Genomic DNA, 72,089 nt, shown 5'->3' with positions numbered 1-72,089 from the left:
TACATGCACAAAGATGTTACTCAAAGTGTTAATTGTAGTAGAGGACAACTGGCAAAAACGAAACATCTCCTGAGATAGAATGATTCAATGAATTGTGACACACAGCTGAAACAAATTAGACACAAATAAATCTAAAGACATCCTGCATTCATGGATTAGAGGATGAATACTGTTAAAATGTCCATACTGCCCAAAGCAAGCTATGGATTCAGTGCATTCCCTATCAAAATGTCAATGGCTATATCAAATCATGTTGTACCCTTAAAATATTTTACAATTTTATTTGTCTATTATGTTTCAGTAGAGATTAATTAAAAAATCTTTGCCACAGGTTTAGTGAGGTGAGAAATGACACAAAATAGTATGTGCTATAATTATATTTTGTTTCTGTCATTTAGGGAGACCTAAATAGTCCTTCCTTTCAGGCTCAATAAATTCAATTTATTTAGTAAAATTGAAAAAAATCAAAATTCATATGAAACCATAAAGGACTCTAAATTGCCAAAACAATCTTGATAAAGAAGAATAAATCTGGAGGCCCCATGGGTCCTGATTTCAAAACATATTATGAAGCTACAATAATCAAAACAGCATGGTACTGGTGTAAAGACAGGCATATAGACCAATTGAATAGAATAGAGAACCCAGAAATAAACCCATACATATACATTGAAATGATCTTTGATAGGGGTGCCAAGATGTATTGTATACAATGGGGAAATGATAGTCTTTCAAAAAATGATGATGGGAAAACTGGATATCCACATGCAAAAAAATGCAAGTGGTCTCTTATCTTACGCTAACACAAAGATCAACACAAAATGGATTAAAGACTTAAGCATAAGACTTGAAACTAAATGAAATTCCTGGAAGAAAACTTAGGGGAAAACTTCATAACATTGGTCTTGGCAATGATTTCTTGGGCATGGCACCAAAAGCACAGACAATGAAAGGAAAAATAGACGAATGGGAGTACATCAAACTAAAAAGCTTCTGTGCAGCAAACAGTCAACAGAGTGAAAGGTAACCTATGGACAGAAAGAAAATATTTGCAAACCATATATCTGAACAGGAAATAACATCTAAAATATAGAAGAAACTCCTACAACTCAATAGCAAAAATCCAAGTAATCCAACTTAAAAATCGGTTAAGAACTTAATAGATATTTCTCTAAAGAAGACACACAAATGTCCAATGCTTACATTAAAATATGTTCAGCATCACTAATCATCAAGGAAATGCCATCAAAAATACAATGAGACATCACCTTACACTTGTTAGTATGGTCATTTTCAAAAAGAAAAGTGTCAGTAAAGATGTGGGGAACCAAAAGATACCACATGCTGCAACTAAGTCCCAGTGCAGCCAAATAGATAAATAAATATTTACACAAAAAAAAGAAAGAAAGAAAAAGCAAACGTGACCTTTGTTAAAGCAATGGCATCTATTTTCCTAATTCCTTTTCTGCTCCCACAAAGACACACACACACAATTTTTTAACTTTGATACACATTATATACATTTCATTTTGTCTTTCATTTCAAAATCTGCAATTTTGAAGCCACATTTTAATTTATTGATTGCATAAATTTATGCTACTCAGGCATAACAGAAATCATCTAGTTTTGAATATTTAGGTTACTTTCAAACTTCATATTTTAAATAGCTCAGAGCAGCATAATTAGCTGTAAATACTTAGGAAGAAAAGGAAAAATAATCTGAAAAAATTCTGAAACAGACAAAAATTTTGAAAGATGTATGAAGAAATTATTAAACAGGGCATCATGTGTGTGAAATTTAAAGTTGCTGGAAATATATTTTGACCACTTTGTCATTTTGCTCAATTGTGGCTTTTTTTTGTCGCTTGGCTTATGAAAGCACCGAGTCCTAACTACTGGACCACCAGGTAATTCCTCAGTTGCTATGGTGATTAAATTACTTTTAATCAAATCATCTTGAGCTAATATTAGTGATAATTATTGCTGAGTTAAAAAAAATACAGGATTTTTCTTTATAGATGTTAGTATTTTATAGTTTAAAAAAATGAGTGTGAACTATAGGAAAAAGCATTCTTACACATCTTTATTCCTGGGTAATTTATTCTTTTGGCTGCAATTGCCAATACAATTAAAACAATTTTTTTCTCCCAAACTAGTTATTGGAAGTACAAAAGAATCCCATTTATACTTATAGATTCTATAACAGCTAAGATAGACTTGGCTAAGCTGAAATAGAGATTGATTATATGGGGCTTGTGCCTATCCCCAACCTTCCCCTCTTTGGGGTATTTTTTAAATGAAAAATACAGTGCTTATTTCCTCTTTTTTAACTTTGATGCTAAAACACAAAATCATAAATTGACCTACAAGTCTGAGTTCTGATATAGCAGAGGCCTACCTTGTGATACTGCTTTCATATTAATTATTTACCAAATATTATTACTGTATTTTTAATTTCCTTTTTGACTTAATTTTTATTTAGAAGAATATTAATTTACCTCTTAATGTTGCGCCCTTTTTTTTAACCTCAGGTTAATAATTTTGATTTTGCATGATTTGGCATGTGTCCTATTTTAACATTTATTATTTTGTGATCAGCTCAAGATATAATTAATATTAAAAGAATAATTTGTATCTACATAAATACTTAAGTTTTGTATTCTTTTTATGGCTAATTAGAACACCTTACATTATTTGGACTTTTTTTTACCACTCTGCTCCTTCCTCTTTTCTCCCCAACCCAACTTTTTATTTTTTTCCATATGAAGGTCTGTGTATTAGCCACCTCTTACAATATTTGTTTCAGACGTATGGTTTTGGGTCAAGAACTTGTGCCTTGGTTTAGCTATTATCATCCCTGAGTGCTAACTCAGGGTGTGGGAGTGGGTAGAAATTCCTGCTGTTTTTCTGCAGTGTCTCATACTTGTCACATATACGTATATTAAAAACCCTAGCAGTGATCCTTAAGTAGCCCCTTCTGGCACATTTCGGCATCCGTGGTACTGTTAACCATTTGGATAAGATATTCAGTCAATTTTCTTTCTAGTTTATAATACTGGATTCTAGGCCATATGGTCCTAACGTTTTGACAAGAATCACATCTTACTAAAGTCCAAATACATGAAATCCAATGTTTCCTCATTATCGCTAATGGCCTGACACCATCATAAAAGTTAATTAATTAGTACAGTAGGCTTTATTCTCTTTAAGCCATCAGAATTTTGCCTTTCTGTACTTAAACCTCTTCTGGATGGCTATTATTGGATGGCTTAATAATCTGTTACAGTATTTAGTAGTTAGGCATGCTGGTTTATCTCACCGGTTTATGATTAACAGGGCAACACATTCTGCCCATCTTCCTTAAAAAACTAGTATTTCATTTAACTCTTTACCAATCTTCAGAGTTTTCATTATCCATTAATCCTCCAAAATAATGGCCCTGTGTCTCAGCAACTGCTCTGGTTTTAGGTGCCTTGCAAACATTATCACTGAGCTGCCAGTTACTGCGTCACTCCTCATTCCCTGCTATTGTGCTCTCTTTCCGGGTCGTGTTACTCAGAGCAGCTTTAAAATATACAAAGGGAAGAAAAGGAGAGTAACATGAGCAGACCTAGTGGATCACAAAGGATGAGAGAAACTAGGTCCTTGATATTCTTCTTACCCTTACCCCAGAATGTTCTCCTCTCGCCTCTGATACACCTCTCCCAAGGAAAGAAGAGAGAAGCTTCCTTAGGTTAGGCAGATCCCCAAACCTTAACTTACTTCTAGATTTTGAAATCCCTTTACTGAACTGAGGTTTAAGCATTGGAACAACACCCCTGGACTAAGTTAAGAAAGTCTTTTACCTTTCACTGTCTAATAATAATAGCACCATCTCATTTAATAATAGCTAGTTATTATGTACATTTCATTTAATCCAGATACAAATTTAATAATAATATTTGAGCTCTTACTAGGACCTTACTAGGATCAGGCATTATCCTGAAGATTTGATAATCATCTATTTAAATCTTCCCGGCATCCCTGTTATTATCATTATTTTGCAGATGGGGAAACTGAGGTTAAAGGAGATTAAATAAATTGCTCGAATTCTACAGCAGGATTGTCTAGTTACAAAGCTCAAATCCTTTTCATCCCCTTCATTACCTCTCCAGTCTCTGTATAATATGCTTTAATGAGCTAGATAGCGGTTTCATCCTTTGGAACAAGATAGAGTAGAATCTGAAGTTGGAGAAAGTGGTCCTTATTTGGTGTATGTTTTTCATATGCTATAGGCACACAAGTAGTAAGTATTAGCCCTTTGTAGTTTGTGTGCATACACAATTGCTCTGAAATCCTTACTTCCAACTATCAAAATATATTTTCATACACTTCTTATGGAGGACCAAACAGGTATGAGAATAGAGATATTAAACGTTTAACTTTGAAATTGGTATTTAAGCTATTGGATGCATTTGGGAGAAAGTTGGAATGGTAGTAAAACAATATACAGTGATTTAGTATACCTTAGGAGTCTGAAAAAATTGCTTTAAACTGTAAAGCAGAACATATTTAGCCTGTCACCTACTGCATTACTCAATAACTATTATAATAATTATTAAGTGCCTATTAAATGGCAATCATCAGCTAAGTCCTAGAAAAATGGATTTAAAAAAACACAGGATTTAAGTAAGCTAAATACCTGTTTCTTCCTCTTTTTTTTTTTCGGCCACAATGCATGGCTTGTGGGATCTTAGTTCCCTGATCAGGGATTGAACTTGAACCCATGGCAGTGAAACACTAGACCACCAGGGAATTTCCTGTTTCTTCATTTTTAAATTATGTTTTTCTTGCCACTGCTTTATATAGAATTAAGATTAAATATTGATCAACATGTGAACTTTTAATTAATACCACTTAATAATAGGGAATTCCCTGGCCACCCAATGGTTAGGATTCCATGCTTTTACTGCTGAGGGCCAGAGTTCAATCCCTGGTTGGGGAACTAAAATCCCACAAGCTGTGCTGCGTGGCAAAAAAAAAAAAAAAAAAAGGGAAAAAAATAAATAACAATAATAAAAACTGCTAAGTCAATTTTAACAAATTCTGTGAAAAATGTGATCTCAACATTATTTTTTAACTAATCTGCTTTTCCCCACTGATTTAAACTATTAATTTTTATTACATAAAAATACCCATTTATACATGGATTTTTCTTTTTTGGGATCTGTTTATTCCTGTGCTAATCTCACAACTTATGGCTTTATAATATGATTCAATATTTGGTAAGGTGCATTCCCTTTCATTACCTACATATATTTAAAAACATTTTTCCCCAACATATTTTAGATTCTTATCATTAGGAATCATTTAAAATATTTCTCTGTTGTACTAAATCCACAATTTTAATTTATAATATGCAAGACACTGTCTTGAGACCATGCAGGTTATTAAGAAGAAAATGATAGAATTCTTGCTATTAAAGAATTAATCTATTGTATGAAATAGAGTTATAATCTGAATTTAGGAACATAATAAAGAGGCAAGCTAGAACAAGCACAAATAGACATGTTTTATAGAGTTAAATATTTATTAGCTCTTATGTGGTGGTTGCAGTAGTTTTATAGATGGCAGCTCCCTTAGGCTATCTTAAAGTTGTGAAGTACAGAACAGGTGCAGCTTCATTTTCATGTAGCATCTGAAATCTAAACCCCTAGAGGCTCTTCCATTTTCTTTCCTTTTTTTTTTTAAGATGGGGAGCAGGGAAGCAGAGCATGCATATCCCTGAACATCAAGGATCACTGGTATTTTGGATTTCTGAATTTTCAGTTCAATCAGCAATGACTTTAACCCTGATTCTTGGTTAGGTGTACAAGAGTGATTTCATTTTAAACATGTGTTCAGTTTGGTGGACGATCTAGCTATTAGACATGCCCACACAGTCTAGTTTCACAGAATATTTTCTTCTGTGAATTCTTTATGTTATTACTCTGGTAACTAAAGTTAACTCCATTGTAATTAAAATACTTATGACTAGAGCTCCTGGCTGTAAATTCAGTGATCCTTTTATTCCCTCATTCAAAATGCTTACTATGTAGCAAGTTACGAACTGTTTTATAGTCTTTTACTTGTGGCACAATCTTTATGACTTAAAACCACAGAGTGGGTGGCACAAGGCAGAATTTTTTAGGTGTTCTAAAAGGGAGAAGTAAATTTACATTAGGAAAATCCAGATAAGCTCCGTCAAGATGATTGCTGGAGTTAAGCTCTGAAGAATGAGTATGATTTCAAGAAGCAGAGATAGAAGGCAGATCTTCCCAGGCATTAGAAGGCCCAATGTCATGCTAAAGACAGAAAGGGGACTAAAGTGTGTTGGACATGTAATATGGCTGTTATACACTCATGACTATCTTGCGTGCAAGATGATGGACAGTTTTAATGATGCCCTGAAGCTAAGGATTTGTTCCAAAGCCAAAGATAATTTATGGCTGGCCTGTGACCTAGTAAAGGGTCAGAGACAAGAAAGTTCAGCATGATCAGAATACTCTATGGTGACCAGCTATTACAGACCCTGGCTGAAGGCTCTTCTTATGTGAGGCTGGCAGTTTCAGGATCTAACAAGGTGAGCTTAAGCATTTATTTATTGAGTACCTTTTATGTTCTAGGCACTATGCTTGGCAGTGGAAATGGAGCAATAGACAAGATAGACTGTGGCTTTGCTTTCTTGGAGCTAAAACTGTAATACAAAAGGTAGCTACTGAAAAAGTAAATATTATACATTGATTTCAAGATAACATACATAGTGACAAGTGACATAAAAAAATAAAACAGGTTATTGTGATACATAAAGCAATGGAAAGACCTCTTTGGGAACAACTTTTGGGTAAGGTCTGAATGATATGGAACACATGGAAATAAAGCAGTAGGTGGAAATCACAGGGAAGCGAGAACAGATAATTAGAAGCAGAAGAGAGATAAAAACAGGTGGAGGGAGAAGAGAGGGAGAAGTCAGCTATTTGCAAACTAACCAGAGGTACTGTTGCTGTTGGGTCCTGAATGTCTGTATAAAGTAGATGGATGTGTTCCACCTTCCATCCTTAGTCTGTTGTATGATATTTCTTCTTATCTATCTATCTATCTATCTATCTATCTATCTATCTATCTATCTATCATCTATCTATCCAATTATTTGCTTACTGTGGGACAGCTAGGTGGTTCCCATTTATAAGCTATAATGACTAATACTGCAGTGTACATCCTTGTACACACTTTCTCATGTACATATGTAGGATTTTTGTATATACCTGGAATTGAAATTGGTGGATGGTAAAGCATGACTATATTCAACTTGATTAAATACTGCAAAATTGTTCTCCATAGTTTTATTTTTTTTAATAATTTACCTTCCCACCAGTAAAGTATACTTCACACTATCAGAATTCAAAAAGTTTCACAATCTAACAGATGGATATAAAATGGTGTCTCATTGTTGTTTTAATTTGAATTGCCTTGATTATTAGTCATAGAAGTATATTTTCATAAGCTTATTTGCTTTCTGGATTTCCTCTTCTGAAAATTAATATTCTTTGCTCATTTTTCTCTTGGGTGATTTGGCTTTCTTATTGATTAGTGGTATTCTGAATACTACTCCTCTTTTGATCATATATGTCACAATTATATTTTATCTTTTTTATGACAATTAATTTCATGAAGTTTTAAATTTTAATATTTTCAAATTTGTCAGTTCTTTTCCTTCATGGTGCATGCTTTATTAGTCTTCTTCAGAAAATCTTTCCTTAAGTTGCAACCATGGAGACTTGCTCTTATATTTTCTTAACATTTTTTTTTCATTCATTTATTCACATTTTTAAAATAACTACTGCCTTGTCAAAGACATAAATATGAACTAGAGCCGCTAGTTTACATTAGGGTTCACAGTTGTACAGTTGTTGTACAGTTCTATGGGTTTTGAAAAGTTCATGTTATGTGTTCACCATTATAGTATCATACAGAATAGTTTCACAGTTCTAATATTCCCTGTGCCTCATCTATTCAGCCTTCCTTCCCTCTGGCTCAACACTTGGTAACCACTGATCTTTTTACTGTGTCTAGTATTGTTTTGCTTTCTCCAGGATGTCATACAGTTGGAATCATTTTATAGCCTTTTCAGACTGGCTGCCTTGACTTAACAATATGCATTTGAGGTTCCTCTTTTTTTTTGGTGGATTGATCCTTCATTTCTTATTGTCACTGAATAACATTCCATTGAATAGATGCACCAGTGATTTTGTTGTTGTTGTTGTTTTATTCTACTCTACTCACCTATTTACATTTATCTTAGTTGTTGCCAAGTTTTGGCAATTATGAATAAAGATGCTATAAACATTCATGTGCAGGTTTTTTTGTGTGGATGTAAGTTATTTAAGTCATTTGGGTAAATATCAAGAAGCATGATTATGGATCATATGGTAAGACTATATTAAGCTTTGTAAGAATCTTCCAGACTCTCTTCTAAAGTTGCTGTACCACTTTGCATCCCACCAGTGATGAGAGTTCCTGTTTTTCTACATCTTCACCAGCATTTGTTGTATTTTGGATTTCAACCATTCTAATAGGTGTGTAGTGGTATCTCATTGTTGTTTTAAGTTGCAATTCCCTAATGACATGATGTTGAACATGGTTTCATATGCTTTTTTGCTGTCTGCATTTCATCTGGGGGTGAGGTGGCAGTTCTGATCCTTTGCCCCTTTTTAAATTGGGATGTTTGTTTTCCGATTAAGTTTTAAGAGTTATTTGCATACTTCATATGCAAATCTTTTTATCAAATATGTTGTGCAAATATTTTCTCCCAGTCTGTGTCTTGGATTTGCATTCCCTTAACACAGAGAAATTTTTCACAGAGTAGAAGTTTTGAGTCTTAATTAAGTCTGTAAGCAGATAGGATAGGGGGTTCCCAGAGAAAGAAAACCAGCCATGGCTTTCGTATCATAAGAGAAGCCATTTTTGGTCTAAGCTTTTTTTTTTTTTTGTGCTCTAAGCTTGGCTGCAACGCTTGCCCTTGAACAAGTCTAGGTAATTAAGGATCTTAAGGGAACAAAGGAATGTAGAAACAGAGGAAAAGCAGCATTTCAGCTATAAAACAATCCTAGTTCCTTCTCGAGGGATGTACATAATCTGCTAGATATCTTTGAGTTGTTCTATAGGAACTAAGGCCCCCCCAGCCAGGGGGAGGATGGTAACTACCTGCTAAGACCTCAAAGTGGTCAGAACCTAAGGAATGAAGATGCTGACCTTTTCTGACCCTCATGATGTCAATCAACTGAAGCTTGGACTCTGTCAACCTTTGCCCCAATGACACGCTGAATTCTCCTCAACTAAGCCCCTTCATGAATATGCATGTTCCCTTAGCTTAAAACTTCTCCAGTTTTGCTGTTTGAGGAGACATTGCTTTGGGAAAGACCCCTGGTGCTCTCACTTGCTGCAAGAATAAATGCTACCTTCTCCAGCTCTTTGCCTTTGTTGTGTCTTTTGGCTTGACACCCATGAAGAGGCAAATCCAGTTTTTGGGTAACAGAGCGATCAAAAAAATTTTCCCATACAAATAGTAATTATTCCAGTACTATTTATCCATCCTTTCCTAATTTTTAACGCCACTTTTTATCATATTCAAAGGTCTCATACATGTGTAGGTCTTTTTCTGGAATCTTTATTATGCTCTACTGGTCTTTTTGCCCATTCCTAAACAGTTATGTAATAAATCTTGGTTGGATGTGTTCTCTGACTTATTCTCTAAAGCTCCCTCCCCTACAAAGAATTATAGCAGCTTCTCTTCAACCTTAAGTTTTGATGTGAATTTTAACATCACTTCAACAAGTTCTGTGAATAACCCAATTGAAGATTTAAAATTGTAATTTCCCTATACTTATTGATTAGTTCATTGAAAACTGAGTTCTTCATAATAAGTATCTTTTCTTATTCATGGGTATGGTTCATTTCTCTATTAATATAATTTCATCCATAAAGGTCTTACACATCTTTTGTTAGTTTTATTCTTAGGTACCTAGTAGGTTTTTTATTTTTTGTTTTTGTCTAATTATTAATGGATGCTTCTCTAAAATTAAAAACTTGTATAATCCACGAAATATTTTTTATAATTTGCTATTAAATCACTTCACAATTCAAAACATAGCCTCAAAATTCTTAAAATGCCAACTGTTTACTAAAAAATACAAATTATACAAAAATACAACAGGGGAATTCCCTGGCAGTCCAGTGATTAGGACTCTGCGCTTTCACTGCTGAGGGCCCAGTTCATTCCTGGTTGGGGAACTAGGATCAAGCCATGTGGCCGTGGCCCAAAACAACAACAACAACAACAACAAAACCCAAAAAACCCCACCACCACCAACAGATACTACCTGAAATGTGAAATTATTAGTATATTATTTCTCCCCAAATTGGAAGGAACGCATAGCTTCGTGTTTCTTGTAGTATATGATTTAAAAAAGAAAAGACTAAGTCTGGAAAATGTTGAATCAACTTTCTTGCTGTCTATAAAACTCTCTTTTCCTTCTTTTCAGTTTATGAAGTTCACCCTATTGATAGTGAGCTATTTATTTTGTGATTTTTCAAAGGTAAGTGGGTTCTTTCTGAAGAATCAGAATGTAAACTGATGCTAATGAGATAATGAAATGTTTTGACTGTTAATTAAGCTGAGTAAAGTTAGTGATTTAATTTACCGCTAACAAATGTATTCACCATTTACCAAATGCTGAATCTCAATCCATTTTCCGCAAATCATAGGGAAAATTAGGAGGTCCCAATAAACTAAATAAACTCCTTGTGGATTACCCAGTTTCCAGTATTCCCCTAGCAGGGGAATTAGCTGTGGTAAAACAATGAAACTAAATGTTTGAAGGTAGCCCTTCTAACGCCGACTCATGGATACAACGAAACAGGCATCCAGCAGCTCTAGTGGTGAGCCTCAAAACTGCTTTCCTTCCCTTCCCTTTCATCTTCATCCTGGACTATAACCTGTTCTTTCCGACTCTGAATAATTCTCAGTGTGGTCAAACGTCTGACCTTAAAAATACATCTTGAAGTGCCCTCGCTTTCTTATCCAAATAGCTTAACTGTCCCAAACATCATGATCTCAGTATACCGCTGATGGGAATTTAGTTGCCAACCCACCTATGTGGTTGGTCCTCAGCACACAGCAGCTCCGAGATCAAGGCGACCCAGTTAGTTCAGCTTGCCCAGACTCAGCCCAAATTCAAAGGCTGATCCTGGAGTTATTTTAGGACAGGGCCCTCGCTTCCTGGAAAAACTCAGCCCTATCTCAAACCCAGACCCCAAGACCCTCCCCATCAGGTGAGCTAAAGCTTCAGTGCCTTTCGTTCGGGGCTTGGCAGGGCTCAGGCTCCTATCATGTGGGAGCCCCGCGTTTTTCCGACCAGCAGCACGCACTGCGGCGTCAGATAACGGCCGAGGAACTGAGCTCGCGGAACCAGGCCCAACGTGCCCGGGGCTAGAAACTCGGCCTTGATCCTGACGCAGCCGAGGCCCCGCCCCGCGCGTGACGCCAGCGTCAGGCCAGTCCCGGCATGCTCCGCGCCCGCCGGTGGCCGAGCGCAGACGAGAAGGATTTTCCCCGTGAGCGGTGTGTGCTCAGTTAAGCCGCTGTCCAGACCTGGGTCGGCGAGAGTGCCGCCTCCAGCCGTTCTCCTACCGCTAGCCCGTCAGTCTGAACGCCCCCAGCCCTCCCGCGAGGGCGCCCCGGGACGGAAGGATCCAGCAGCCTGTCGGCGCCCGCCGTTCTCGTGGTCGCCGTCGCCGTTGTCGTTGTGGTAGTCTCTGCCGTCGCCTGGGCCATGGCCAATTACATCCACGTCCCGCCCGGCTCCCCCGAGGTCCCCAAGCTGGACGTCACGGTGCAGGATCAGGAGGAGCAGCGCTGCCGGGAGGGGGCCCTGAGCCTCCTGCAGCACCTGCGGCCGCATTGGGACCCTCAGGAGGTGACCCTGCAGGTAACGCCCACACCTCAGCCCCGGGTCCCTCCCGACCTTGACGCGGCCCGGGGGTGGGGGGGCGCGCGGAGCGTTCTCACCGTTCCTTCTAGTTCCCGGTGGCCCGGGAGGACGGACCCACGGGAACGTCTTCTCCCTCCTTTTTTTAGGAAGCGACCCTGTATTTCCGCCGTCACACCTAGGAAGGTCACTCCCCCTTCCTTCACCATTGCTTACTGAGGTTGCCCTGCGGGCAGATTTTCTCTTTCCAGAAGCAGCTGTGTTAGTGACGCACCCCTTCCACCTCGGGAAGGTTCCTGTTGATAGTTGCCCCTCCTCCCCCTCCCCTGTCCCTTCTAGCTGCGAAATGAACCTTTTCCGGCTCCCTTGCAAGGGGTCCGCGCCCAGCGGCCCCAGCCACCATCTCCTCTCCTTTCACAAATAATGAAGTAATTAATCTTCTCTGATCTTTTCCTTTCCCTTCCCTCCCCTCCCCCGTCGGTGTACTCCCATTGATCCTCTCCCTGCGTTTTATCTTCTCAAATCCGGGGATTGGCGGCAGTACTCGATTCCAAAGTAATGACCATGGTCATGCACTGCCAGGTTGGGTTCTTAGGTCACCCTGCACACGTCATTTCATTTGTATCGGTATTTCTGACAATGTTTTAGTCATGTTATTGAAGCTAACAGTATCTTATGTTAGGTCAGTGGCTTGTGAATATTTCTTTTTCCTGAGCCACTATATTCATAGATTAAAAACTGGGAGAAAAAGTCCTTAAGAACCTATGCGTTTTTTAATAGCTTATTTCTGATAAGTTACTACTTAGCATACATGAAATTCATTTTGAATACTAATTTGTGCTTTTAACTTTTGGAGTTTCAGGTTCTATATAAGAAAATGAACCTCCTTTTCCCTTGCACACACAAAGTAATATTAAAGGGTGGCATATTTGAGGTTTGTTTCAAATCTGAGCAATATGTAAGAATAGTCATTTGAAGTAGCCAAATCATCTCCCTTATTTTGTTGACTGATTGGTTTTAGCAATGTTAATTGACTTAACAGTATCTCGTATTCTTTGCTAAAGTAGTCACCCATACAAAAATGAATAAAACATGAACAGTGCTCTAGGGCCCAGAACAGTTCTTGATACTTCAGCTTCCTTGAATGTTGGTTTCAGTACTTTCTGCCTAGAAGAGTTTTGAGCGGATTAAAAGGAGCCATGTGTTTTGGAAAAAAGTTAAGACAAAAATTTTGAGAATTTAAGGGGATGTTTGTTAGCTAAGTATGTAGGACATAGTGAATCAAAAATGATTTTCCTGTGTAATTAAAAAAAGTATGATATATTTTCTTTAATTGAGGAAAATTAATTGAAACTTCCAGGTTGAAACGCTAGACTTCTTTAGTTTATTATTCATTAGCTTATTTGTAGTTTATTATAGAAGATTTTTGTGTTTATTAAAGTGAATTATGTTCTGGCAGTTAAGTAGAAATTAAACGTATTAATTAAAGACATTGCTACTTCCTGGTAAACTCTGGTACTGGCAAATCATATTACTTTTTAAGGAGAGACTGAAGAGTTTGAAGCTTTGAAGACTGGAATTTCAGTTGATGTGTTTGTCTGTAGAACAGTAGTAATAGCTACCCAGAGGTACGTTAGGTGCTTTTTGTTTGTTTGTTTTTGTGTTTTTGTCATTTAATCCCCCAAACAACCATTTTAGATAGGTACTGTCTTTTTTCAAGGTGAAAATCAGTGACCTAAAGCCAGGATATAGGTTTAAAAAAAAAAAAGGATAAAATGTGCCAACTTCAAATTGTTTTTCATTGTTGGAAAGTACTTGGGATTGAATCTTAGGACCTGATACCCATGTAGCAGCTTTTGACTTTAAGACCTTTGGACTCATTATCCAAACTTCCAAAATACTTATTTGTAAGTGAAGGTAAATACTACCATTTTTTTTTGCGCTTAGGATGATTGTTATTTAGAAATGTAATCCTTCCATGTGCACATAAAGCTTTTGATCCAGAAGCTGGGACAACTGCTAAGCTGAGTTGATGGTTATTCATCGTTCAATTTAGTAGATCTGACTCCCACATTCTAGGTCATTATAAACTGCTTTTATGATGCTTTCAGGATTTCTTTAGTAAATATCAATGGGAATATTTTCTTTTGAGATTTGCTTTTATTTCCTTTGAAGTGTAAAGATAAAAATCATACCTAACATATAGTCAACAGATTAAAACAAGTGTCAGTAATACAGCCCATATTTTAAAAAGATTTTTTCCTAAAATTCTTATGTGATATAAAATGTGCTTTAAACATACTTTAGAAGCTTACTCTTGCCAGCTGAACTACTGGAGAGCATATTGGAAAATCCAGAAGCAAACAAAAAATGCATTCAAAATGGTAGAGGACCCAGCTGTTGCTCGCAACTTATGAACACAGGAGATAATATATCTCATTTTAGATAGAGTCTTAAAAAGTTTAATTATTTTTTCGCTATCTATGCAAAATTAAAATAATACAGTATGAAAGGAGTGGTGAGCTTTGTGGAGTGTAGTATCTTAGAATAGGCAGAGTAGATCTAAAACAATACCAGTCACAGTGTTTTTTATTTAATAATACTTTACTGTATGTAAAGAAGCACTTTCACATACATTCTCCCAACAATCCTATGAGATAGATGCAGGCTGTTAATATGTACTTTATAGTTAAATGAAACTGAACTAGGAGTTTGTAATGGCAGATCTGGTATGAGAACTCATCTTATGTATTAGTGCTCTTTGACTGAGAAAAGTTTATGTTTGTATATTTTGATTAAGACAGGGAAGCCATTTCTGTGCGAAATTAGTAATTTCTTAAAAATTAAATCTTAGGCTCATAGATTTTGCTTTAGATTCCTTAAACATAAATTTGCATTACTTTTTCCACATGTGACATTATTTTGGAAAAGGGATTCACTTCAGCTTTCTTTTAAGATAGATACTACCTAATAGTAAAGTATTTGAGTGGGTGGTAGGACCTAAGGTTTTGCCTATGGCTAAGAGAAATGTGATGTTTGATAGGCTCCCGCGTATTTTGATAACATGTGTGATAACATGTGACCAAAAAATCAGGAGCCTAATGTGTTAGTTTATTTTCAGGTATTAATGACTGTGTGACTTGCACTGAGCAAACCTCTCTTTGGGGTCTCAGCATAGTGTAGTGGAAAGAGGGTGGTTTTTGAATGTTGATTCCAGCCATTTGTCACCTTTGCAAGTTCTAAGATCTCTGTAAAAAGGAATTACTCTCTACCTTGGAAAATAGTAGCAGAGTAGAAAATAGTAGAATTTAACTATTATACTACTAACAGTCATTTTACTACTAATACTAATTTTACTACTTTACTACTAAGATTAGAGTATCAGGAGAATTAAATGAGATACATAAAATTATGCATAGTATGTTTTAATACTCCAACCCCCTCCCCCCACAGTTTGTAAGTGGAAAGTTTGTTCTGAAAGAATTGTATGCGCCTAAAATTCAGTAATTTCAACATGTATTTTTCAGCAGCATTCCTTGTAGTAGAAGGTAGTCATGGGAGAATGGAGGAGGGAAGCCTTCATAGAAGGCGGGATACCTGAATTGAGCTTGGAAGGAAAGATAGGAGATGGAATGGGGAAGTATTTCTGGGCAAAGAAAAACTGCTTTCGTAAAAGCTGGACTATGAGTATCTTGGGCAGAATGGTGTATGGACAAGAAAAGAAGTCGGAGTGATTTTCATATAAGGGAGTGATTAGATATGAGGGTTTTATGCGTCATTAAGGAGGTAGTATTTTATTATCTAGGACATAATGGGAAGCTCGTGAATGTTTTTAAGCAGAGAAGTTATATTGTATATTTTTTAGAGAAGTGGCAGGTTACAATTTAGGCAGCATCCATTGAAGGAAATGTTTTGAATTGAGGATTAAGTGATGGCTTAGAAAGGACATTGGTTTTGAAACTGGTGGTTACTGCAAGCTAAGAGAATGCTAAATCAGTACAGTGGGTTGAAACCGCTACAGTTTAAAAAGATGAGGTAAGATAAGATGTAATAGGATAGATCATAGAGCATCGCATGTAATAAGGTAAGTATGATCTTGTGACGCTTGTTTCAGTTTTATATAAAGGTATATATATGTACTGAATTAGAGGATAAATATATTTCTATCTGTGTATTGCATTAAAAAATATTTGTGAAAGACAACCTAGGAGAGACTATTATGTTAGTACAGACAAGAGTTGCTGGGATCCAAATTAGGACAGTGGCCTTGAAGATGAAAATAAGAGACAGATTTGACATTTCAGAAAATAAATGTGCAGGATTTGTTAATTGCTTGCAGGTGAGGGAGGAAGTGGGCAGCTTAAGGGTATGTGTGTGTGTGGGTGTGTGTGGGTATGTGAGACAAAGATAGGGAAGTAATGAAAGGCCTATATTTAAGGAATCGGGTTGTATTTTTCAGGATTGGCTGTGCCCTGTGGCATGTGGGATCTTAGTTCCCTGATCAGGGATTGAACCCGCGCCCCCTGCAGTGGAAGCAGGAGGAAGTCCCCAGGATTTTGTCTTAAAAGGAGCTATTTTACTCTGATATATCTGATGGAGTAAAAATAGAAGAATTTTTATCACCCTTATTAAAAATTGTGAGATACAACAAACATACAGAAAAATGAAACATAAATTGTTGTAGACAAATACCTTTGTAGCCCCAACCCAGGGAAAGAGAGAAAATATTACCAGCAACGCAGAATATCTCCCATTTCCCTTCCTGCTCCTAACTTTTCCCTCCCTCTAGTGGTAATCACAATAGCAGTTTTAAAAAAAATTAAGTTAACAAACAATATTTTGAATTAGACATTTTTTCCAGTACTCTGAGAAAATATACTAAGTGTATGAATTTTTAAAATAAGGGACTATGTGATCATGAAGTAATTTAGTTTTACTGAAAAGATGTATCACAATATTAAAACTTTGAGTAGGAAAAAATCCACACTTCCTATTCATATTTCATTAAAAAAAATCAACTGTTTCATTTTGTTTATTACCTTCTACTTCTCCCTTAAATATTTTACATAGATGTTATTGAACCTTATGTACAATTTGTATTCCTTTTTTTTCATGTAGCCTTTCATAAATATTTTCCCATGTTTGTATGGTATTGACCACAATTTTTGATAGCTGCAAACATAATATTTGGTCATGTTAAATATCATGTGACTTAATTACTTTTAAAGTGAGGTTTTAAAAAAATTCTAAAGAATATAAAGAGGAAAATCAGGAAGGCTCATAGTCTGCCTAACCCTATTGATTTTGTTTAAAAAATACAAATGATACATGCCCTTAATAAAATATTTAACACATAAACAAGGCTGTAAAATGAAAAGTAAAAAAATCTTAACTCCCTTAATACCAAGTCATTCTCCCCAAAGGTAGTTTTGTGAGCAATTTCTTTTGAACTTATAAAAAATTACCGAATTATGGATTTACCAGCATACATTATCTACCTATGTTTATAAATATAGTAAATATAACTATATTCCTTTTGGGGGTCATAATTAGGATATTCTGTATCTTGCTTTTAAAAATAATCTATCTGACATCTCCATGTCAGTATGTATAATCTGCCCCATATTTTTAAAAAAACATTGAGTTCATTTTATGTTTTAGATATTAAAAACAGCATTGCAGTGAACTGCTGTTATACATATATTTTGGATAACTTTTCTAAGTATATTCACAGAACAGATTCTTATTAGTGGAATTAAAAGGTTAAAAGTAAAAAGAAAAAAAAGATATTCATATATGTATATATGATCTACTTCAAGGAGTTGGCTCAAACAATTGTGGAGGCTGGTAAATCTGAAATTTGTAGGGCCTTCTCTGGTAAGCTGAGAACTCTCAGGCAGCATTCGATGCTGTAGTCTTAAGGCAGAATGTCTTCAGGAAAACCTAAGTTTCGCTTTCACAGCTCTTCGCTTGATTGAATGAAGCTTGCTCATGGGGAATAATTTCTTTTACTTGAAGTTACTTGGTTAATACGGTTTGCAAAATACCTTCAGAGCTGCACCTAAATTAGTGTTAATTGAATAACTGCATGTTATAGCCAATCCAAGTCGACACAAAACTGTCATGCTATTTTTCACTTTTATATAATTTATACTCCTCAAAACAGTGTTGGAAAGTATTGTTTCTTCTGTACCTTGTCCAATCTCTGATATTAAATTTAAAATTTTTTTGCGAGTTAGATACACAAAAATGGTATTGTTTTGTTTTTACATTACTTTTAATTTTGTTATTTTGGAAGATGGAATCCAGTGTTTCTTCCACAAAACAGTTAACTGTTGCATTAATTCCATCTTTCTGCTTCTGGGCTTGCCTAGTAGCCATTGTCTTAAAGAATAATCGAAGCTTGCCTTTCCTTTTATATTGGCCTTTGGAAGCTCATTCATTTGGATTCAGTAGTTGATCAGTCATTTTAGACCATAAATAAATATTGAAACTCTTCTTGGTCTTTTAATCATCTTTAAGGACTAAAGAAATTTCGTAGTAGCTAAGGTAGAGTTTAATATTTTTATCATCTCAGGGTTTGTAGTTGCAGGACAGTGTCACTGAGAGAAGGTGTTGGGTTATGATCTGGGGATCTCAAGATGACCTTCAAGTTCACTGATAATCACTTTAACTTCTAAGGTGTCATTAAAACTGTAATTTCTTTTTGTCCACCAGGTAGTCTGTATTGCTTCAAATAGCAACCTGTGCAGGTTTGGTCAATCCTTTAAGTTCATAATTGATATGGTCAATTAGTCCTGGCTAGAGGGTGAATTTATGTCTTCTGTTACAGTATATACTTATCTCAGTATTACATTCTGGCAAAGGAGACAGAACCACCTCTCATAATTCCTGTTCCAACACTCCTGTTTGCATACAAATTTTCACCATCAACAGTGGCATCCCCATGTCCTCGCAGAGTGACTGTTGCTCCTTTTAGTCTCTCACATAGGTTTTTTTTGTTTGTGTTTTTTTTTTTCTCATATAGGTTTTGGATTCAGTGCATTGGGCTTCCCAGTCAAAAGGTTTCTTCTCTAACTCCAGGCCATTTTACCCACGTACATGAATTTGGCCTTGGGTTCCCAGCTGCTGAGAGTTGGGCCAAGATCTTGGCCTCACAGTTTATTTGCTTATCCCTGAATTGGTGGCAGACTCTCAATATCATCTTTGTACTCTGGCTTTTTAAAATCTCTCAAGCTAGAGTAAATATAGCGGGTTTGTTTGGGGCATTCAATGCTGGGAGACCACTAACAGGTCCCATCAGCCCACTCAATATGATAATGCTTCATTAAAAAGTTTTGCTTCAACCCCATCAATGTCTGCCTTATTCATCCAGTTTTTTGATAACCACTAAAAACTTTCACTCTATTGGGACAAGTCATTTGCTACCTCCCTTATCTTTTCCGCTTTCTTTTAAACCATTCTGCTCTCATCCCTAAGACCCGTAAAGGGAAGCTTGAGACAGCAAATCTGATACAGCATCCTGAACAGCTTCTTAGGTTGGTAACAGTAGAGTTACATGGGGGACCCGTGTAGAAGGAGCCACCTTTATCACGGTATTCACCATGACGTGGGGGTGGGGCATGTTAAGTGGTTGAATACCCTGGTCACTGTAAGACCACTCTGTTAATGACTTGCATATGCAGCATATCAGTCACTTCATCTGGAGTGTTCCACTTTGCATGCAAAGGAGGGACAGGACAATTCCCCTTCTCAGGATAAACAAATTTAGTAACCACTTCTGTCCATTCTTCCAGGCTAGCAGTATTGTTGGGATTAGGTTGCTGTATGTGTGGGTTAGTCGCAGCCATTTAGGACTGTTAGTAGTAAGCTGTGGGTCCTGCAGTAGCCTAAACATGCCATGGTCTTCAAACCATAGACTGCTCCTAACTTTAACCATTCTTGTGATGAGACAGCAACTTTACACTATATCCTCCGGTTTCAGTAGTTTCCTTATTTTGTCCCCTTCCCACCTGAATCATCTTGGTAAACAGAAGGTGAGTTATAGAGGTCAAAGAAGAGTTATCTGCTGTGGAGTATGAATTCTCTCTTTTGTGACAGTTCTGTGCTTCTCAACCTGATGTTTTATTGGACCATCTGGAACCTGGGCTGGTACAATGTCAGGATCTCTACCCTAAAAACAGTCTTTACCTTTCTGTCGTAAGTAATATGGCTAACAGCAGCCAAGGAGTCATGCATCTAGCCAATTTCTCATTATTTTGCACTTTATTATAGATTCAGGGACAGCTCTTCTGGGGTTGGAGCTATTACTTTTAGGTTTCACTTACTTTAACTCCTATAATAGGTAGCATGCTTGCTGTTTCATTCTATGGGTGATTTGGCAAACAGCCAGCCATCAGGGATTGATTGTCCTCTGCCCCTTCTTTATTCTTTTCCTCAAATAATACTTAACAATATTACAGTGAGTCTGGGGTTATGCTAGTGGACCCATAAACTTGAGGGTGTATCCCTGAAACAGGTTAAGAGTCATAACATCAGGTTTTTATCCTGTTTTGCCATTGTGTGACTTTGGATAAATACGAGAACTTATGTAGGTCATAGTTTTCTCATTCCACAAATTGATAATTCCTAAGGTACTTTACAGTCTGTATAAAAGCAAACATTTATTGAATATCTCTATGTTCTATGTTCCACTGTTAACGTTTTTAATAATTATTTTCTGTAAAGAGAAAGTTAAAATTAAATTATGTTAATTTCTACCTAACAGGAGAAATTAAATACCAAAGAATAGGATTTTGCAGGTAGAGTTGAGCTATAGAGGGTCACAAACCATGGTAATATCTCAGATTGTTTTCTTCCCTTAATAACCAACTTTTGCTCCTTTGGTGGTAATATCATCTCTCTTGAGAATGTTTGTAATATAGACTAGGAAATTCTGTTTCATTTTTTATATATGTATGAGAGGATATGTATATATTTGTATGTATATCTGTCTTCTCTTTAAAATAGTAAATTAAAATTAATTAAATTTAAAAGTACTAAAGTACCTATGCATTTCTTTTCAGTTTTGAAAAGCTTATTGCTTTAGGAAATTTTCTCTAAGGTTACTGTGAGTTGAAGGTAATGAAAAGGTTAAGTGGCAGTACATTTTTTCCTGACCTGAATATTACATTAACTCTTTTCTAGTTAAATTTGTTGTTGATGTGTGATATACATAATAAAAAGTGCACAAATCATAAGTGTAGAACCTGAGAAATTTTCCTGCAAGGCAACAACACCCATGTAATAAGTATCCAAATCAGGAAACAGGTTTGGGAGGTGGTACCCCAGAATCCTCTCTTGTACTCACTTGGAGACATTATCCATCATTTCTCTCCAACCAAGGGTTACTCCTGTCCTGATTTTATATTGTAGTTTTGCCTCTCTATGAATATTTTTTCATGGAATCGTATGTAATATACTTTTTGGGGAGGTTTGGTATATGCTCAAGTTATGAGAGATTTATTCCTATACAGTTAGTTCGTTCTTACTCTCATTGTGAGACTATACCTCAGTTTATTTATCTTCTGTTGATGGACATTTGGGTTGTTTTCAGCTTTTGGCTATTACAGATTATGCTGCTGTGAACATACTTGTATAAATCTTTTGAAGAATGTAAATATCTGTTTCTGTTAGGTAGATACTTAGAAGTAGACTTGCTGGGTAATCTGGTATATATTTTTAGCTTTACTAGACACTTTCAGTTTTCAAAAGGGGTTGTGTCAGTTTATACCCCTAATGGCAATACTATATGAGAATTTCAGGTGTGCTACATTGTTACCAACAATTGGTATTATCTGTCTTCATTTTTATCATTTGGGTGGGCATTAAGGGTATCTTATTATGGGTTTGATTTGCATTCTCAATAACTAGTGCATCATTTTTTCTGTGGGTTGGATATTTGAATGTCTTCTTTTTGAGGTGCCTGTTCAAGTTATTTGGGCTAATTTTTTTCCTGGATTATTTTTTTCCTAATGATTTGTACATTTTCTTTATATATTCTAGATTTGAGTCTGGTTTTTTTTGTTTTGTTTTGTTTTTTTGGCTGCTCTGTGTGGCTTGTACTATCTTAATCAGTAGGGATCAAATCCAGGCCCCCGGCAGTAGAAGCTCAGAGTCCTAACCACAGACCACCAGGGAATTCCTGAATCCTTTTTTTAAAGAAATGTGTTATAAATAATTTCTGCCAGTTTGTGGCTTTCATTTTCACTCTTAATAGTGTCTTGATAGTTTTAAGACCAGTTTTTCAGTTTTTTCATTATGGGTAGCATGTTTTATGTCTTGATCTCTCCCTATATCAAAGTCATAAAGATATTCCTCTATGTTTTATAGAAGCTTTATTGTTTTGCTGTTTTACATTTTGTTTATAGTGTAAGGTGGAAGGGGTCATGACTCATTTTCTTTCTGAATGGCTATCAGTCGATCCAGTATCACTTATTGAAAAGACCATTTTTTCTCCATTATAGTGTTACCTTTATCATAAATCAGGTGGCACTGTATATGGGTCTGTTTATGAATTCTCTTCTGTTCCTTTGGTCTGTTTTGTCAGTTATTGCACCAGTATCACAATGTCTTGATTACACTCAAGCTTTGCTTCTAGGTCTTGGTATGATATAGTTACTATAATCCTAGGTTTGGGACTCTAGCTTTGTTCTTTAAAATTGCCTTGACTATTCTTGGCTTTTTAAATTGCCATGTAAATTGTAGACTCAGCTTTTCAATTTCCACAAAAGAAACTAGATGGGATTTTGATTGATATTTTTGTGGAATCTATAGATATTTGATGAGAATTCATTAACAATATTGAGTCTTACAATCTATAAATATGGTATATTCCATTTATTTATTTAGTTTCTCTCAATCTTGTGAAGTTTTCAATGTAGAGATCTTGCATTTTTCATTACATTCCCCTCCCCCCAGGAATTTGATGCTTTTTGATATTATCTAAAGAATATAATTTTAAAAAATGGTTTGCTGTTGGTATACAGAAATTCAGTTGATTATATATTAATATATTGAATTTTTCACATGTTCTAACTTTTTTTTTAATATAGATACTTTGTGCATTTTCTCTGTATCTGCAAATAACGACAGTTTTGTTTTTTCCTTTCCTACTTCTGTTTTGTCCTACGGCACTGGCTAGTACATCAGCACAATATTGAAATAGAAGGTGATAGTGGGTATCCCTGCCTTGTTCTCAATCTGAAGGAGAACATTTTCAATAATTTATTGTTAGGTGTGTTTGCTGTGGGTTTTCTTTGGATATGCTATCAGATTAAGGAAGTTTCACTTTATTCTTGGTTTGCCAAGTATTTTCATCATGAATGAGTGCTGAATTTTATCAAGTACTTTTCTGCATCTCATGATGGTTACATGATTTGCCTCCATTGTTCTGTTATTGAGCTCAATTTCATCGACTTTTGAAAACAATTTGAATGTTAAAAACTGCTGCATTCCTGTAGTAAACCCCATTTAGCTGTGGTGTGTTCTTTTTGTGTATTGTAGTATCAGTTGCCAATATTTTGATTAGAATTTTTGCAACTGTGACAGAGAGTGGTCTCTAATTTTCCTTCCTTATAATGCCCTTGACAAGTTTTGGTATCAAGTTGGGACCTGTTTCTTTTTTGTCTATTTTTGGAAGAGTTGTTTATAGTAATATATGTCTATACTGTATACTTTACTGTAATAAAGTTCACTTCTTTGTTGATAATTTGTATCTTTTTTTCTTGATGATTTTGCATGGAAATTTTCAACTTTATCTTGGAAAAATAGCTTTTTTTGTTTTTTTTTGTTTTTTTTTTGTTTATTTTTGTTTTTGGCTGTGCTGCTGTGGGATCTTAGTTCCCTGACCAGGGATCAAACTCACGCTCCATCTTGGAAGCATGGAGTCTTAACCACTGGATGGCCAGGAAAGTCCCAAAGAACAGTTTTTGACTGTTGAGTTTTTCTGTTTTATTGATAATTTTGCCCTTTTGTTTTCTTCCTAATTCTTTTTTTTTCTTGAAAGTTAATTGGCTATTATTTTTCTAGCTTTTTGAGCCTGGAAGCTTAGGTCACTAATTTTCTGCCTTTTTTATTTTTAATATTTTTATTTACATGTCCCTGTAAGCACCTACAAGTTTTAATGTGAACTTTGTTATCATTCAGTTTAGAATGCTTTCTAATGCTTTGTAGTTATTGTAGTTTTTTTCTTCATCTGATGGATTATTTAGATGAGTGTTGCTTCACTTCAAATGAGTGGAAGAATATTAAGGTTTTTTTTTCCTTATTGTGGTAAACAAATAACCTAAAATTTACTACTTTAACCATTTTTATTTGAGGTGTGTATATGTGTATGTGTGGTGTTTTATCAATGTCTACCTCATATTCGATGTAGCTTGAGAATACTCTGAATGATTGTAATCCTTTGATATTTATTGCGGCTTGGTTTATAATCAAGTCTATAGTCAATTTTGGTAATATTTTATATGTACTTGAAAAGGATGCATATTCTCTTGTTGGGTACAGTGTTCTGTATATGTCAGTTAAGTTGGATTTTTAATTCTGTTGTTCAGCTCCCTTATATACTTAATGATTTTTCCCTGTTTAAAAAGTCAGCTCTTGAGAGAGGTGCTCAAGTTTCAAACAATTATTGTGGAATTTGTTTAGTCTGTCAATTTTTGCTATATATATTTTGAAGTTATGTTATAGTATGCATACAAATTTAGAATTCTTTATCTTCTTGGTGGATCAATCCTTTTATCATTATAAGATGTCTCTTTTTATCTCCTGGAATGTATCATTAGGATCTATTTTGTCTGATATGGTATAGCTACATCAGCTTTCTTTTACATGTCTCTTATAAAAAGCAGCATGAAAAATGCTTAGTTTTTTAAATGGATTATTTAATTTCTTTTACATTTAATATAACTACTTATATGGTTGAGTTTTTCACTGTTATCATCTTACTTTTTTTTGCTATTTGACCTGTCTTTTAAATTCCTATTTTTCACCTTTATTTTTCTTTTCTTTTCGTGTGTTCCAAATCTCAGAGGAACTCACAGTAAATATGGAGTGGCAAATGTAATTAAGAAATTAGTGCTTTTTTTTTTTTTTTGGCTGCACCGTGTGACATGGGGGATCTTAGTTCCCTGACCAGGGATGGAACCGTGCCCCCTGTGTTGGGAGTGTGGAGTGTTAACCACTGAATTGCCAGGGAAGTCCCTACAGTGCATTTTAGTAATGCTAGATATAGGGTAATGGCAAGCACTGAGAAGTATTTTATCTCTTATCTGAGTTTAGGAATTGTCTTCTGGAGGATATAACTCCTGTGTTGAAATTTTGAAGGAAGTTAGAAGTTAGTGAGGTGAAGAAAAAGAAGGGTGAATTTGCCAGGTAGGTTGCTAGATAATGGGAGGTATTGTGGAACTTGCATACCCTAAGGAACTTAAACTTTATCCTCTAAACAGTGTGTAGTCATTTGAAGGTTCCCAGTCATCATATTCATATTTGTATTTCAGATGGATTATTCTGGTGGGTAGTTAGTGAGTGAAATTTTTTGGAAGGTGGGAGGGTGGTTAAACTGGCATGAGGGAGACCAGTGAGGTTATTAAAATACTGCAAATAAGAGATTGGTAAGGTCCTGGATTTGGGTGGTAGAAGTAGGGATGGAGAAACATGAGTGGATTTAAGAATTACCTAGAAAGAACACATTTTATGTGGGGGATGGAGAGGGAGGGGTCAAGGTGACTCTGAAATGTGCAGGAGTGAATGGAAGATAAAATTAATTGGTTCCATTAAATAACTTATCTCCGGTTTTAGGCAGTTTTATTATGAGGTGCCTTGGTGTAGTTTTCTTCATGTTTCTTTGACTTAGGCTTGTTGAGCTTCTTGGGTCTTGAGTTTATAGTTTTTCATCAAATTTGAAAAACTTTTGACTATTATTTGTTTAAAATTTTTTTCTATACTCTTTTTCCTTTCTTTGGGGACTCAGATTTTATACGTAGTCTCTCAGCTAATGAATGCTCTTTGCTCTCTCTCTTTGATAATTCTTTTTTTTTTAATTTTCTGTATTTTGTTTTGGATAGTTTCTATTCCTATGTCTTCAAGTTTGCCAAATTGTTTTTTTTCCAATATCTAACCTACTGTTAAATCCCATCTAGTGTATTTTCCCCTTCAGACATCTTGAGAAGTTTGATTTGGGTCTTTGTTATGTCTTCAGTGTCTCTGGTTAATTTTTTGTTATAGAATAAAAAACATCCTTTTTGGAATACAGTTTTAACATCTGCTAATTTTAGCTAACATGTGTCAGTTCTGGTTGGTTTCAATAAATTGAACCCCCCCCACTCCCACCCCCTGCCGTGTGTTGTCTTTTTCTGCCTTTTTTGCAAGCCAGATTGTTGTGGTTTTTTTTTTCTTCCTCCTGGCTGCGCCACCGGGCTTGTGATAGAGCTTAGTTCCTTGACCATTGAACCCTTGCCCTCTGCAGTGAGAGCAGGGAGTCTTAACCACTGGACTGCCTGGGAATTACCCATGCTAGAAAATCTTTAATTGGATGTTAGACACTGTGAATTTTACCTTGTTAGGCACTTGATAGTTTTCATAGTCTTTTGGAAATAGTTTGAATCTTTTGGGTCTTGCTTTTAAGATTTGCTAGGTGGTACCAGTGTAGCAGCATAAGTCTAGGGTAATCTATAACACAGATGTTGTCTTAATTATTAACTTTTATGATCTCATCATGAATTATTTTGCTGTCTTGTGTTCAAATTTAAATGTGTAGTTATCTACATATTTGATAAGAGCTTAGTTTGTGCCAGGAACTGTTGTAAGTGCTTTTGTGTATATTGTCATTCTCATAAAACCTATAGATTCTAATATGCTGATATTAAAAATGAGATGAATGAAACACATACAGGTTAAGGTTACTCAGCTTATCTAATAGGTAACACAGCTAGAATTTACAGTCAAGTATTCTTGCTCTGTAGTTTATCCTCTGAACTAGTACTCTTAAATACTTGACAAACTGTGCAGGATAAACCCTGTGAAAAGGAGCTCCATGACATTTGTATTAATTTTGTCCCCCCTTCATTGAGATGGAAATTTATATTTCTAGTATGTGTTTAGTATAGTATACATACCTGGCATATGCCTAGTATATTTTTAATTGTGTGTTTTGGGAGGCTGAAGCACCTGGAATTAATTGTTGGTTTATATATGAGGTGAAAACCATTCAAGAGCAAAAAGCATTATCCGTGCATCTTTGAAGTCAGAAATTTCCATCAAGAGATCATTAGGATAGCTGAACAAATTGGGTTTATTATGGTGGGGCCCTCGGTATGTGGGTATTAGAACTTAGTATAAGATTTGAATTTGGTGATTTGGGAGAGGGTTCAAGGAAGCAAGGCTTTCTTCTGGATTGGGTGCTGTCAGGAAGGAAAGGGGCAAGTCTATGACTGTGTGGGTAACTTATCTTGCCTAGAGGACTGGAGGAATGAAGCAGGACCAAAGCTGTGACTGGAGAAGGAAGAGTAGTCCCTCACATTAGCCAAAATAGGCGGGGGGGATGTTTGCTCATTTTTGTGGTTTGGAAAAAATTCATAGTTTTGTCTATGTTCAGACATGATTGCAGAGTGGCTTTGTTTTTGTTTGATGCATTATGGTCACAGAGTGGCCTCATCTGATATTGATGTTACGTGAAATTGCTTATGTTGAACAGACTCTCCAGGCCTTGCTTTGTGTGCCAGGTCAGTTCCTAGCTGTTGGACTCCTTTTGTTTTTCTCACTAATTTAATTTTTTCACACGTAAACTAGATTGACTGCAGGAAAAAAAGTGAGAAAACATACATAAGGCCAAAGAGAAAAGTTTAAACCACTTAGAGAGAAACAAGAAAACAGGAGACAAGATTTAAATTAACTACCTAATATTTTTATTGGATATCTTTGCAGACATTTTATCCTTATTTATACATAAAATACTTTTAAAAATGAAGTTATATTATTCATATATTTATTTTTTTGCCCCAGAAAAAAGGATTTATTGTGACTATCATTTCATTGCAAATATGTGGCTGTTTTGTACAATAGAGTATGTTAGGGTTAGTGTCATTGGAGTTGTGACTGTCATCCTTATAAATGTCTGTATAGTGTTCAATAATCATATCTAGTAATATCCATTTCTAGCCCTTGTAAGTGCATATGTCTTTGTATGTGTGTTTGTGTGTACACATAAATGTACAATATAGCATGCACAATTAAAGAAATTTATTATTATTGGCAAGAGTGAAAGAATGAATTTGTTATATGCTAGATCAAGAAGACAAGCTAGTGTTTAAGTATTAAGTCCTTACCATTTGCTAGAAGGATGTAGAAAACAGATTTCACTCCTGGCTTTTGAGGAGTGTAGAGTGTCATTCATTATGAGCATTTCAGAATGTTAGTTTCTCAAACTTTATTACCATAATTGAAATATTTTATCTCTACATGACATCTGGAGGAGTTACAGAATAATATGTGTGAGTTGATATGGCATTTTAATAAGAAACAATGTGCTTTCAACATAGATTTTAATAAAACGATGATTGGAATTTAAAGGGCATATGCCTCTTGTCAGTGTCTCCCTACATACTATCTTTTTGAAATATAGGTGGAAAGCAAAGTTTGTATGTCTCTGCGTACCTCCAAAGCATAGATATTCAAAATAAATCTTTTCATATTAGTTCATAAAATTTATCTGCATTGGGTGAATAAGGATAAGTAAATAAGATCTAAAGCCTTTTCAGATGTCATTTATAATTACAACATTTCTTATCAAAATAGAAACATTTACCCTCTCTCAGGCTTAGTTAAATGTGTGTACATTTAAAACTTATCCTTTGCCCATTAGTCCTGTTTTTTCCCAGTTGTCTTGGGAAAAATATCCTTAATGCTTACTTTCACTTGTGCCTTTTATCGCTTCTTCCACCTGAGAGCTTCCAAAAGCTGTGAGTTATAGTTGGGTAAATAGAAAGTTAGTTTTAGTGTCAAATTAGTATAGAGGAAAATGAAAGTTACAATTTTTGAATAGACTTAGAGAACTAACATTGCTAATCATCTGTTTGCTTTTTAATATACCATTGTACTCAAATCTAAAAAAGAACTTTATGTACTTAAAACTCTTAAAAAGTCCCCAAAATCCTTTTTAGAAAATATCTGAGAAATCTCTAGTTACCTCTCTATCTTCCTCTAATTAAGGTTGTGCTTTTTCTTTAGCTGTAGCATTCAAGTTTAAACTATTATATCCTGAATATTTAAAACAATTTCTAATGCATATTATGTTAAGTAATCTTTGGAAATAACATTTAATATTGAGTTTTTTATAAATTGGAAATTTATAATATAAATTATGGTACATTATATTTGTATATTTAAACTTGTGAACATTATTAAAGACTTATGTCATATACTATGCTGGTAAGAGAGCCACTTTCCCACTCTCAGAGACTTTCCAATCTATTAGACATAGGAGAGAGAGAATGTATGTGTTGCACAACACAACTTAAACAGTAGTGTTCTGTTTTGTTTAAATCTAGAATTAAAATTATAGACATATTAAGCAAAATTGTATTCAAAAGTTAAGTAGATATTTTCTTTCATTTAGTAGTTACTGATTTTCAAGTTATCTCCTATTCCTTTCTTAAAAGTAAATAATTGTTTTTCCCCCATTTTTTCTTTTTTTTTTTGGGCAGCTATTCACAGATGGAATCACAAATAAACTTATTGGCTGTTATGTGGGTAATACGATGGAGGACGTAGTCCTGGTGAGAATTTACGGCAATAAGACTGAGTTGTTAGTCGATCGAGATGAGGAAGTGAAGAGTTTCCGAGTGTTGCAGGCTCACGGCTGCGCACCACAGCTCTACTGTACCTTCAATAATGGACTGTGCTATGAATTTATACAGGGAGAAGCGTTGGATCCAAAGCATGTCTGCAACCCTGCCATTTTCAGGTATGTTTCTTTTCCTAACTAATTTTTCCTTTTGAAAAATGAGAGTATTAGGTGCACTAAGGAAATGTTTTTTTAAAACTGCCGTTTCTTTCTTTAGGCAACTATTTGGTTAATTTAGAAACTTTTGTTTGGGTTTTATTTTGTCTTGTTTTTTTTTGTTAAAGAAAAAACTTTCCTTTTTATTTGAATTCTCATAGTTAACTCTTTGCAGAAGAAAGGACTGCGAGAGGTTTTGAATTAGCCTGCCACAGGTGGTTAAGGCTTCTTAATTTTTAAAGTAGTGCTTGAATCAAAGCATTGGACATTTCTTATTACTAAGTTTTGTTACTCAGTTGCTCATAGTTTCAGAGTTCTTCCTTACTAAGATTCTTTTAATTCTGTTGACACTTCTTTGTTACTCTTTAAACTTTTATTTAATTCAAAGCATTATGTTTTCTGTAAGAATAATGTCTTGCATGTGTTTGCTCATTTTTCTGAAATTGCTAAAATTTTCTTTTCTGCTTTTGAAAACTCTAATAAATGGGCTTGATTTGAAAACAGCAAGTTCATTCATAGTTTAAACCAAAAGTTCTCAAACATTTTGGTCTCAAGACCTTTTTACAACTCTTAAAGGTTATTGAGGACCCAACGAGCTTTTGTTTATATGAATTATGTTTATCAATGTTTACCATGTTAGAAATTAAAGCAAAGTTTTTAGGATGAAAGATTATCAAGTGCATGTTCTTTTAGCTGTCAGTCAACATGGTGACATCATCACACCACTTCATGTAGCTTCTCAAAACTATACTGTGCACTTGTTAGAAAATGAGAGTGAAAAGGGTAAATAATACTTTATGAAAATACTTTTAACCTCACCAACATCCGGAAGGGTCTTGAGCCATAGATGAAAGCTCACGGTATTCTCCTGCTTTGGCTTCTTCAGACATAGCTACTTGCCTGTATTATGATTATAATAAAGAATATCTCCTTTGCATATAAAAGGCATTGGAATGTATTTCTTGTTTAGTCTAGGGGAGGAAAAATGATTCAGTCAGCTGCTCTACTAGTAATTTATAGTCTGTGACAGACAATAACCTTGGGAAAAAAATAAGCTAAATAGCTAATACACAGGAACAGAAAAGGTTTTCCAAAAAAGTACACATAATTTACTGTGATATAGTTGGGAAATTAGGCAGTGTTTAACTGAGATAACACTTGAGTTGGACTTTAAAGGATGCGGCAGAGCATGGAGGAGTCTGAGGGGAGATGATAGGTAAAGATGAATTGCATCAGGCTAATGCTTAACTAGTAATTCAACTTATGGAAGTTTATCATGATCTTTTTATTTGAACTTTTCTTAGCAGTCAAGTATTGCAGAGACCTTTTGTTTTTATTTATTTATTTTTTTAAAATTCAAAGATGTTCAGGAATTTTCTCATCAGATATTTCTCTAAAACTTGCCTCTTGCTGGGAATACTGGCTAAAGTGTAATTAAAACCACTCAGCAACAAACATAATGGGAGAAATGCAGTTTAAAATGTTATTGTACATTTATCCAGAAGCATAACTAAAACACATCAGCTTTCAGTGCTGAGGGTATTGTAGTGGAACCAGTACACTGTGGGTTGCAAGTAAAATTGGTAATGTTCTCTTTTGGAAATCAATAGGGCAGTATATAGGATGTCATAAAAGAAAGATATGCTTGATTGTGTTATAACAGCTCTTATATTTGGATATAACTAAGGTACATCAGCACAAGTAAGTGTTATGTTACTATTGAATATTGTCTAAAACATGCAAAATATCTGATGCAGGACTAAGGAAAAAATCAGCTTACTAGTTGAATTGTGGCTATAGTCAGGCAATAATTTACTTATGTGAAAACTCAAAGGGAGTTTGTAGAAAAGAAATTCTGCTGGGATGGTAGGATTAGGAATTTTTTTTCCAACTTCAAAAAATGCCTGTTATTGTTTTAATTTTTTAAAAGCTTCCAAGAGAGGAGCAATTAGTGAGTATTAGTGGGTATTTGAGGCGATTCTCTGCAGCCTTGAGATTTTCAAACATTTGGCTTTATTAAGTGTGGAATTTAAAGTAGCATTTGCCTTGATGTTAGTGCAATAAAACTTTATCTTATTGAGACCGTAGAAGAAGGACCAATGTATGATAGTGAAAATCAGAAATCTTAATTTTTTATTACTTAGTTTTTTTCCTATTGTATATAAAATTTACTAATAGAAAACAATTGAATTGCTCAATCAGGTCTTTTTAAGAACTGTATTCTTTCTTATGACCATTTATTTAATTAACATTTTTCATTTTTAACTGTGATAAAATACACATAACAAAATTTACCATCTTAATCATTTTTTAAGTATACAGTTCCATAGTGTTAAGTACATTCACATTGTTGTGCAGCCAAGCACCACAGTTTTTTTTGTCTTACAAAACTAAAATTTTATATGCATTAAACAACAACTTCCCATTCTCCCCTACCCCCAGCCTTGGCAACCATCTTACTTTCTGTTTGTATGAATTTGACTGCTCTAGGTACCTTATGTAAGTGAAATCATACTTTTGTCTTTCTGTGACTGGCGTATTTCACTTAGCATAATGTCTTCAAGGTTCATCCATGTTGTAGCATGTGTCAGAATTTCTTTCCTTTTTCAGGCTGAATAATATTCCATTGTATGTATAGGCTTGGATTATCATTATTATTCATTAATCTATTACTGGACGTTTGGGTTACTTCTACTTTTTCACTATTGTGAACAATGCTGTTATGAACCTGGGTGTGCAAGTATCTTTTTGAGACCCTTTTTTCAGTTCTTTTGGGTATATAATCATAAAATCATATGATCGTTCTATTTTTAATTTTTTTAGGAACTGCTTTACTGTTTTCCATAGTGGCTGCACCAGTTTACATTCCCACCAACAGTGCACAAAGGTTCCAGTTTCTCCAGGCCCTTGCCAACACTTAGATTATTTTGTTCTTTTTGATACTAGCCGTCCTAATTGCAAGGAGGTGGTATCTCACCTCCTTGTGGTTTTGATTTCTATTTCCCTAATGATTAGTTATGTTTAGCATCTTTTATTATGCTTGTTGGCCATTTGTGTATCTTCTTGCGGGAAATGTCAGTTGATGTCCTCTTCCAGTTTTCTAATTGGATTGTTTTTTGTTGTTGAGATGTGAGAGTACTTTATGTATTCTGGATATTAACCCCTTATCACATATATGACTTACAGATACTTTATTTAATTCCATGGGTTGCCTTTTCACTCTGTTGATTTTGTCCTTTGATGCACAGTTTTAAATTTTGATGTATGTAGTCCAGTTTATCTCTTTTTACTTTTGTTGTCTGTGCTATTTGTGTCATAGCTTAGAAATTGTTACCAAGTACAGTGTCATGAAGCTTCCCCCCATGTTTTCTTCTAAGGGTTTTATAGTTTTAGCTCTTACATTTAGATTTTTTTTTTCTGTCCTACCCAGTTACGCTGGGATCTTTGTAGTCCTTTCTGGTGTCCAAGGTCTTCTGCTAGTGTTCAGCCGGTTTTCTCTGGGAATTATTGCATCTTTTGATGTATTCCTGATGCATCTGTGAAGAGAGATGCACTCCATGTCCTTCTACTTTGCTGCCATCTTTCTTGTCTCACATTTAGATTTTTGATCCACTTTCAGTTAATTTTTGTGTATGATTTAAGGAAAGGGTTAAGGAACTTCTTTTCCATGTGGATATCCTGTTTTTTCCAGCACCAGCTGTTGAAAAGACTGTCTTTGCCATTGAACGGTCTTGGCATCCTTATTGAAAATCATTTGATCATAAATTGGAGGGTTTATTTTTGTGCTTTCTGTTCCATTGGTCTGTATGGCTGATGCCAGTACCACTCTGTTTTGATAACTGTAGCTTTGTAATAAGTTTTGAAATCAGAAAGTAAGAGACCTCCAACTTTATTCTTTTTTCTCCAGCTTGTTTTAGCTATCTGGGGTTCCTTAAAATTGCATTTGAATTTTAGGGTGGATTTTTTTTCTGTTTATGCAAAAAATGCTATTGGGATTTTGATAGGGATTGTCATGAATTTATAGATCACTTTGGGTAGTATTGACATCCTAGCAATATTAAGTCTTCCAGTCCACAAACATGGGATATCTTTCCATTTATTTTTGTATTTAATTTTTTCAGCACCGTTTAGTAGTTTTAAGTATAGAAATCTTTCACCTCCTTGGTTAAATTCTTTTAGTATTTTATTCTTTTTGATGCTGTTGTAAATGGAATTGTTTTCTTAATTTCCTTTTTGAATTGTTCATTGATAATGTAGAACGGCAAAGTATTTTATGTGTCAATTTTGTATTCTGTAACTTTGTTGAATTCATTTACTAATAAAAACCATAAATTTTCCTAACAAATTGCATGTTTTGTTCAAGACCAATTTATCAAAAATTTTAGATGAGTATGGAACTTGTAAGTAAAACTTATTTAAGTTTTAAAATCTGTTAGCAAAGTCTAATTTTTACGTATGTAGCTGCTATGCTTGCAATTGAATCATATTTGTTATTTCCATGAGAATATTTGTATAATAGATTTTCTTCCTTTCCTTTCTAATTTTGCTACGAAAAAGATAGACCAGTAGTTCTGAGACCTGTAGAAATTGACTTGAATTCTAGATTTTGAAAAAAGGCTTATTATACAAGATGTGTCTTGTCAAAGAACAGGCAGTATTTCAAATGGATGGTCACTTTGTTTTTCTATAGCTAAGCACTAATTTTGACACAACTCTTATTATATGAGATTTTTAAAAATCCAGGATAGATTTTAATCCACCTGAGAATAACTCTAATAGTGGTAGAATACTGTGGTAAGTTTCTAAATGTATCCTGAGTCTGTTGCCAAGATAATGATTCATGCTCATCAAATATCTGTTAAGTACCTCCTCTTAGTGCTGAATGCTAGGATAGAAGAATAAGGCATGGTCTTTTCCCCTTGTAGGATAACTTAGTGATAGTATTCATCAGTCACATTGATAAAGCAATCTCAACCATACTATTATCATTTGCTATTTTTTTAATTATATAGGAAAATGCTACAAAACATTTTAAACAGTGTTTTGAATATATTTTTGCCTGTTATATAAGCATGATGTGATCATTTAATATTAACTTTGTCCCTTATGTAATCAAATTCTATTTTAACATTGTACCTATAGATAGGGCAAATATATCTGTAATTCACTTTAGAAGATATTAATCATTAGCTCTTAAGTTTTGATATAGTTTTTTGCACATATTAATTTTGCTATAGTATGGTGGTTAATATTTTAGTTTGTTTTCCATTTGAGTAGGTATATATCACGTTATGCAGAAATGTTTTTAAAATTTCATAAGAAATAATTTTTATAATTTCACTTGTAGTTTCAGAAATTTGGTCAAAGAAGAAAATACTTGATAGTTTTTGATAAAAATATCATTTGGAAAATGCCTCTTTCACTCCATAGTTTATGTATATTTAATATTTCTATTATAACCAGTAGGGAATTGGTATGAAATGGGAAGTTAGTCTACAGGATCTTTATATATGAATATGAATGTGAAATTCCTGTTGTCATTATTGAACTTAAATGTTTAAATTGAGTAAATGTTTATGTGAATTTTTTTGTGGTATTCAAGGGGCATATCACATTAGATTTGAAGGAGAGCTTTAAGATTACGCCAGTAATTTGGTTTTCCTTGTAAGAAACCTGAGACTCAGAGAAATGAAATGATTTGCTTAAGTTTAGACTTAAAATACAAGGGTTTCAAAGTCAAATGAACACCCAACTAATTCGGTACAGTGTTACTGCAGTATACTATAGTGGAAAAGGCCTTTGCATCACATAATCACTTCAAATCCTGGCTCAGCTCCAGTTAGCCACCTTTGCGCTAGAAAAGTCAAGACACTCAAAATTAGTAGGTGCTTTTTCTTGTAGCAGCTATTCATGTTCAGCAGATTCCATTAATGTGTAAGAGCCCCGTGGAGTTGTGGCCATTTTGAAGTATTTACCGTAGAATTGTCATTTCAGTCACTCTTAGCTAAATAACTTATATTTGGACTACTTCTGAGACTGCATTTTGTGTTTTGCAAATCAGGGTCTCATACAAACTCATAAAACTGACTAAAAAAATGACGTTTTTAAAATTCACAGCAAATAAAATTTGTTGGTATTAAATACCTGTTCTAATATGTGACCCTTCTGAATCACTTGTCTCATTTGTTGAGTGAACATTTCTAGGTGATAATGTTCTGTTGATATAGATTGCCCCTTGAGTTTTATGTAACATGGATTACCTTTCTTCAGGCCTCTTGTCCCAACTCCCCTCCTTAAAGTTTTAAAACCAGTTTTTACTGGCTTCAGATATATATGTGTCACACATATACACATATATGTGTGTATACGTGTGTGTGCATATATGTGTGTGTGTGTGTGTGTGTGTGTATTTGCACTCTCCTTTGTTTTGATTTTATTATCACTTGGCTTTTTCATGAAGTTTCCTGGTGCTTAAAGTACTGTATGTTCATTTGGGCCTAGCTTTTTATGTAAATACTGTATGAGAGATTGATGTAAAAATAGGTTTTTTTGGGACCTCCCTGGTGGCGCAATAGTTAAGAATCCTCGCTCTCAATGTAGGGGGCCCTGGATTTGATCCCTGGTCAAGAAACTAGATCCCACATGTATGCCACAGGTACAAAGATAGTGTGGACACAAATATACATAGCTTAAAATTGTTTTGTTGTTATATCAAGATTGATTCTGACATCATAAAATCCTAACATTTGTTCAGAGAATTTGTTAACACACAGAAATTAACTCATAGAACCTATTTATCTGCCCATTTACCTTTTAACTTTAGTCCCTTTTGCCATTTAACCTCAGTGACTTCAAAAGCTCAAAATTAAAATGACTCAGTGTAATTTAAATGCATCAGTAATTAATGTCTGATATGTGCCTTGAGATCATTTACAGTTGTGTATTGTTCCGCTGGTCGCAGACATTGCGAAATCAAAATAGGCTGCCTATATCCAGACACACAATCCCTTTTGGACACAATATTTAATTACTGTATTAATTTTAGGTGTTTCTTCCTGCTTATGCTTTAAACATTTGTTTGCCTCTCCTTGTGAGAGTTTACTTGCCATATTTTTTGAATTTATGTATGGTAAAAATAAGTCATGTTTTGCTATAAAGGCACCCTGGTTATTTTAGTTTACCTATGAGTAGATATGAATTGTATGGTGCTTAACACTTTCTTTTTTATGCTGTTTTGTTTTTAAACAGGCTAATAGCGCGTCAGCTTGCTAAAATCCATGCTATTCATGCACACAATGGCTGGATTCCCAAATCTAACCTATGGCTAAAGATGGGAAAGTATTTTTCTCTCATTCCCACAGGATTTGCAGATGAAGACATTAATAAAAGGTAAAATTACTTTTGCATTTGAAATTAGGTTTTACATTGCTTTGCTCTGTATAGAGGGTTTCAAAGATAACGATAAGGTTTCTGTATATAAAATCTGGTTTGGTTTATCTCTTTGCATTTAAGTAAAATAAGCATTAATTCGACTCAGAAGGCACTGCTGAAATCTGCTTCTCTTCCCCAGCCTACTCAAAAAAAAAGTCAACCCCTGTAAAAGTGGGGAAGTTGGGAGCCAAGAAACAAATATAGAACATTTATTTGGCAGTAAACAAAGTTTACTATGAATGGGTACATTTTTCATAGTGTGAGTTGACCATAGAGACCTTTAAAAAATTTTTTTTTCTATCCAAAGGAAGGCTGTTTTGAATGGGCCTAGAGATCTACACTGGGGCAGTGTAGTAATATTGGAGTGTGAAAACGTTTGGGTGGTTTTAGTTTACTGTGACTGTTTTAAGTCTCATATAATGAGGTTGAAAATTCATTTACTGGAGTCTCAGCTTTTGTAGGACTTTAGGGTCAGAGTGACTAAAGTATTTCATTTCTTATATAGAAAAAAGTGTAAATCAGTTTTTGGAATCTAAATTATATATAAACATGTTTTTTTCTTCCAGTTTTATTGAGATTAATTGACATACAGCACTGTATAAATTTAAGGTGTACAGCATAATGATTTGACTTAAAAACATTATGAAATGATTACCACAATAAGTTTAGTGAACATCCATCATCTCATAAATACACAAAGACATAGAAAAAAATTCATTTTCCTTGTGATGAGAACTCTTAGGATTTACTCTGTCAACTTTCATATATAACATACAGCAGTGTTAAGGGGGCTAGTGGGCCCTCTGGTTGGCAGAACTGGGTCTGGGGTGGGTGGTTGTGGGGCCAGAGGCCCAAGGTCTAATGTCGGCCTGCTGGTGGAAAGAGCCGGGATCTCAGAGGGTCCTGGGCCTAGTGCTGGTCTGCTATTGGGTGGAGCCGGGTCCCAGGGTCTCTGGCTGCAGGGCCTTGGGGTTCCCCAGAGTTGGTATGAGACGCGCAGTGGTCAGGGCTGGTTCCTGGCACAGCTGGCTTTGGAGTCCAGGGTGTCCTGGAAGCTGGTATCATTCTGCTGGTGGATGGGGCAAGACCCCGGGATGGACGACTGCCTGAGGGGCCCAGGTTGTTCTAAAACAGCCTGCTTAGGGCGGAGCTGGGTCCTTGTGCCAATAAGCTAGATGGAGGATACCAAAGTGGTGCTTTCCAGGACCAACGTCCTCCTGGTAGAATGAGTTCCCCAAAATGGCTGCTGCCAGTGTCTGCGAGCCCAGGATGAACTCCATTTGCTTCCTGCCTCTCGAAGGGGTGGATCTAACCCAGGCTCCTTTCCAATTACTGCTTCTGCCCTGGATCCCAGAGCACGTGAGATTTTGTTTATGCCCTTTAAGAGTGAAGTCTCTGTTTCCCACAGCCCTCTGGTTATCCTGAAAGTGTGCCCTTAAAAAGCCAAATGTTCTAGGAGCTGGTCTTCCCAGAGCGGGATTCCCGGGCTAGGGAGCCTGATGTGGGGCTTGTCCTCTCTCCTGTGGAGAACCTCCACAATTGTAATTATCCTCCCACTTGTGGGTCACCCACCCAGGGGTATGGGTCTTGATTGTACTGCATCTCTGCCCCTTCTACTTACCTTATTGTGGCGTCTTTATACCTTTAAAATACCTTTAGAGCTAGTCTTCTGGTCTTTCTCATCAGTAGTAGCTCTGTAAGTAGTTGTGATCTTGATGTACCAGTGGGAGCAGGTGAGCTCAGTCTTCCTAGTCCACCAATGTGGCCACTCTTGACAAACACCCAGAGTACAGTCCTGCTGGGACCCTCTCAGAAACTACACTGAACATGTTTTTACATAGTGTGATTACAACTAGTACAAAAATTGGAAATTTCATTATGTCTTTATATCTAAAGTGTACATGAAGACTTTAGCTTTTGTATTCAGGAAGTCTTTGTTTTAAGGACAACAGAGGTAAGCAGGACCTGTGGAAATTTTTTTTGCTTGTTCCTTTTTATTTTTTATAATTCATTAGCAAAAAATAGCTATATTGTTTTGAGCTTGATTATTTCAAAGATTAGTTTGACTCACTTTGTGTGAGTCTGACTATATTTGCATATAGTTTGTCAGACTTTTGGGATTGACAGACGTCTGGAAGTGTGTCCAGTGTGCTGAATATTCAGAAAGTGATAATATAAAACCAAAAAATCCTCTTTTGAAATAGCTATTTTATGGGCTTCCTAGGTGGCGCAGTGGTTGGGAATCCGCCTGCCAATGCAGAGGTCTATGGGTTCGATCCTAGCTCCAGGAAAATCCCACATGCCACGGAGCAACTAAGCCTGTGTGCCAAAAAAAAAAAAAGAAATAGCTATTTTATTGAAAGATTCTGGGAAAAAAAACTTTAAAATAATGAAATAGATGGCAGTGGTGCAGAGTTGAGAGGCAGTATGGTATTGTGTGGAGTAAGAGTACAAGACTCTGGAGCCATACTGCCTGGGATCGAATCTCAGTTCTGCTCTGTAACCTTGGACAAGTTACCTGTTTCCTCTTCTGTAAAACAGAAGTAACAAGGGTAGTATATTTACCTTTTAGGGGTTTTGTGAGGATTATTGAGTTAGTATGTACAAATTTTTTACAACAATGCTTGGCCATATAAATGCTAAATAAATGTTAGATGCTGTTTTAAAAAATATTATTATTATTATTCAGAGAAGGTTACTTTAAATCCTTGACGTTAGTGATACTTGGGTAAAGCTAGAGATGCGGTGTGGTGATAAATAACGAAAGAACCTTGCCCCAGTAGAAAATACACAACTAAAACATTAAAAACAGTTAAAATATTAAAAATATTTTTCATATTTTCTTCCATTCCTTTTTGTCTGTACATGATTGTATTATGTTAATAATCCTTTGAATCCGGTTATTTCCATTCAGCTCAGTACTTTTAAAATAAATTCTTGAATAATTACACCATTTTAAAAAGCGCATATGAGGATCTCTGTTGGAAGCTATGTGTAGAAGAAAATGTAGTAGTGGAGAGAACAATGACTAGGCAAATTCATTAAAGTAAACTCAGTGATACAGAATCTTTATTGTAAAATGGAAATGTAAGGGGTGATTTGAGAGACTGTATAGAGAAAGAATGAAGAGAACTTGGCTTGAAGTATTTAGGGAAGAAGAGAAAGAGTAACAGCAATTTTGCAAGCCTGCTGGTGCTGTTGAGGAATTAGTAGTAGCACCCTATTGTTGTTCCATTGTATTTTTATCAAATTATTACAAATACAGCACAACAAATAGTACAGAAACAAGTGTAGGCTAAAAAGCCATGATCGCTAATCCTTCTTGCCATAGTAGCTCTCACCCTTCCCAGTCTGACTACTGAGGCATTCTCTGTAAAGATGAGTATTCTATGATATGGTTACCATATGATAGTATCATAATGTTTATATGCTTAATGATTATATGATTATCATTATAATAATGAGTCAATTTATCAGTAGTAGATATGTGTTGACTTTCAAATGTGACTTTAGCTGATTTATACTACATTTACCCTTCCAAGCTTGAGATAAATGTTTTATTTAGTTCTTTAATGGACTATCTTTGTAACTTTAAAGAACATACTTAAACTTCTTTTTATTAAACTCCTTGTGTCTTGGATTCCCCCATCTATAAAATGGAGATATATATAAAACATTTAGAATAGTGTTAGGAAATGTTAGCTGTTAGATGTATATATTATTCCTTCACCCCATTTTGTGATGATATATTTTTTTCACTTTTCTGTCCTGCATTTTAACTGTTGCTCAGTTTCTTTTTATTTATGTTTAAGTTCTTTATAATGGTTTTTCTTTATTCTAATCTTTAGAATAATTGGCTTATTTTAATTCAGAAGTCTGTGCATTTGAATGGAAAGAACTTATTGAAAATACATTTTTTTGGCATTTATAGAAATATCAAATTACTGTGTCATGCACCAGGGAGTAACGTAGTGCTGTAGGTCATTTATATTTCAAAAACAAACAAACTCAGAGAAGGAGATCATATCTGTGGTTACCAGAGGTGGGATGTGGGAAGAGGGAAACTGGATGAAAAGTAAGCAAAAGGTTCAAACTTCCAGTTATAAATAAGTACTAGGGATGGAATATACAGCATGATAAATTAACATTGCTGTATATGTGAAAGTTGTTAAGACACTAAATCGTAAGTTTTTATTACAAGAAAAAATAATTTTTAAATTTTTATTTTGTATCTGTATGAGATGATGGATGCTCACTAACCTTATTATGGTAATCATTTCATGACGTATGTAAGTCAGATCATGCTGTACACCTTAAAGTTGTACAGTGCTGTGTCAACTATATCTTAATAAAACTAGAATGAAAAAAAGTAAGTTGTATATGACCCAAAAGAAAAGAAGAAAAGGTTTTATTCCTTAATGAAACTTTTAAAAAATATTGCCATTAATATAAACAAGATATAACTTTTTTTTTTTTTTTTTTAAACTAAAAGGTTCCTAAGTGATATCCCAAGCCCTCAGATTCTTCAGGAAGAAATGACTTGGATGAAGAAGATTCTCTCTAACCTGGGCTCACCTGTTGTGCTTTGCCATAATGACCTATTGTGTAAGAATATAATCTACAATGAGAAACAAGGTAGGTATTTGACTTTAGCAGTAAGTAAAGTTTTTTTCTTTATGTTCTTAACAGTCCTTTGATCTTTGTATCAATAAATTTAATTCAAATGCAAGGTTTAAAAACATGTATGAAGTCTTCAACATTTTCTTTTGGTTACAAAGTCGTGGTAACTGGGCTAAACTAGGAATGTATATTCTCTGCATAGTTGTATAAAATGTGTTTCTTAGAATTGGTTTATTAGAAACAGTTTTTGGTTTCTATTAGAGTTTTAAATGAAAAATGATAAAGTGACTTTATTTATAAATTTAACTGTAAATATTTGGTAATTCATAGTTTGAAAATGCACCTGTTTGTAATGGGGGTTATTGAAAAACTAACTGACATTGCACTGTTTTATAAATGTAGAAATTTTTTGATTGTTGGGGGGTACACCAGTGTTAGAAACAAATATGTCTCCAGGTTTCCTATTACCTGTTTACTATAGTGATTTGTTAGATATTTTGATGCTAAGGAGAGAGCCACAGATGAAGGAAATTTTCTTCGTAATTGCTGAAAGTTTATCTACTAAAGTGATAATCAAGACACTTTAGTAAAATGTTTTAACATTTTTTGAGATGGACAGTGATACTTTTTGGTGAAATGTTTTTTGGGATTGTTCCTGTCTTGCTGTATTCAAATTCTCTCTGTTTTCATATTTAAGAAACACTTGGTTGTATTATATTATTGGATAAAGTGGTTTGAGGTTTGGTTGCTAAAATGGGAGATGCCCTTCAATACTACATTGACTTTTTAGAAACACAATTTTGGTTGAAAGATTAGTATTCAAAAAGTCTGTTTGAAACTTTGAAGCTATTGCATTTTGTAGGAAACCAGTTTTGTAGATAGGTATCATAGTTGGAAGATTATTTCGAATTAAAAGTGTGCTGTTGCGAAGATACTGAAGCCAAAGAATTCTGATTAAGTGGTCATATTACGTTAAATTACTGTTTATGACCATTCTTATCAGATTGTAAGTTGAGGCTGTTCTAATGCAAAAGCTTTTAATATTTGTAACTGACTTTAACTTGAAGAAAACTAACCAAAGAACACTGTCAAGGGTGGTAGACTGAAGCACATATTTTCAAAAACATGCTTAAGTACCTTTTATATTTGATATTTTAATTTGGATTAGAGATTCTATTTTTAAAAAATTTTCTGAGCTAACATCTTTATTTTGAATGTCTTGAAGTCTGTGTGGAATCATTTTTTTTAAAACTTCCGATGTACCCTAAAACATTAAGTCCTTGACAGTGTCCTTTAATTTATTATTTTCCATTTATTATATATAATTGTCATGGTATATATGTACTACATTATATACTAGTAACCAAATCTCAATGCCATTTGTGAGACAAGAGTATTAGTTATGCATTAAAGCTATGTATTAGCTTTTAAGTTCAGTGCAAGATCTAATAACACATTATTTTATATAATGCAATTTCAAGTGAGGGTCTTCATCTTACATTTGAAGTGGACACTCAGCTTTATTTTTAACTGCAAGTAAGAGAATCTGTTATTTCCTTTGGAATATAATTTTAGCTTTTCATATTTTTATTTTATAAGTTTCTTTTGCATATTCATTTCACCGAACAAACTTGTTTATTATCTAAAATATAAGGGACCAAAAAAATCAGATTACTATTGTCTTAGGTATAAAAAATGAATTTTTATTTTTTTATTTAATCAGTTGCCTATCTAAACTACTGGTTAGTGATATGAAAAATTCTCATATTTTCAAATAAAATATTTATGCTTTAGTCTGGGTTTAAGAGTTTGAGGTTGTCATTATTTATTTTGCCAAGAGTTACCTAAATCATAATACTTTTGTGTCTGATTTTTCTTCCCTACACAGAAGAATAAAACTGACAGTTCAACAAGTATAAATACATTGATGTAGTTTTTAGAGTTTGCCCTTCTTCATAGAAGTCTATTATGTACCATTTGTTTCTTCTTGTCTTTGTGGTTATGTTTGTGTGTTAGTTATAGAGATATTCTGTTATTTTTTCTTACCAATGGTTTTATACTGTCCATTAGGAAGGCTGCTTTGGACTTTGCAGCATCCATTAAAAAAAAAAATCCAATTCCTATGTGATTAGTTGATATATAAGCACTAAGAAAACATGGTTGGAATGTTGTTCAGGTAAAATCTGAAACTCATGAAAATGTGGCAAGAAGCTTGTTCTTTTTATTATATTCTTATTCTGTTTCAAATTAGGAGCTAATGATTTTGAAGTAATGTGACTATGACATACTTGTCTTTAGTTATAAGGAGAAGTAATATGCCTCATACTTAAAAAAAGATAAATTATATAAATTTAGTAAATTTAGTAAGCAGAAAATATATATATTTGAGCTGTAGCATAGCATTAGTACTTTACTTATAGTTACAGTATCAAGGAGGATCATTAAAATTAGAAACATGGACTGCAAAGTTCTTTACCTTAACTTGTTACCTTGTGATAGCATCTAAAGGCCAAGTGTTAAGTTTTTTCAAATTAAGATGGTTTCTACAAAGAATGAATGATTAAGCTACATATTATGTTCACAAATGTGTTTTATTTATCATCACTTGTTAAGTCAGTCATGTGATTTGAGCTCAGGACTTCACCATTTTATACCCACCTATGATGTATATAAGAATAATAAGATGAAAGCCATGGGACTAGCTTTTGCATCATCAAATTCAGTATTTGTCTATACTGTGTTTCAGACCCTTAATTTCTTAGAAGTATGAATTTTAGTTAAACTTCATGAATTGATACCGGATCATCTTGAAGTCTCTGCATGTACTTTTCAACCATAATAACTTAGGTTTTTATATTTTGTAGTTAGATTAAAAATTTCTCAGTAACTCTTACAAGTAGATATCCTTAAAAGAGTAGTCAGACTCTTAAGTCTTAAGTAATTTAAAAGAGAAGTCAAAAAGAATATAGATTTTGAAACCAAGCACACTTATGTTCAGATTCCTGCTCAATCACATATGGAAGTAGATGGTATTACATATGTCATTTTATCTCTTCATTGTGTTTATATTTGATCCTTTAGTATCTGCACCAGAATCATCTAGGGTACTTGGAAAAAAAATGTAGGTTTCTGGGCTCCATCCAAGACCATCTGAACAAGAATTCTATTGATGGGCTTAGGACTCTGCATGTTTAACACATTCTAGGAAGTGCTTATACTGTTGATAGTCTAGAACTTTTATTTGCTTTATTTGAAACTTGGAGGTAATATCTACTTCAGGTGGTTGCTGGCAAGATTTTCGATGATGCATATAACGTATATGGCACCAGACTAGGAATAGCTCAGTTATAGCTGTTATACTGTGGTAGGAGTTGGCAAACATTTTCTGTAAGGGGCTATGTAGTACATACTTCAGACTTTTTGCCCCATATTATAGTCTCTGTTTCCACTATTTAGCTCTGTGTTGTGGCACAAACTCAGCCATAGACTGTTCATATAATTCATGAACAAATATGTGTGGCTGTATATCAATAAAGCTTTATGTACAGAGACAGGCACTGGGCTGGATTTGGGTTGAGAACGCATTGTTTGCCAACCCCTGCATTGTGTTTATAGGAGATACAATATGCAAAATGTATCTGATACTGAAAGAGTGGAAATGGTTACTGTGATATAAGCCAGAAGGATTTATGACTCATTGGTTTAAGATGACAATTCAGATTGTCTTTAAGTGCAATTTATAGATTCTATCTTAACTATAACTTGAGTGACTAAAGTTTAAAAATGCATATATGTATGTGTGTCTGTACTTACATATACGCACGCAAAGACTATGAGCACACTGCAGCTTATAGGCATTGTCACCTGCGAATGTTACGGGAACTGGTAGGCATCACAGAAGAAATACTGCTTCTGCTTGTTTTCATCATGTCAGTTGACAGGACTCAGGAATATGGGAGAAGAGTAAGCTTCCTTTCTGAAGTTGATGGTAGCTGTCAAGATTTTTGAAAAGTTAGTCAGTGCCAGGAATTAGGTGGTTGGTAAGACAGCGGCCCATTCCTTGGCTTCAGTGAAATGACATCTTAAAAAGGTAAGAAAAGTATACTTAATGATATGATGATAGAATCTGTTATATAATAAAACCAAAAGCAGTGGTTCTTTCTCCAGAACTGTAAGATAAGCCTTATCAGTCATCTTTTAAATTAATCAGCAATTAATTAAAAAGAATTTATACTAAGTAGAACAAATTTCAGTATTGCTTATTGACTGACTTCAAATCTAATATTTTAATTTCAACTAATCCTTTAACTGTTGACATGTTATAAGTAATTGATAAAGCTTTGGAGTTTGTCGTCTCATGTCTTGATGCTGTCAGAATGTTTATTGTTGGCTGTTTTGTTTCTCCTTTTCCCCCATTCAAAAAAGCTTCATAAAAAGCTCACATGAAGACCTAATATGTAACTTTAAATAGCTGCCATTGATTATTTTCTCTGTCAGCAAACATAAGAAGCTGATTTACAGCTATTTAAGGAAATACAAATGAGTGGAAGAAAAAGAAATTACAGAGTAAGCCAGGTTTTTCTTTAGAGTTTTAAACAATATAAATAGAAAATGGGTGAGTCACCATTCTTAGTCACTTTATTGACTCTAAATCTTATCCACTGTATTATTATTCATAAAAAGGCATTGTTATGGTTGTGGTTATTTTATTGGTGTTTTAACAAGAGTTTTTTTGTTAGTTTTGTTTTAAAATTTAAATTTATTTTTTTATTTGCTAACCTATATTTTCCAGGGTGGAATTGTTATGAAGGATAATCTTAACTTTGTTTTAACTTGTAGTCTGGATCACTATTTAGTATAAAATACAGTATCCCTATATCAGGTAGTAAAAAACTTAGATTGTGAAAGTCTGAACTGTTAAGGAAGAGCTACCTAAATAGTTACTAAGTTTAGTGTTTTTTCTTTACTCATACATTCAGTCCCAGTGTATGTTCAATCATATACTTGAATAAGAATGTCAGAAATGCCATACTTTGTTCCTTAGTATTTCATACTTATCACCCCCCCCCCCCACTTAAACATCTTATCATTGTGTCTGAGCATTTTCTGCAGAACCTCCCATTTATTTCACTAGTATTTGAATATTTCCTGTGTGCTAGGGTTTGCTCTGAATTGCATGAGGAAAGGTGGAAGGGACCTACTGCCCCTCCTACTGCCCCTCCAGGAAGCCATATGCCATGTTAGTGAGGAGTCAGATCACAAAACGGATGTTTACATTTAGAATGATGAGTGCTGTGGTGAACGTGTACACGTCCAGGGTAAAGTTACTGGACGCCAAAGTAAGGGATGAAGGGAAAGTTTCCCAGAAAAGAATACTTCCGTTTTCTGTGTAAGAGAGAAAGCATTTTGCCAACATTAGTGTAATCATGGTTGTTTTTTCTCTCTGGTCTCTTTCTGCTTTACATAACACTGTAGAGCAAGTAGAGTGGGTTGGAAGCATTTTCAGGTTCTCATATTGGTTATTTTGCTTTTTATCCTTATCCTTTTCTTCATAACAGCAATAAATAAAGGAGTCTAAATGAATGTATCATGTGAATTAGATAGCCTTAGTTATTAATAAACTAATTCTTTTGGTTTTAAAGTACTTTAAATATTGTTTAAACTGTACTGAGATTTGAACAATGTATTTATTAACTCAGTAGAGTGTGGATTTCATTAGTGTGAAGATATATAAGAAACATGAAAAATGTAGCTTTTGAAAATTCAGATTGTAGTTTTATTTACTAATCTTACGCATTACCCATTATATGTTAGTCAGTGTTCTAATTATATACAGATAAAATACAGTCTTAGCTCTTAAAGCAGTGCTTCTTTACTTTTTAAAGGTCAAGGATCCCTGAATCTGGAAAATTGAGAATTCAGAATCCCCTCAGAATATGCACATATAAAATTTTGTGAAAAATGTTCAGGAGTATTCTCATTTTCTTTCCACCCTCGAATCCCCAATTGAAAATTCATACCTTAAAGAATTAACAAGATAGTCATGCTATATGAGCTATTAATTTTTAATAGTGATGTGGATGTTCCTCTAAATAATTGGAAATTTTAGAATTCAGAAGTTAAATTTGTAGAAGAGTAAAGTTCAGTGTATTTTTTTGGTAGGAAAGCATTTTCCAGTAATTTGATTTTTCTGGCACCCGAAATAAAGGAAGCAGGCCTCTTTAATTTTACTTTGTTGCAGAAGATTAAATTTAAGGTTGAGTTCCACTTTGCTTGCAGTTGTTTGAAAAGAACAGTTAATGCAGATTAAAAAAATTTTTTTTTCCTTTTAAGCTTTGTGTCTTGTAAAATGTGAGTTTGCCAAATTTTCTTCATCTGCTACAGATTAGGTATGCCATTGTTGCTGCCATGTGGCGGCGCACCCGTGCTTCTTAAACGCACTGACTGGAGGTTTATCGCATCACTTGTTCACATGCACGGAGCCTGGTAACAGCCTCATCTGTATCTTGTTAGCTTCATTTTCTTATTTTTAAAATTTCATTATTTATAAACTCAACATAGCATTTAAGAGTAAAGGCTAGTTTTAATGAATTAATGCTACTACAAAAAGTCATTGCTAAAATTTTCATACTGAAACAGATTTTAACTTTTGTTAAAATGATCTATGCTTTATTTAAATTGTATTTATAAGCAGGCATGTTTTACCTGCCATTTTTATTTATATTTGCCAAATTCTAAATATAATTTTGAAAATTGAAATTGAAGCTTTTGTTTATGTGGCAAAAGTAAGCTTCAGGACTGGGCTGTGTATTTTTATTGGCATGTAACAGTTAATATGAGCTCTACAAGAATTTGTGTTTAAAGAGCTAAAGCAATCAACAGCTGCAATTTAAAACATTGTTTATTAAAACTATTCAGTTGGCTCAGTAATAAAACTTGGTAAATCCTCTGGAATCCTGCTTTCTTGAAGGCTGGGTGGATAGGTATTTTCCAGATCATTGTGTTTAGTCTCTTATTCATCCTAAACTTTTTAAACTGTCTTTTTTTTTTTCTCCTAAAAGTAATGTTTATTGTAAAAAATAAAGGAAAAAAGATCACTTGTCTACCATCTGAAATGAAACTAGTAGAAATATTTTGTTTTGGTTTATTTCCATTCATCTTTCTTTACCTATGCATTATGTTTGTTTTTTTTCCCCTCTCTTCAGGCATAGTATTTTAATAATTTGGATCACTGTGTTTACTGTTTTGTGTCTTTTTTCATATAACGTTTGTAATTCTCCTGGTCATTAATTTTTGAGAATGAAATTTTTATCATGGCTGCAGAGTATTTTGTCATGATGGTGGTCTTTACCCTCTCATTTCCAGGGGTACCTAGAAAAAAATTTTAAAATATGTTCTGACTTTTCATTTTGCAACTTATTAGTAAAGTGATTTGGTTAAAGCTTGTTCTGTCTTCCCTTTCTGCAGTTTAGTAAAGGGATTGGTTAACTTTAAGACTTTCTGGGGGATAGTTTTTATGAATTCAAGAATATAAATTGGTTGAATCGCAGTGGTTTATGTAGTCACCAACTTTTAAAAACCTTACATTATTTTGTCAACATGCATATAGATTTTGGTAACTGGGCTTTTATACTTTGATGATCTCAATTATTTCAGTGTAAACTTGACTTTTTTTTTTTCAATTTTTGTTATTTTATTTTATATTTGGCTGTGTTGGGTCTTCATTGCTGCTCGGGCTTTCTCCAGTTGTGACGAGCAGGGACTACTCTTCATTGTGGTGCGGGGGCTTCTCAGTGTGGTGGCTTCCCTTGTTGCGGAGCATGGGCTCTAGGCTTGCAGACTTAAGTAGTTGCAGCACACAGGCTTAGTAGTTGTGGCACACAGGCCGTAGTGTGGACTTCAGTAGTTGTGGCACATGGGCTCAATAGTTGTGGCCGTGGGCTCTAGAGCGCAGGCTCAGTGGTTGTGGCCCACGGGCTTAGTTGCTCTGTGGCATGTGGGATCTTCCCAGACCAGGGATCGAACCTGTGTCCCCTGCATTGGCAAGTGAATTCTTAAGCACTGCACCACCAGGGAAGTCCCTAGACTTCACTATTATCTATCAAAGTTTTGAATTAAATATTAAATGCAATTACATTAAATTTTTTTGCTTTTGTGTAAAATACTCCACTTGCCATTACATTTTTTTGTCATATAATTTTTTCTGAGTTTGAATATGATCAACATACATCCCCAGATTAAACATATAAATCTGTATCAACACATGACAGTTCAAAAGCTCTTTTATCTGGGAAAAGCCAGTGTATATAAAACAGAAGTTTGTTTTGTTACCTCAGCTTGATGTTTTAAAAGATAGTGTAACTAGACATGTGCTCTGCATTACAGCCATCTCTGTTCATGTATCCATTTTAACTGTTGAGCCCTGTTAGCCTCTTGAGTTTGTGATCCCCTGGTGTAGACAGTGACCCATTTTGATTTGTTAAACAAATGTCTCTCTTCTCTCTCTTTCTCTCTCTCTTTCTCATCTCTCTTTTAAAAAGTAGGACCTATATCTTTGTTGAGCCAAACTCTCTGTAATAGTCAGTATTCAAAAATGAAGTGTTCCTAAGCAGGAGTTTGTCCCTTGGGCAGGCGGAACAGGATAGTCTTTGGAGAATTATAATGAAATATGCGTATTTTTATCTATATTTAACACTAATTTAGAATAGGAATCTCTAGTTTATGTGAAAATTTCTCAAATTAAAATAATATTTAAAAGCAAACTATATCTTTGTTCTTTTTAAATGGTAGAACAACCACCTTAATGCCACTCAAGTATGCTTTTGGAAGCCTTAATTATGTAGCATTCCAGGAATATGTAAGAGTGTGATAGCAACTAACTTCTTAAATTAGGGATGTTGTTCTGTTAATCAGCAAGTGTTATAGCATAAGTGCAGAGTTCACAGAATTCAAGTCTTTGAAAGTCTGTATTTTATTTCCATATATAGATTAGCCTGTGAATTCATGGTTGGAGTATCATAGATTAATTTTTGGTTAAAGTTGCATAGATTATTAAGTTTCCAAAGATAGTTTTCATTTCTAATTAAACTTGAATTTTTAAGCAACTGATGCCCCCATGTGGTTAAAGACATATTTTGCTTTTGTTTGAACTTGGAGAATGACTATATTTTGACTTTTCTTTAGTAAGGTGGACATTAATGTTCACAAAGAAGCTGTTGACTATATACATAGTTTGAATTTTGTAAAGCTCATTGCCATAAAATTCACAGCCTTACCCTGTATTGTCTCAGAAGTGCATGTAACCAAGCACGTACAATGAGACAAAATATTGGAAGCTATTTAATTATAAATAGCATAGGGATTTTCTGATCCTATGTGTGATTTCTTATGTCTCTGTTTTTGTGTCTCACATAGGTGATGTACAGTTCATTGACTATGAATATTCTGGCTACAACTACCTGGCATATGATATTGGAAATCATTTCAATGAATTTGCAGGTAAAATCTAGAGGAATATGTTCCTCTAATAAATATGCATATATAACTTTGAAAGGATGCTTTTAGAATTTTTTTTTTTTCTTCTTTAAAGAAGTTCAACTGGGGATAGCAACGATTTTTATTTCCTTCCTGACCTTTTTGGTTTTTCTTTATTATTGAAGAAAAGAGGTGATGACCTTAATTTCTTAAGGAAAATAAGAGAAAAATAATGACGGTGGCTTTTGTTAAGAATTGATACAGTTCCTTCGTAAATATCATCTAATTCTCTCTACACAGCAAACCTGTAAGTTGGGTAATATCCCAAGTTTACACATGAGTATAGTCACTCACCAAGGTCACAGTAAAATGCAGAGAAGTAAGATTTGAAACCAGCTTTTTATCATTTAAAAGCCTTTACTGTTTCCATTGTGTACTTGGGCTTTTGGAATGTTGTTTAACTAAAAAGCTCAAAAATTTTAGTTGTTGTTGTTGGCTATAAATAATTGAAAAGCTGGTTATTTTTACTCCTGAAGATCTTTTATTACCATCAGTTATAAAAGTTTAACTTTTGTGTGTGTGTAAGTGTAATTAATTTAAGATACATTTTATGGCTATATTTAGAAACATGAAATGTTCTAAAATAGTAAAGAGTAGGGAATTCCCCTGGATGGTTTACACCTAGCAGGAATTTGTGTTTTTCTGTATTTGTATAGTCATATATTTTCATATATTTCTAAGTTACCAGACTGGGAAAAGAGAGTGAAGGAAAGTTTTAGTTTACATATTTTCAGTTATTTCCCCCCACCAAGCCTCCATACATGCCATGTCCCCACATACATGGTGCATAAATATCTGTAAGGAAGGGAAAGCAGTTGTGCATATAATGAGATATCACCATGTCAGTAATATTGGTAGTCACTGCTGTGGATACAAAAGAGGAAACTTCAGTGATCTTAATATGATTTTGTGTAGAAAAAAATTGAAAAAGGTAGAGTTTGGATGTGCAGATAGAAGAAAAAGGAGGGCATTGCAGGAGGAAGGAAGAAATCATCAAGGTGAGTATACCTATTTCTATAGGATATAAAAATCCATGAAGGAGAACAGAGTGTTGCAAGACCTGAGAAGTAAGTTTAGATCAACTTAGGAAGAACCTTGAATGCCAGACAAAATACTGTGAACTAGATTAGTATTTTTCAGACTGCACATTATGAGATCAGATATGTGGGGTAATTAGTTAAAGAAGGAATGGAAGAGAAATAGAAAATAGCAGAATTGTAAGGTGCAGTTAGGGTAAATATTGTTTTGTGAAACTTAATATCAGGTGTGTGTATAAGGTTTCAATATAAAAATGTATTTCTTACTCTGAGTAATGGTTAAAGAAGCTTTAGAGCCACGGTTCTAGGAAATGCTCTAGATATTAGTGTGCATAAGAATCTCAGAAGAATATCCTGGGGTACTTATTAAAATGAAGATTTGTGGCTTCTAGTGCAGGTGGTTCAAGTTTCACACTTTGAGGAAAAATTGAGGCAATGAGAATTGATTATGGTGATCAGCTATTGTGCATTAGAATTTACTTTGGAATACATTATGATTGGTTTATTCTTTTAATCAATGCTATTTACTTAATAATATCTAGTCTTTCAGTCCCAAAATGGAAACATCTAATAATTTTTTTCTGAAAAAAAATATGTAGATGGTAGGTATTAAAGTTTGCAGAAGATATATGATATGTTTTTAAAAATCTCAGAGTACTTTCTTTTCTATTTTAGGTGTGAGTGATGTAGACTATAGTCTTTATCCAGGTAGAGAACTACAGGGTCAGTGGCTGCGTTCTTACCTTGAAGCCTACAAAGAATATAAGGGTTTTGGGACTGAAGTTACTGAAAAGGAAGTAGAAATACTCTTCATTCAAGTCAATCAGTTTGCATTGGTGAGTTTAAATGTAAATAGTTAATGAAAGATTCTTGATATACTGTTAAAAACTTTAAAAATTTTCACCTTTTTTAAAGCAGTTCCCCATTTTGAGTTTTGTGAACTTGTCATTTGTTTAAAATAATGACCAAACGAGATTGTTTAAAATTCCCCCATTGTAATGCTTTCGAGGACAAAGATTTTATTTCATTCACTGCTATATCCCCAGCCCCTAGAACAACAGTGCCTAGCCACGTGGTAAGTGCTGAGTAAAATTATTTGTTTAATGAATGGATTCTAGTTAGAGTTAGGATTAATGTGTGAAGCAGTTTTTTTTTTATATCTAATTCTTTTTCTTTATGTTATAAAAAACATAAGGATAGACTTATGGGTAATGATTTTTTCCACAATACATTTAATCATTACATGTTAACATGATAAAAGATTGGAAGAGCCAGTAGAATTATGTTTTCATAACCATCAGTATTTTGTCTTCTTGACCTTTTGATAAGCAGTTATTTCCCACATCTTTGATACTTTAAACTTCTCTCTCTCTCTTTTTAATAACTTTATTTATTTAGTTAGTTAGTTAGTTAGTTAGTTTATTGGCTGTGTTGGGTCTTTTTTTGCTGTGCGTGGGCTTTCTTTTTAGTTGCGGTGAGTGGGGGCTACTCCTCATTGTGGTGCGCAGGCTCCTCATTGCCATGGCTTCTCTTGTGGAGCACAGGCCCTAGGCGTGTGGGCTTCAGTAGTTGCAGCACATGGGCTCAATAGTTGTGGCTCACAGGCTCTAAAGCGCAGGCTCAATAGTTGTGGCATACGGGCTTAGTTACTCCGCAGCATGTGGGATCTTCCTGGAGCAGGGCTCGAACCCGTGTCCCCTGCATTGGCAGGCGGATTCTTAACCACTGCGCCACCTAGGAAGCCCAAGACCCACTTCTCTTTACTCTAAATGCATTTATGTTTTCAAAATTTAGTTCATGTAAATTACCTTTTGAGAATGACATGGTGCCATTAGAATGAGCTTTCAGCTAAGCTGTTGAGACAGATTGAATACTGGGTTGAAGTTATTTTAGCTACTACTTTTTAGTTTTAATATAATTCTCTACAGTTGACATGGGGAATATTTGCTATGTAATCTTTACAGATGCACCCTATTGATGGCTCACAGGTGCACGGTTTCCATAGTCTTAAGAGCAGAATTTCCGCAGAGCCATACAAAGTACATCTTAAGTAAGAGGGTATGCTGAAGTGTGACGTCTTTACCGCTGTTCTGATGTCTATTTTGAGTAGAACTGTTGGTTAAATTAATGACATGCTCTCCAATTGGTCCTAGGATGCCTGTTGTTTCTATTTATTCTATTTAAGCATGATCTTAAAGTAGAGAATGTAGGGTTTTCTTAATAATAATAATGACATAACTGCTAAATTCAGTTAAAACTTTTCAGTCTTTACCTTACTTAATCTGTCCATAGCATTTGACAGTAGTTCCCATTGATTCCAACTTTTTCTTTTGTTGATTTTTGTGGTTGTCCTCTTTTGTGTTTTCCTGCCTGTCTCCTCTGGTTCCTCTTTTCTCTTACTCTTCCTCTAACCCTCTTACATGCTAGTGTCCCCTAGTGTTCGGATTTTGGGCTCTCCCTGCCTTTCATTTTATATACTTTTTTTTTTTTGGCAGTGCCACACGGCTTGTGGGATCTTAGTTCCCTGAGCAGGGATTGAACCCGGGCCCTCAGCAGTGAGAGCATGGAGCCCTAACCACTGGACTGCCAGGGAATTCCCCACTTCATATACTTTTATTGGGTGATCTAATCCCATGGCTTTTATTGCCCTTTCTTTTAATGATCCCAGATCGTTTCCTCCCACTGTCCAGCTCCAGATCAGTACTTACTGTATCTATCCAGGGTCCCATTTATTAGTATTTGACCACAGTGTATCCAGACTTAATTTTATTTTCTGCATGCTGTTCTCTATCCCATTATTTATTCTTTATTGCACTGTCTTGACAATTAAAATGCTGTCCATTCTGTTGCTGTATTATGAACCCAGGAAAGAAGGAATTTTCTTTCATGTGTTTCTCTTCTCTTCGTGTTTTTTCTATTTTCAGATTCTGCTCTAAAATTCTATCAGTTCCAACCCTTTCTCCTTAATTGCATGACCTTTCATTAAGGCCTTAATCTCTCACCTATGTTAGTCTTTACCAGTTTCTTTACCTCTGGATTTTTTCTGTCTGTTATTCATACTGTATATTTTTAAAGTGTTCTTTCTAATAACTGGAAGCTAATTTATGAATCTGGTTGTGTCACTTTCCTACTTTATGGCTCCCCATGACTTACAGAATGAAAGCCAAATGATAGCATCTGCAAATTGTCATATTTCCCACTAAATTTTTCACCTCCCACCCCCCACTCTAGCAGAGTCATCTTGTTTTCTAAACACTCCAGGAGGTTTTAAGCCTGTATGCTTTTGTGTAGATTATTCCTTTCTCCCTAGAATGCCCTTTTCCCTGTATTCTTTGGCAAGTTCCTCTTGTTCCTTGTGGATGTGTCTTAAATACTGTTTCCTCCTCATTCCTTGATCACTTGTGAAGAAGACAGCACATACCTACATTATAAAGCTGTTTTGATAAGGGAGGAAAAGAGGTTTGAATAAGATTGAGATGTAGCTGTTTTAAATTAATAAATGGTTGATAAATGTTTATTGCTCAGGGCATGATCAGACTTCTAAATATTGAAAGACTTGTTATTGATTGTTTACTATAACTAATTAATGTTGAGGAGATAACAAAACAAAAGTAGGTATTTGCATTATAAAATCGAATAGAGAATACATGGATTTTTGAAGCTCTGAGGAGCTTTTAGACACATTGTTGGCAGACTTCAGATTCTTTCTAAGTAAAATATTAAAGTTATATTGAGGTTTTCAGAAAACAGTTTGAGGATTCATTTTAGTATTTGTGCACCATATAAAGCTTTTAATTTTTCTTTGCAACAGATGTGGGTAGCCTAGGAATTAAAATGCTCTTTGATAGAAAGACTTACATATACATAACTTCTAAATCTGAGAGAAATAGTAGTAAATCATACAATCACAGATTATTATGTTATTTGTACTTAAGTCTTCTCTCTTTGCCATTTTTGGGAATGCAAAGTGATGAATGGACTGTTTCCTCACTTCTCCTTTTATCCATTTAGGAGTCTAATGTTACATATAAATTTTTCACTTTTCACCCTGTAAAAGGTGTTACCGACCAAGATAAGTGATGTTTTATGTATAATGCTTCTGTAGTGTAGAATCATTTAGTTATTTTACATTACTGTATGAATAAAAATTGAGAAATACAGTTGCCAACACTGCTTGAAATGGTGGGGAGAGTTGGTTTGATGTTATATTTAGGTGTGGAATGTCCCCTGATTTTAGTCTTTTCTACTACAGAACCAACCTAATAGGAAGAGATTGTGATACCATTCGCAGATGATTTTTATATCATTAGAATATGCTGAGGTGATTAAGACTAGTGGTTCTAAAACTTTCTGGTCTCAGTACCCTCTTTTACACTTCAAAAAAAATTTTAAAGACCTCTATGAGGTTTTGTTTATATGGTTTAATTATCAATATTTACCATCTTGGAAATTAAAAATTCAAAATATTTATTAAGTATGTATATTTTTTAAAAGTTCTAATTTTAGGTTGAGTAGTAAAAGTCTATCATTGGCAACAAATACTGTCAGTTGTTTTCATTGAAATGACAAGTTCTCTCTTTTTTTTTTATGTTTTTTATATTTGAGAAATGTCTACCAAATACCTAAGTTTAACAACTAGTTCATATATCAGTTCTTTGAAGTTAAAATGATGTTCCATTAAAAACATGCAAGTTTAGCTCACAACTCAGTCATATGTGTTTTTCCTTGAGACAGCCTTCATGCTTTGGGTATGCATCAGACGTCTTTGTACTTTCTGTATCATCCCACAGAATATCAGAATTTCATGTATTCCGGGGTGGAGATTTAATAGCTTTAATGGCTTCATAAAGGACATTCTTTAGTGAGACTGGATTTGTACTGTGAGTGTGTGGTGGTGAAGAATAAGACTACTATATTAACACAGTTTGGTACCACTGCCGTGACTTATGTTAAGGTACCAGGAGCTTCACCCAGTATTGCTTTTTCATCATAGCAAATGTAAAAATAGTCAAAAAGACAAGTAACATATTAGTATTATTATGAAAATAGTTTGGGGCCTCAGAACCTTCCATGGATTCATGGACCACTTTGAGAACCACTGATTTAGACTTTCAAAAGAAGGAAGGCATCTCATTTCATAATTTACTTTTCAATACTTGAGACACTTCCTTAGATAGAAAGAAGACCATTTTAAAAAAATCATCATTTTTGTCATTGTGGTTTCATATAATTATAATAATTAACATTTTATTGAATGTTTATTGTATGCCAGGTATAAATACTATTATTAGCTGCTCCGTCGTGGTTTTTTCCCCACACACCAAGCAGTTCTCCCGTTCTCAGCAGGCAGTGATTTGGTGTCCTACAGATTTAACTCAAGTCTGACACTACCCACCTGGAGATAGTGTCAGATTCCATAGGTTAAGGGTTCAGTCCCACAAGACTGCCCCCTCGCCCCTTTAGATGCCACTCGCAAGTCTAGGGTGTTACCTGTGCTTCTTACCCCCTGGCTTTTAAACGGGAAGTTTCCATAACTCCCTCCTTGGGATCTGTTAATTTGCTAGAGTGCCTCACAGGACTCAGAGAAACATTTACATATGTTTACCAGTTTATCATAAAGGATATTATAAGGATACAGAAGAACAGCTAGATGAAGAGGTACAGTAGGCCGAGGTCTGAAAGTGTCCTGGGTGTAGGAACTTTTGTTCCCGTGGAGTTTAGGGTGTACCACCCTCTTAGCATGTGCTTATTAGGTTTGGTTCACGAAATCTGGAAGCTCTCCAAACCCCTTCCTTTTAGGTTTTATGGGTGCTTCATTACCAAGGCAGGTTTGATTAAATCATTGACCATTGATTTCTCTCAGTCTTCAGTCCCTCTTCCCTCCCTGGAGGTCTGAAGGTGGTGGGGCTGAAAAGTTCCAACCATCTAATCACATGATTGGTTCCCCTGGCAACCAGCCCCCAAGCTTAGGGGCTTTCCAAAAGACACCTCATTAACATGTGGTTCAGAGGGGCTTGTTAAGACTAACAAAGACATTCCTTTCACTTTTATGCCTCTGGAACTATTTTAGGAACCAATGACAAAAGACCAAATATTATAACAAGTGATGCTCCCAGTTGCTCTATGCTTAGGAAAGTCCAAAGAGCTATGAGCCAGGAACCTGAAAGAAGATCAAATGTGTATTTCTTGTTATGAATTATAATATCACACCTGCATTTTATAGATGAGGAAACAAAGGTACAGAAGGGTTAATTAAATTGTTTACAGCCACACAGCTAGTAATTTTTTTCTAGTTATAGTATTTCTAGTTAGAATCGAGTATTTCTTGGGAAGTGAAATGTTAGTGTTAATCAGAATCTTAAAATATCGGGTTTCAATGAAAATAGATTGTAAAGCACACATACAAAATTATTGTGCAGCTCCTAATTACACAGTCATCTCTTTACTCTTTAAGTCCTAAGACTCATTTTTCTCCAGTGTACATCAAGTTGTGTAACTGTATCGTCATTGATTGTGCAGAATTGTTGGGTCAATAAAAATTGTTTTCAGAAATTTGTCACCCCTTAAACATCTTCGCATTTAAATATATTTTCTCTTTTTGAGATTTGGATTTTCCTTTTTGTTTATATTTCAAGAAACAAAGTCCTTTGATAATGTGTTGTATAGGAAATTTTGTTAGCAATTACAACCCATTAAAAACACTTAACTAACAACATGTATCAGTGCTGATGCCGAACTCTGCCCGCACAAAGCAGGGTACAGGAACTGGGCTCTGGGTTTTGTGTGTGTGTGTGTGTGTGTGTATGTGTGTGATTCTAATTTATTATAAACTCTTTTGGTGTGGATTAAAGTGGTCTGTAGCCATCCAGATAACTGTACACTTCAGTATTACCTGTGTTTTAGATACTTTGTGTTAAAAAAGCATCAAGAAAGTATTGTGCGTGGAGTTGATGAAAAAGGAAAAAACTTACAATTTGATATTTGTTTTACAAAGAAATGTATTATCATAATTCTTGATTTCTCTTCCCTTCTTTTTAGGCTTCTCATTTCTTTTGGGGATTGTGGGCCTTAATTCAAGCCAAATACTCCACTATTGAGTTTGATTTCCTTGGGTAAGTTTAATTTTACTGTATGTATTACATTTGTATCTACTTTTTTGGGATTTACATTTAGAATTCATAGGGAACATTGTAGTTATTGTTTTTAGTCAGATGTTATAAAGGTTGCATACATTTAATAATCGGTCTGCAAGGAAATCTGGTATAATCTGTTAAATGCTCTCAGTATTAGAAAAGTGTCCAGTAGGTGGTGCAATAAACTAAAAATATGTCCTTTGAAAATTTTGAAACTTAAAATCAGCTGAGAAGGGTGAGTGGAAATAAAGGAAGGATTAAGGTTTTTATCTCTAATTCTGTTGTTACTCTCTTTTCTCAATAGGTATGCAATTGTTCGTTTTAACCAATACTTTAAAATGAAGCCTGAGGTTACTGCATTAAAGGTGCCTGAGTAAAGAAGACATTTAATTATTCTTAAGTAGCTGAACAATGCTTGTGGATCTTTTAAGAAATTCCAAAAAGCCAATATATGTTAAACTTCTTTTAATTTGGTTATCTTGCTTCACAAATTATGCCTCTAAACAACCAATTTATTTTTTAAATAGTCTGAATGATGTCAAGAAATATACCTACTGCTCTCATTATGTGGTGGGTTACAAGTTTGTTAAATCAGCAAAAAGGTATAAAGATGTCAGTTTAATCCTTTGATAATTTAATCTATTTTATATGTGAATTATTTATTTTAAATTTAACATGAATTCTGTGACTGCTTTCATCTGTTTCATCTGTTTGTTGAGTATAAGCAACGAAAATTTCCGAGAAAATTTTTTTTTAAGTTTTACTTTAATAAGATTAATTTTAGTAAACATTTTAGGTGTCTAGTGTAACCTTTTTATTTTGACACACTGTAAGTAAAATGAATCATTTACTCTTGGAATGCCAGACACTGGTGTAGATAATTTAGGATGTTCATAGAAAAATATCTGTTTAGGAGAGTGAAATACATTCACTGTCTATGCTAGTGGTACATCTTTCTGAAGTATTGGAAAGCATTTTTTGGGGGGAACATCTTAGAATTAAATTCCCCTCTTCCTACATAGTCTGGCAGTATAAATATTAATATTTACCACATAATCCTGGAATAGATATATGATGATTTTATGTTATCAAAATCTGCATTAAATAATGTTTTGGTATACTATATATGGTCATTTAAGTTAGTTTGTTTTTAAAATTTTACTGTATCAAATTGTTTCTAACCAAAAATTTTGTTTTACTTGCTGAGGTGTTCTATATTTTGTTTGTTATTAAATAGTAGCTAGTACAGCAGTTGCTAATTTTTGAAACAAAGATGGAATGCTTATCATACTTGGGAACAAGAAAATATCATTTACATTAATTCTTTATTACTTCTCCAGTGGTTTTATGTTTTCGTTTGACTCCAAGTCTTTAGAATGACAACAAATGATTCTTGATATGTATATCAATAGTTTCAGAGAAGTAAGTTGAGGTGGTTAAAAGAATTAAATAAGGAACATTTAGAACATGAATCTTGTACCCTTAAAATCCGATATAACAATGTGAATTAAGCAGAAATACTCATGGTAGGAGGGCTTCTCTTTGTTTTGATTTCTTCTGATTTTGTTTTTGTCTGAGAGTGAGAGGATGGCAGTTATTACTCAGAAGGAACTTGAATCTTTGGGATAGATGAGCAGGCATCAAGCTTTGAGGACTGCTATGTGAAGTGGAGCAGTCACGGTTAACTTTGCTCAGAAGATTAGTCTGACAAGCTTGGCGCTGTGGTCACATAAGTGCCCATGTACAGAGTCACTTAATGGATCTGCGTATTCAGAGTATGCAGCTATAAATGTATCCTCTGAGAAATCTTACGGGGAGTCTGATATGTTATTCCAAATGACTTATATTCTCAGATAAGGGCTTTAAAATACTTGGATTATCTCAAGATGTTTAAAGCTAATAAAGTAAGTAGAAACACAGGCCATTTAAAATGGTAAATTTTAGTTACATGAATAGTATCTTAAAATCTGTTTTGTATCTATAACAGTGTTAGACCAAGATTTGTTTTCTACCTCCCCAATGTTAGAAATGTTCACTTCTGTTTTTATAAACCATATTACTGTAGGATCAATAGAATTTTACCTAATTAACTAGATGAAAGGAACCAATTAAACAATGAATAGCTTTTTGTATAATGTTAGAGTGAACTAGGAAAATTGTTTTTGGTGGAATTTTCATCTGGGGCTGGAACATTTTCTTAGAACAATGAAGAATATGTAGTACTCTTGATTTTTTTTGCTTTCTGACTTCTTAAAAGCGCAACAGTATATACCTTGGAGAACTGTGGGAGGAGAGAAGATCATTTTTCTATCTTACGCCATATTCTTCAAACTATTTTGAATAGAGATTCACTGAGCCATTGCTGGTACATTGTGCATAGCTGCTAGCTGTGATATTGTTGTAAGTGGTTCAGAGAGAATCACATAGAAGTGAATGTAAAGGGGAATGAAGGCTCTCACTTTAGCCCTAGGCAGTGAATCTTGGAAGCCAAATAAGATATTTAAGATATTTCCCCCACTCTTAGACTAGATTTTGGGTATATGATGCTCCCACTTCCTGTACAGCTTTTTGGGATCATGCTTCAGCCTAATAATAGGGTTCAAAATTGCTTCCCTTTTTGTTGACCATTTAAGGGATTCTAACGGGAAAATATCCCTCTAAAATTTGTCCTGTGGCTTGCTGAGATGTCTTTTGCCTTTTTATGTTAAGCTAAAGAACTTGAATGCCTTACCTAATAACTCAACTGGCAGTGAGTTCATTTTGTAAATATGAGAATGGTTGTTAAAGAAGTGGCATTCATGTGTACTGATTGTTAGTCAATAGACCACAGTGGCCTGGATGCTTTAACAAGCAAAATTCCACAATTCTTTTTCCCTTTGTTTCTTACATACTTATATGATCTTACCTGACCAGTAATACTTGATTTTTTTCCCTCCTGACCCCATGCTACCACCACTTTCTGGGAATTAAAGAGATGTGGTAGTAAATCATACTGTTCACATGATCATTTGAGATCAATATGAGCACAAAACTCATCAACTAGGTCTGCCTGGAATGTATATAAAACAGTGTAAATAAAAATCTGTAAATAAGTGTGAATTGTATCTTACATGTGAGATTGTGTATTGTTTTGCGTTCTTCTCCTTTTTGTAGACATTTTTCTGTAAGAGAATGATCCAGCTCTTTGGTTTTAGACTGGAAATAGCCAACAGATGGGGCCGTACAGTGGGATAACAAGAGGAACTGGAAATAGGGTTTATCAGTTTTTGTTAATGTCCATACTTATTTATTTAGCCTCTCAGTGCCTAATATGCCTTTTTTTCATTCTTTAGTTGGCTGTTAGTTTTTGGAGGTTAGATTCCTGCTAGCAGTAAATTAATACATTGTTACAGTTCCATTCTTTGAGTCATGATTCTAAGCTAAAGCAAATTAAAAATATAATTTTATGATTGCAAACTGAAGTATTATTACTTTTCTATTTTCAAGGGTGTTAACCTTTTTCTACAAAAAAATCCTTTGAATTTGTATATATCTCATTGTGAATCTTAAGTCCCATATATACAAGGGAGATAAGTAATAGCTCCTAGTTCAAATTAAGTATGTCTCAGTTGGCTTCTCTAAGTATAAAGTTGTTCATTATGGGATTGTAAAACACAGAAAAGATATGTTCTTTTAATGACTGCTAATTTCCATTTTTCCTGAACTAAAAATATTTATTTTAACTTTGTAAATATATTATGAAAGCTTCCAGATTTAAAGGAAAAATTCCCCTCAAACACTCTCAATTAAAAGTTAAAAACCTCCACTTTTAAAGTTATGTAGATATTTCTTTTCTACATTACGCAAAGCTCTCTGTACCATTTTTGAATTCCTTCATACTATAAATGAAAAAAACTATCAGTTTGATTTTTTGCTTTCAATTGCTTTTAAAAAGCATTTTGTACTGCATTCCAAAGTGATATAGAATTAAGCTTTTAATATTAGTCATTCAATTGATAGACAAAGTTAACAATGCTTTATGCTAGGAGGAGAGTTTTGTTATTGGCAGCAACTTGCAACTACTTTACACAAAAGGCAAATGCTAGTAATTATTAGGCACAAAGGAAAGTGAATTCTAAGTATGCGGTAAAACAGCTTTATCTTTATTTCAAAATTGATTTGCTGTGAGTTTTCTTCATCAGATTTTAGAATGTCGTTGACTGGAAATTTAGTTACATATTAAGGCAATCTGTTCTGGTTTTGTTTCTTTTTTTAAAGGAAAGACATTAGTTACATGGAACTGCCTTTTTTTTCCCTGTTACATACCACTTGTGTGATTACAGTGTTATGTCTTGGGTTTGATGTCTTCAGACAAAAAAGTAACGATAATTTTAAGTGAATTTTTTCCCCATTTTTGAAGTTTAGTTTGTAAATGTTTTGCAACAGAAGAAAATGCTTGTTTGCATTACTTGAATACTTGAAAACTGAAATTAATAAGATATTACACAATGAATTAGATTTTTCTGAACAGTTTTTACACTAAAGTTTTCCTTTCTGGATCATAATTTGAAATGGACAGATTTCAACTATTTGAATAGAAAAAAATAATGGTAGTGCTTATAGAAAATACCCTTCTGAGTTTGAGGCATTCAGAATTCAAGTTTTTAATAGGTTTCTGTCCTGAAATCTGTTTTCGCTTCTTTCCTATACTTAATGCACTTACTATGCTACTGATGTTATCGAACAGCAAGTTAAAATAAAATCTGTGTTCGTTATGCATCCTATGGGTTTCTAGTTATGAAAAAATTGCTTTGTAAAATACTTTTAATCCCTAAATGTAGGCATATTTTTGTTTACATCTCTTGCCCATTAATGGTATTAATACCATTAATCATTTTAACAAAACACGAGGTGTTTATAAAAATTGAAAACATTACATGTTATATTTGAACTAGTTAGTGAAGGGTAAGAAAAAGCTGGCCGATTTGAATTGTTCCATTAGTTAAATTTCAAAACTCTTAAATAAGGAACTTTAAGAGAGAGATCGGAGACCTGATGGTATCCATGTAAACTAGCTCCTGTGAACTGGAAAAGACCCCCTACCCCCCCCAAAAGCAGTGGAGGCAATGAGAGCACTTGTATGGTTGTGGCGTGCCGCTACTTAAATTATGTAGTGACACACTGAAATTTTTATTGTTAAATAATCTGAAGAAATTTCCTGTACTTATGTGTACTGAAGTCATTGTAAATTGGTAGAATCTGCAAAGAAGAAACTTTTAAACTCTACTGTATTTAGGAGCCATTGTATAGCTGGGTGAAGTTTCCATGATTTGAAGTCTTTGGATTTTAAAATATACTGTTATTTTAAGAAAGAAGATCTGGCATTATTACATGTTTTTGAATGATAATGTCCTTATCGGTTTCAGAAGAAAAAACCAAAATGAACAATTGTCATTGCATTCGCTGTACGTTGAATTGGGAAATTGTGGCATAAAGGTTAAATTTGTGTTTATCAAATGTGAACCATAGTAGTATAATGCTGCTCTGTAAATACTGTAAGTGCTACAAATAGTCTCAGCACTGAAAATGTATCGATACCTCTCAAATGAATGCAGCCTTCGATGTAGGTGTTTTGATATGCCTCAGAAAGTATCTGAGTGTCGCGAACTTGTTGATCTGTTTGGTAATGAAGATACTTCCTGTTTTTTTGTTGCTTATTTTCATGTTTAAAATTTAATTTTTACATTTTTACTACTGTTAATTTAAGTAAAATTTGTTCTCTGGTTAAAATGGGGTTACCAGTGAAGAAGATTAAAAACAGCCTCATTCATGTAACTGCTTAAATAAAAATGCATTTTTGCTATATGTTCATAACTTTTAATGAATCTGTATTTCTGTTAAAATATAAGTGATGTTTAGGCTTTATTTCTGTTTAATAAGGCCTTTTACCATTGATTAAGTGAAGGAATGTATCTTTTTGAAGAGATTTATATTCTGTAAATAAAAACTGGTTGTAACAATAAAGTCGAGTTCTAATTGCTTGTATCCATAAATCTTTAACTTATTTTTTGCAGTTTTCCTATCGTAGAAAAAGCTTCTCAGTGTTCGTGTATAACTATCTGTATATTCAAAGTGATTCCTTAAATTTCCAATCTCTGGTTTTATTATATAGTGTTAAAAAGTTTTGAAAAAAGTTTACTTTTAATTTGGTTGAGATGAGGGTGTAGAATATCGTATAATTTAAGAACAAATTCTATTTACCTAGTATAAAAATTCTTAACTTCTAGCCACTGTCCTCCTTGTTCTCATTGTGCTTGGGGCTGGACGATGATGAATAGAGGCCGCACTGGGACTTGGTGTCTTACAGCCTGAGGGGCTATCCGTTCACTTAATTTAATCGCAAATCAAAAAGTTTGTTAAGCGCTTTCTGATGTTCAGGTAGTGTGATAGATGGTGGAGATACAAAAATAAGATATGATTTCTACCTTCAGATAAAGTTTATCATGAAGATCCGTTCTCCATGATGAGACTAGTCAGGTGTGTGTGTTGTGTGTGTGTGTTTTATAGAATGCTTTCCAATGTGGGTTTATCTGGTGTTTTCTAATCATTAGAGTGAGGTTGTGTATCCCAGCCAAAATACGACAAAAATGACTTGTCCATGTTAGAGTATCACATCTGAGAAATCAGTGCTGATGTTAATTTTGATCACCTGGTCAAAGTGTCATCACTGTATAGTTATTTTCCCTGTGATAACTAATAAGCAGTCTGTGGGGAGATACTTTTAAGATTTAAGTAATTTGCTCTTTGTCAAACATCCACTCTCCTCCTCCCGTTGATAATTATGTAAACCAGTCTTTATTGTGATGGCTGCAAAAGTCATTTTTAGTTCTGGTGCATGCTCTTCATACATCAGCCTTTTACTGTAAGGAATCTCTTGTTTATCTGTTACCTATCTAACTCTGTTTACTGTAAGGAATCATGCTCTTGTGTCTGTCATCTCTCTTTCTCCCTCTCTCTCTAATCTACCATCCATGTGACTATTTTAAGTATATACTTGTGGATTTCTGTTTTATTCAATGCATTATAATTTGTTACTGTACTTACACATATTGATGTTAAATTGTCTGAGATTTGGCTTGGGGGAACCCCATCCATTCTGGTTCCTGTGTCCTTTTGATATATCCCCAAAGTTTGTGAGCACTTCCTTACCTTCTAGTAAAACAAGAAATTCCAGACTAATTTTATACTTCCCTTCCTGACCCTTGGAATCGGGTGTTTTCTCCAAGGAGCTTGGTTCCTTTTTTGGGGGTGGGGGGTAGTATTTAGAAACTTAGATCTGAGAACTAGGGATGCTCATTGCTTCTGGGATATTGCCGATCCTAGGTCCTTTTATGGCAGAGCAAGGGAATGCGTGCGTGCGTGTGTGCGCGCGCACACACTCATATTCATATATCTTTTAGAAATTGTGAGCCCATACTGACACCTCCAATTTCTGATTCAGCTTTCCAGAGTTCTTCCTTGCCTCTCCCATTTCATGTTGGTTTCTCTGATTTCCTTAGTCTGATAATATAGATACATATTTTTGTCAAGAATACCATAGAAATGTGCCCTTTTCAGTGTATTGTATGAGATATAAGATGTTAATATGTATGCTACTAGTGGTTTTAACCTTAGTTATTTGATTAAAGTGTCTGCTAGGTTTCTCCTCACTTTTTACTTTAAGTTGGTAATTATCTTATGAAAGAGGATACTTTGAAGCTGCGCAGTTTTTTGCAATTAATTTTAGCATCCGTTGGGAGTTTTTGCGTGCAACAGTATTGTGATGTTTGCGTGATGTTGATTTCCTATTTCTCTTTTAACTTCTACATTCATAAATTGGAATTTTACTGTAAGAAAGAGCCATACCTTTATTTACCTTTATTTATTCATGCAACCAGTAAGGACAGTCAGTTAATGACACAAGGACATTCTGTGGGCTCTAATTTTGTTACAATCATTCTGTTGTTCACTTTGTTCCAGCCTGGTGATCGTGAGCCCCTTAGAGTTGGCTGCTATATTCTTTCAACATTGCCTACATCATTTTTAGAGCACCTCTTTTTCTGGCAACATAAGGTGTTCCAGGATTTTTAGAGACTGTATTAAAATTAATGCCTGGGTGTCTTAATTGTTCATTGTTGGGCATTACTGCTTCTAAATTCTATCAATTGACAGAAGTAGGAAATACCAGGAAAGTCACAAGAGTAGTTCAATGCACTCCCATATATCCTTTTCCAGAGGCCCCCTATTAATATTTTACTTCCTTTGCTTTACCATTTTTTATTTCTTTTTGTGAATTTGAGCAATTTGCACATGTAAATCTTCTGTACCCCCTCAATATTTCTTTTTTTAAAGCACATTTATTTATTTTTTTAATTTTAAAAAACTTTATTTTTTAAATTAATTTATTGACTGCATTGCATCTTTGTTGCTGCACGTGGACTTTCTCTAGTTGTGGCGAGTGGGGGCTACTCTTTGCTGTGGTGTGTGGGCTCCTCATTGTGGTGGCTTCTCTTGTTGCAGAGCACGGGCCCTAGGGCGCACAGGCTTCAGTAGCTGTGGCACATGGGCTCAATAGTTGTGGCTTACGGGCTGTAGGGTACAGGCTCAATAGTTGTGGCTCATGGGCTTAGTTGCTCCACAGCATGTGGGATCTTCCTGGAACAGGGATTCAACTCGTGTCCCCTGCATTGGCAGGCAGATTCTTTAACCACTGTGCCACCTAGGAAGTCCCACCCCTCAATATTTCAATACTTGTATTTCCTAAGAACACTCTTTGGATCTCTGATGAGTTGTCAATCATTCAAATAGAATGTTCACCTGTCTGTGTGTGGTGTTTGGGGTTTTTTTGTTTTGTTTTGTTTGTTTCTTTGGTTTTTGTTTTTTGGCTGCTTTCAAGGCCTCTGTTGAATTGGTTTTCAGCAATTTGATTGTGATGTATTTAGATGTGATTTCCTTTGTATTTATGATCCTGTTTGAGTTTTGACCATTTTGAGTCTGTAAATTTATGTCTTTTACCAAATTTGGGGACGTTTCAGCCATTACTTCTTCAAGTATTATATTCAGACCCATTTTCTCTTCCCTTTATGGGTCCCTAATTACACATGGTTAGACTGAAGTTCAACAGGTCACTAATGCTGTGTTCATTATTTTTCTAGTGTCTATTTTTTCTCTTTTCCAGACTGGGTTATTCTATTGATCTGTCTTCATATTTCATTGACTTTTTTCCTCCCTTCTAATTTCCAAACTGCTGTTATGTCCATTCAGTGACTTTTAAAAGTTTGGATATTATTTTCAGTTCTATAATTTGCATTTAATTATTTTTCAGAGTTTCTGTTTCTTTAAATTTTCTGTTTATTCAATATAAGTATAGTCTTTACATCCTCGAGCATAGTTGTTTTAAAATCCTTGTCCACGAATTTCAACAATGAATCATCTCAGGGGCCATCTATTGATTTGGTTTCTTTTGAGTATGGTTCATATCTTCCTGTTTCTTTGTATGTCTAGTAGTTTTGGTTTGTTTCTTGGACATTGTGATTGGTATATTGTAGAGACTCTTGGTTCTGTTATGATCCTCTGAAAAGTATTGATTTTGTTTGTTTTAGCAGGCGTGTAACTAGGCTGTACTCAAACTCTGGCTCCTCTTTGGTGGATAGCAGCTAAAATATTTGATTTTATTTTTTTCTTTTTCTTTTTTTTAGATTTGGTTGGGCTGCTTGGAATGTGCCCCACACGTGTGTAGTTTAGAGGTCAACCAGAGACGTGGTCAGTCTATATGCAGATTTTAGCATCATTCTCTCTTTGGGTCTTTCTTGGAGTTTCTTTCCATACTTTCCAGCTGTTGAGGTTGCTTTGAACTCTGTCCTCTGGCTCTTCAAGTAAAAACTGCAGGTTTTTTGAGTTTTAGGTGCCCCACAAACCTCTGACTTGTGACTTGCCCTCAGGTTAATAAAATAAGAAACTCAGTGCCATTCCCTTTTTCTATATGTAAATCCTGCTCTTGTTTCTTTTTGCTATTGATTGCTTTCTAGTGTTTTAGGTAGTTTTATATCCCAGTTTTATAGTTATATGTGAGAACTTTGGTCCAATAGGAGATAATTCTCCATCATTCATTGTGGAACCTCTTTAATGTAGCTTTTTTAGTTGGGAATTTAATTGATACTGTTAATTGGCATAGCTGTTAAAGGTTCTGAAATTTTCTCTAATTACCATCTTCCACAAAAACCATACATTATAACTTGCAGTGTTTTAATTATTATTCAGAAATTGTGTGGTTTGTATATATTTTCCTTTTTACCCAAGTTGTTTAATAGAATGTTGTTTAATTTCTAGGTGGAAGAACCTTTTTAATTTTTTTAAATTAATTAATTTTATTTTTGGCTGTGTCAGGTCTTAGTTGCAGCATGCGGGATCTTTGTTGTGGCATCTGGGATCCTCCACTGCAGAGCACATGGGCTCTCTAGTTGTGGCCCGCGTGCTCAGTAGTTGCAGTGCTTGGGATTAGTTGCCCTGCAGCATGTGGCATCTTAATTCCCCAACCAGGGATCGAACTCACATCCCCTGCATTGGAAGGTGGGTTCTTAACCACTGGACCACCAGGGACGTCCCTGGTTTTGTTAATATCTTGATTTATTCCATTGTGATCAGAGAGTGTTGTTATCTCTACTTTATGTTAATTATTGATGTTTTGACCTAATTATGATTCACTTTGGGCAGTGTTCTCTGTGTTCTTGAAGAGGGCATATTCTCTGTTGTCAGTCTGTGGTGTTATACACACAGTTATACATGTATATATTTATGTGTATATGCGTGTACATGTATATATTTACGTGTATACATGTATACACATGTATATATTTATGTAGTTATACATGTATGTATTTATATGTATATGTGTGTATACATACACAGTTTATCCTTATTATCCATGAATTCTATATTTGTCAATTTGCCCAAAGCTAAAATTTATTTGTAACTCCAAAGTCAACCTTGGGGCGCTTTTATGGTCGTTTGGGGACTTGTGCCTGTGCAGAGTGATGAAAAGCTAGAGTCCCTTGACGTGTGAATTCCCAGCTGAGATTGAACTAGCTGACATTCTGCCTTTTGTTTCAGCTCTCATACTGTAAATGTTCTTTTCATTATGTATTTAGTACCACATTTTTCTCATTTTTGTGCTCTTTGTTGATGATTTCACTGTTTAAAATGGCTCTCTAAGCACAGAAGACTTCCTTGTTTTGGTCTCAGCTCTTCCTTCAGCTTCAGGTTCTTCTTATCTCCTGCCTTATACTTTCAGACAGAGCAGCACCCACCTGCTTATAGTTCTGGGCCATGTCAGTCTTGTTCAGAACTCGCTGTGTTTTTTTCCGTGCTTCTTATCCTCTTGACCAGGTTAATTCTTGCCTTTGTTAAAGCTTTTAAAAACTCTGTGTAAACTACTTTGGAAGTATAACTTCCAGAAAGCCATCTCCGTGCTTGTGCAATTGTCCCCTCTGGCCTTTTCCCCTGCCTCACTGCAGTGCCCAGGAACACCTTGTATCAGTGAACTTACTCATAATTGTCTGGTTATGAGTTTGCTTCCCCAAGGATACTTTATGAGCCTTTACAACATGAGCCTTATTTATCTTTATGGCATCGTAACCTTACATAGTGCTAGATACGTAAGGGGACTTCACTTTATGTTTGTTAAGTGAATGAATCAAAGTATTGAATAATTAGGAAACATTTCCAACTGAGCAAAAAATAAGTAAAATAAAAAGGCAGTATTTGATCTTGGAGAGAGATGAACCTTGGGAGTGGCTATCTGGAATAACTTTTCCTGAGTTGATATAACACCTGAAAAGCAATTTCAATAGGGAAGTTGTACTTCACTACTTTGGAAATTAGAAATCCATTTTTTTTGTTTGTTTTTTACACATACTTCTGCATGGCTTAGTTGTAATTTATTTAGTTGAGCCCAAATTTGGAGAAGTATGTAGATATTTTGTTAACTGTTGTTGATTTCTTAGAGATAATTAGAATTCAGTGTTCTTAGAATCTTGCATCCCAGCAGCTTTTCAAGCCCCCTCAACCAGTGTGTGTTTTAAAAAATGTATGTCCATAACATTAAAACAAGCAGTTAAAGATTTTTTTTCTCTCTAGATGAGTTTCAGTCAGAATCTGTAATTGTTTTTCTCATAATATTGCATAAATGTCAATAAAACCCAAGCCAGACATTATTGATTTATACCACAACTATGGCCATCATTAATAACTTGTTATGCAGGCAACAGGGCAACAA

The 72,089-nt window shown here is 34.7% G+C and overlaps 1 protein-coding gene across 1 annotated transcript; it reads left to right on the top strand.

Moving 5' to 3' along the window:
• Positions 1 to 11,589: 11,589 nt before the first annotated feature.
• Positions 11,590 to 65,821, top strand: ETNK1 (ethanolamine kinase 1). The gene is made up of 8 exons (XM_057701861.1): positions 11,590 to 12,005; positions 29,747 to 30,006; positions 37,291 to 37,431; positions 41,966 to 42,108; positions 51,508 to 51,591; positions 53,340 to 53,500; positions 59,703 to 59,776; positions 60,102 to 65,821. Exons 1-8 carry the CDS (start codon positions 11,850 to 11,852, stop codon positions 60,172 to 60,174), a joined length of 1,092 nt encoding a protein of 363 aa, XP_057557844.1. The 5' UTR covers positions 11,590 to 11,849; the 3' UTR covers positions 60,175 to 65,821.
• The last annotated feature ends 6,268 nt before the right edge of the window (positions 65,822 to 72,089 follow it).

Source organism: Hippopotamus amphibius, chromosome 12 (genome assembly GCF_030028045.1).
Source record: "Hippopotamus amphibius kiboko isolate mHipAmp2 chromosome 12, mHipAmp2.hap2, whole genome shotgun sequence".
NCBI lineage: Eukaryota > Metazoa > Chordata > Mammalia > Artiodactyla > Hippopotamidae > Hippopotamus > Hippopotamus amphibius.
This window is presented reverse-complemented; position numbering and strand designations above follow the sequence as displayed.

Excerpts from the sequence above, each read along its gene's own strand:
- ETNK1 (XM_057701861.1), top strand. The coding sequence starts at position 11,850 with ATGGCCAATTACATCCACGTCCCGCCCGGCTCCCCCGAGGTCCCCAAG. Across the intron at positions 30,007-37,290 it reads TGCAACCCTGCCATTTTCAG|GCTAATAGCGCGTCAGCTTG; the intron begins GTATGTTTCTTT and ends GTTTTTAAACAG. Across the intron at positions 51,592-53,339 it reads TCATTTCAATGAATTTGCAG|GTGTGAGTGATGTAGACTAT; the intron begins GTAAAATCTAGA and ends TTTCTATTTTAG.